General features: G+C 49.3%; 3 protein-coding genes across 3 annotated transcripts; all 3 read right to left on the reverse strand.

Annotated features, from left to right (window-relative positions):
- Window positions 1-8,147: 8,147 nt before the first annotated feature.
- LOC106826817 (uteroglobin) lies at window positions 8,148-11,304 on the reverse strand. The gene is made up of 3 exons (XM_014834319.3): window positions 10,894-11,304; window positions 8,599-8,786; window positions 8,148-8,294 (listed from the first exon to the last, which is right to left on the reverse strand). Exons 1-3 carry the CDS (start codon window positions 10,946-10,948, stop codon window positions 8,262-8,264), a joined length of 276 nt encoding a protein of 91 aa, XP_014689805.3. The 5' UTR covers window positions 10,949-11,304; the 3' UTR covers window positions 8,148-8,261.
- An 18,500-nt stretch (window positions 11,305-29,804) lies between these two features.
- LOC123278007 (uteroglobin) lies at window positions 29,805-32,961 on the reverse strand. Its single transcript, XM_044750176.2, has 3 exons — window positions 32,551-32,961; window positions 30,256-30,443; window positions 29,805-29,951 (listed from the first exon to the last, which is right to left on the reverse strand). The coding sequence occupies exons 1-3, from the start codon at window positions 32,603-32,605 to the stop codon at window positions 29,919-29,921; spliced, it is 276 nt and encodes a 91-aa protein (XP_044606111.1). The 5' UTR covers window positions 32,606-32,961; the 3' UTR covers window positions 29,805-29,918.
- An 18,499-nt stretch (window positions 32,962-51,460) lies between these two features.
- LOC123278094 (uteroglobin) lies at window positions 51,461-54,361 on the reverse strand. The gene is made up of 3 exons (XM_044750458.2): window positions 54,183-54,361; window positions 51,912-52,099; window positions 51,461-51,607 (listed from the first exon to the last, which is right to left on the reverse strand). Exons 1-3 carry the CDS (start codon window positions 54,235-54,237, stop codon window positions 51,575-51,577), a joined length of 276 nt encoding a protein of 91 aa, XP_044606393.2. The 5' UTR covers window positions 54,238-54,361; the 3' UTR covers window positions 51,461-51,574.
- Between the last annotated feature and the right edge of the window lie 15,317 nt (window positions 54,362-69,678).

Here is a 69,678-nt window from a genome sequence, read left to right on the forward strand (position 1 = left end):
TAACCTCTTCTATTGTCTTTGTCCACGTGTTTATCTTCCACATATGAGTAGAATCATACAGTGTTTGTCTTTCTGTATTGGGCTTATTTCACTTAACGTAATACCCTCAAGGTCCATCCACGTTGTTGTGAATGAGAAGATTTTGTCAATTTTTTAATGGCTGAGTGGTATTCCCTTGTATATATATACTCCACATCTTTATCCAATCATCAGTTGATGGGTGCTTAGGTTGCCTTCACATCTTGGCTATGGTGAATTAATGCTGCCATGAACATAGGGGTGTATAAGTCTCTTTGAATTGCTGATTTCAAGTTCTTTGGATAGATACCCAGTAGTGGGATGGCTGGGTCATATGGTATTTCTATTTTTAGTTTTTTGAGAAATCTCCATACTGTTTTCCATAGTGGCTGAACCAGTTTGCATTCCCACCAGCAGTGTATGAGGGTTCCTTTTTCTCCACAACCTTTCCAACATTTGTTATTTTTTGTCTTGGTGATTGTAGCCATTCTAATGTAAGGTGTAAGATGATATCTTAGTGTAGTTTTGATTTGCGTTTCCCTGATGATCAGTGATGTTGAGCATCTTTTCATGTTTCTATTGGCCATCTGTATATCTTCTTTGGAGACATGTCCGTTCATATCCTTTGCCCGTTTTTTGATCAGGTTGTTTGTTTTTTTGTTGTTGGGTTGTGTGAGTTCTTTATATATTATGGAGATTAACCCTTTGTCACATATATGATTTACAAATATTTTGTCCCAGTTGGTGGGTTTTCTTTTTGTTTCAATCCTGGTTTCCTTTGCCTTGTAGAAGCTCTTTAGTCTGATGAAGTCCCAATTGTTTGTTCTTTCTTTTGTTTCCCTTGTGCGAGAAGACGTGGTGTTTGAAAAGATCCTTTTAAGACCTATGTCAAAGTGTGTACTGCTTATATTTTCTTCTAGAAGTTTTATGGTTTCAGCTCTTACCTTCAAGTCTTTGATCCACTTTGAGTTTATCTTTGTATGGTGTAAGAGAATGGTCTACTTTCATTCTTTTGCATGTGGCTGTCCAGTTTTCTCAGCACCATTTGTTGAAGAGACTTTCCTTTCTCCATTGTATGTTCTTGGCTCCTTTGTCGAAGATTAGCTGTCCATAGATGTGTGGTTTTATTTCTGGGCTTTCAATTCTGTTCCGTTGATCTGTGTGCCTGTTTTTGTACCAGTACCATGCTGTTTTGGTTACTATAGCTTTGCAGTATATTTTGAAGTCAGGGATTGTGATGCCTCCAGCTTTGTTCTTTTTTCTCAGGATTGCTTTAGCAATTCAGGGTCTTTTGTTGCCCTGTATGAATTTTAGGATTCTTTGTTCCATTTCTGTGAAGAAAGTCATTGGGATTCTGATTGGGATTGCACTGAATCTGTAGAATGCTTTAGGTAACATGGGCATTATAACTATGTTTATTCTTCCAATCCGTGTGCATGGAATGTCTTTCCATTTCTTTATGCAGTTATCAATTTCTTTCAGTAATGTCTTATACTTTTCAGTGTATAGGTCTTTTACTTCCTTGGTTAAATTTATTCCAAGATATTTTATTCTTTCTGTTGTGATTGTGAATGGGATTGTGTTCTTGAGTTCTCTTAGTTCATTATTAGAGTAGAGAAATGCAAATGATTTATGTAAGTTGATTTTGTATCCTGCAACTTTGCTGTAATTGTTAATTACTTCTAGTAGTTTTCCAATGGATTTTTTAGGGTTTTCTATATATAAAATCATGTCGTCCACAAACAGTGAGTTTCACTTCTTCATTGCCTATTTGGATTCCTTTTATTTCTTTTTCTTGCCTAATTGCTCTGGCCAAAACCTCCAGTACTATGTTGAATAAGAGTGGTGAGAGTGGGCACCCTTGTCTTGTTCCTGTTCCCAGAGGGATGGCTTTCAGTTTTTCCCTATTAAGTATGATGTTGGCTGACGGTTTGTCACATTTGGTCTTCATTATGTTGAGGTACTTTCTTTCTATACCTATTTTTTTTAAAGATTTTATTTTTCCTTTTTCTCCCCAAAGCCCCCCCAGTACATAGTTGTGTATTTTTTAGTTGTGGATTCTTCTGGTTGTGGCATGTGGGATGCTGCCTCAGCATGGCTTGATGAGCAGTGCCATGTCTGTGCCCAGGATCTGAACTGGCAAAACCCTGTTCCGCTGAAGCAGAGTGTGCGAACTTAACCACTCAGCCAGGGGGCTGGCCCCCACCTTCTATACCCATTTTATTGAGTATTTTCTTTTATCATAAATAGATGTTGGATCTTGTTGAATGCTTTGTCTGCATCTATTGAGATGATCATGTGGTTTTTGTTCCTCTTTTTGTTAATGTGGTGTATCACATTGATTGACTTGCGAATGTTGAACCATTCCTGTGTCCCTGGTATAAATCCCACTTGGTCATGTTGTATGATCTTTTCAATGTATTGCTGTATTTGGTTTGCCAATATTTTGTTGAGGATTTTTGCATCAATGTTCATCAGCGATATTGGCCTGTAATTTTCCTTCTCTGTGTTGTCCTTGTCTGGCTTTGGTATCAGGGTGATGTTGGCCTTGTAGAATGTGTTAGGAAGTGCTCCATCTTCCTCAATTTTATGGAATAGTTTGAGAAGGATAGGTAATAAATCTTCTTTGAACATTTGGTAGAATTCTCCAGAGAAGCTGTCTGCTCCTGGACTTTTACTTTTGGGGAGGTTTTTGATTACTGTTTTAATCTCTTTACTTGTGATTGGCCTAGTCAGATTCTCTATTTTTTCTTGATTCAGTTTTGGGAGGTTGTAAGAGTCTAAGAATTTATCCATTTCTTCTAGGCTGTCTAATTTGTTGGCATATAGTTTTTCATAGTATTCTCTTATAATCTTTTGTATTTCTGTGGTATCCATTGTGATTTCTCCTCTTTCATTTCTAATTTTATTTACTTGGGTCTTCTCTCTTTTTTCTTAGTGAGCCTGGCTAAGGGTTTGTCAATTTTGTTTATTTTCTCAAAGAACCAGTTCTTTGTTTCATTGATCCTTTCTACTGTCTTTTTTGTTTCAATTTCATTTATTTCTTCTCTAATTTTTATTATTTCTCTCCTTCTACTGAATTTGGGCTTTGTTTGTTCTTCTTTTTCTAATTCTCTTAGGTGTAGTTTGAGATTGCTTATTTGAGATTTTTATGGCTTGTTGTGATGACCCTGTGTTGCAATGAATTTCTCTCTTAGGACCGATTTTGCTACACCTCAAATGAGTTGGTATGGTGTGTTTTCATTTTCATTTGTCTCCAGATAATATTTGATTTCTCCTTTGGTTTCTTCAGTGATCCATTGGTCGTTCAGTGGCATATTGTTTAATCTCCACATCTTTGCCCCCTTCCCAGCTTTTTTCTTGTGATTGATTTCTGTTTTCATAACATTATGCTTGGAAAAGATGCTTCATATTATTTCAATCCTCATATTTATTGAGGCTTGCTTTGTTTCCCAAGATATGGTCTATCCTTGAGAATTTCCATGCACACTTGAGAAGAATGTGTAACCTGCTGTTTTTGGATGGAGTGTTCTATATATATTTATTAAGCCCATCTGGTCTAGGTTTTCTTTTAATTCTACAATTTCTTTGTTGACTTTCTGTCTGGATGATCTATCCATTGGTGTAAGTGGGATGTTGAGGTCACCTACTATTATTGTATTGTTGTTGATATCTTCTTTTAGGTTTGTTAATAGTTGCTTTATGTACTTTGGTGCTCCTGTGTTGGGTGCATATATGTTTATAAGTGTTATGTCTTCTTGGTGGAGTGCTCCTCTTTGTCTCTACCTTTTTCGTCTTGAAGTCTACTTTGTCTGATATACACATGGTGACATCTGCTTTCTTTTGTTCGCTATTAGCTTGGAGTATCGTCTTCCATCCCTTCACTCTGACTCTGAGTTTGTCTTTCGGGCTGAAATGTGTTTCCTGGAGGCAGCATATTGTTGGGTCTTCTTTTTTAATCCATCCTGCCACTCTGTCTTTTCATTGGAGAATTCAATCCATTTACATTTTGAGTGGTTATTGATATGTGGTGGCTTAATGCTACCATTTTATCACTCATTCTCCAGTTCTCCAGCATTTCCTTTGTTTCTCATCTCGTGTATTTCAGACTACCAATTCGGTTAAGTAGTTTTCTATGCTGGTTTTCTTAGTTTTCTCCTTATTTATCATTTGTGTCTCTGTTCTAATTATTTGCTTAGTTGTTACCATGTGGTTTGTGTAAAAAATCTCATAGATGAGATAGTACATTTTCTGATAGCCTCGTATTTCCTTAGACTAAGCTGGTTCCATCTGTTTCCTCTTCCCCTTCTAAGTTGTTACTGTCACATCTTATTTCTTCTTGTGTTGTGAGTTTGTGGTTAAAATGACCACATTTTGTTTATTCTTGGTGTTCTCCTTCCCTTTATCTTGAATGTTATAATTAAGCATTTGCTAACCTGTTCTGATGGAGAGCTGCAATTTTTTGATTATATCTGTCTACTTATCACCTTGCTCAGAGTTTTGTAACCCCTTTCCTTTTGCTTTCCTTTTTTTTTAGGTATCAGGGCCTTCCTGAAGATTTCTTGTAGGGGAGGTCTTGTGGCAATGAACTCCCTTAACTTGTTTATCTGAGAAAGTTATCTCTCCGTTGTATTTGAAAGATATTTTCCCTGGATAGAGTATTCTTGGCTGAAAGTTTTTGTCCTTCAGAATTTTGAATCTATCATTCCACTCCCTCCTAGCCTGTAAGGTTTCTGTTGAGAACTCTGCTGACAGCCTGATAGGGGTTCCTTTGTAGGTCATTTTCTTCTGCCTTGCTGCCCTTAATCTTTTTTCTTTGTCATTGAATTTTGCCAGCTTCACTACTATGTGCCTTGGAGTGGGTCTCTTTACATTGATAAAGTTGCGAGTCCTATTGGCTTCTGTTACGTGGATTTCTAGCTCCCTCCTCAGGTTTGGGAAGTTCTCAGCTATTGTTTCCTTGAACAAGCTTTCTGCTTCATTCTCCTTCTCTTGGCCCTCTGGGATACTTATAATCCTTATGTTGCATTTCTTCAGTCAGATAATTGGTTGCACCAGGCCTTGAGCTTGGTGGGCAGGGCCCCCCCTCCCGCCCCTGACTGGGACAGAGCCCGAGTCACTCCCTGGGGCCACAGTGGGACTGTGGATTTTCCCACTGGACCAAGGAAGCATCACGCTGGGGCTCAGGGTTGTCACTGCCTACTCCCACGGCCCTGCTGGGTCTCACTGGCCTTTTCGGGGCTGCAGCAGAGCTATGGGCGTTTAAGGCACCTGGCAGTTGTGCTCACCTGGCTGCACTGCATCTGCTCCTAGGTCTCACCAGCCTTTGTGCTTGGTGGTCGGGGCCTCCCTACTGGGTCTGAGCCCGAGTCACTCCCTGGGGCCGCAGTGGGGTTGTGGATTTTCCCACTGGCCCAAAAAGTAATCACAGGGGCCTCAAGCCTGCAGTCACCTGTTTCCACAGTCTTGCCAAGCTGCACGCCCACCCTTGGGGCCACAGCGGTCCTATGAGCGCTTCAACTGGGAGATCAGTCGCTCGTGGATATTGGGCTGTCTGGGGGCCAGAGGGTTTTCACCTATCTCCACCTCCTCCCTGGGGGTAGTCCATCCACCTCCCAATGTATAGCAGTGCCGCTCTCTCAGGCATCCTGAGGTGCTGTGTGAGTATCCTCCACTGATCAAGGAATGTCCATTTAGTTGTAGCTCAAAGGGGGAGAGACAAAGGGAACTTCTCCCTCTGCCATGTTGCTGATATCCTAGGATGATTTTTAAAACCAATCACCAGTACTTTTTCAGCAGTCGATGCTGTGTGGCCTGTGCAAAGGCCCTGAGGTGGGAAGGGGCTTGGATCTTTAAAAAAAACACAACTGAAGGAGGCCCAGGAGGTGTGGGTGGGGGTTGTGGACTGAGCAGGAGGAGTGAGCAGTGGGATGGAGGGTGGGAGATGACAGTCAGTGATAGGCATGTTCTGCATTTAGTATTTTATGAGAGTCCTGGGAAACTTTGAAGGATTTTACTTGGGGGGGGGGGTGTGGCAGTGGAAGGGGGTTTTCATTTGATAAGAATTACCTTGGCGGTTGCCTAGAGAAGGGACTGCAGGGATACCATTGTGAGCTGGGAGCCAGTTAGGAGGCCCCTGGGGTTGTGCACGGGGGCTGGGTGGTGTTGCCAGGGGTGGCCCGGTGGACACAGAGAGGGTTCCCAGAGGTGCTCTGGAGGTAGTCTTGCTTGACTGGGTGTGCTGGTGCTGGAGAGGGGAGGGTCAGGGATGCCCCTCTGGCTTCAGGTTGGAGCTGCCGGGAGGATGGAGATAGACCTTACTGAGATTAGAAGCAGACTAGGGAGAGGGATCAGGAGCTCTGCTGGACAAGAGGAGTTTGAGATGTTGGGTAGAGGGTAGGATACAAGGGAAGGAGGTCTGGGCTCTTTTGGTGGCAGGTAACAGAAACATAGAGGAAAGCTTCTAAGTTTTCTGCTGGGGCCCAAGGGCATGGCTTAGTGGCATTCAAAAAGGGTGGGGGCCGGGGGAGAGCCCCAAGCATCCTCCACACTGCATTCTCTGTGCACCTGCTCATCTTCCCTTTTGCTTGATCCTCTGCCTGGAATGCTGTGTCCTCCTGCCCTCATCCCTCCTGTCTGGGTCCCCTCGTCCCTCCTGTCTCCGCTCAAATCATAGACAGGGGACTCCAGAGCTGAGGTCTGTCCAAGCCACTCTTACTCACAACGCTCCTTTAATTTATTCTATGGCTTTTATCACAGGTTTATCTATCTGTGTATTTGTTTACTTGCTTCTTTTGAGGGAGCTGGTAATCTTCCCTGCTAGATGGCCAGCTCCCTGTGAGCAGAGGCTACTGTTTTATTCACTCTTCTCTATTCGGGGCTTATGTGTTTGCTGGGTTATGAAATCTGCTCCTGGGTTCCTCAGAGTGCACAGCACCACTGTGAGCACATTGAAAGTGCCAGTAAATACCTAGGGATTAATTTCATGTCTGAGGTCCCCTTTGCCACAAGGAAAAAGGGGTGACTGATTCTCTTTTTGCGTGAAAGTTGACTGGACAGGGACTCAGGGATCGGGGACAGGGTGGGGAGCAAGTCAGAGAGGGACCTCGGGGTCAGAACAAGAGCATCGCCCAGTGGACAGCAGTAAGCGGGTGCTGACCAGTCTGGTCTTGACCCTCCCGCCCCCCCAAGCCTCTTCTGGGCAGAGATGTCCTTAAAGCAAGACTGACACAAAGGGACGGTTTGGCGTGCAGGCCTCTGCAATGTAAGCCTGGAAATAGGATGTCTTAACAATGGTGACCGATAGAGGATCTAGAATATGCATAGGAAGGGGTTTTTTCTGTTTTCCACCTCCTTTAAAAAAAGTCCGACAAATGATTTCATGCAGCAAATATGAAGTGTGCAAAATATTTAACCCGCCATCTCTGAGGACTCCCCTCAGGGTCTGTCACTCCTCAAAGTCACCCCCAAACACCCTGGTCCCTAATCAGGGAATCGAGTGTATTCCTCCCTCCAGCCTTTGTTTTCTAAGCATCTGACAGGAATCCGATTCCTTCCATAAGTGGAGGGCAGTGTCGTGTGCTGTGTGTGACGTGAGCGACTCTGACACAGGGCCGTCCAGCCCCTAATGGTCCCTGCTGCTCTGTCAAAATTCTTGAAATAGCCACCATTTATCTTTGGGAGATGGAACTCTCTGGAAAGCTCCATCTTTGCTTGCAGGCACGTCTGGGTAGCATAATCGCCTTTAATATTTCCTTTTCCACCCAAGAGCAGGATCTCAAAGGGACTGGAAGAAACAGAACAATCTCATCACTACAAGAATAGGGGTTGTGGGGTCAGCCACCACCCTATGCAGACCTCCCCTCCCTCCCCTGCAGGTCAGGTTTGATCAGGGCCTTGGTACTTTTCCACGTCTTCTCTCTGCCCGTGGAAGGGAGTGTGCGCTGGAAGCTGCTCTTGCCGCCTGTGGCTAGCCTGGAAGGTGGACTGGTAGGGAGACATGGGCATGGGCCCCTTGGGGACGTGTTTGCATGCCACTGCTTCTCTTTCTGCTCCTGCTCAACCTTTCCCTAGCAGTGGCAGACCTTCCCAGGCCAGCACAAATTAAAAAAGAGGCAAGGGCACAAGGGTGAGATGCTTATCCTTTATTAAAGAGAGCCAGCCTAGGCTGCTGGGGACAGTGAAGGAAGCATCCTGGCAGTGGCAGGGGCTTCCAGCAACTGGAGCTCTTCAGCTTCTAAATCCTAAGCACACAGTGGGCTCTTTGCTATTTTGTCCTAAAACAAAGAAACAAACAAACAAAACCCAATATAATACTGAACGAACCTTAAAGTTGGACCAAGATGGCGAAACACAGAAACTTTAACATCAGATAAGAAGTTCAGTCAATCTGGGAGGAGCTAAGCTTGTAAACACTTTGATTATTTCTCAGAAGCCTCTTAAAAGGTGAGATGACTGTGCCTCCTCCCCCGGGGACATTTACATTGTGACTGTCCTCTCTGGATTGCAAAAGGGGCCAAAAAGCATCCAGGGGCTTGGGCAATCCACTGCTAAGCAGTGTGAGTGGAGGAAGCCGTGTACCATGAGCTTTAAGATGCTGTCCTTGGTGTTCTTGGGGAGTAAGTCCACCAGCGTCTTCAGCTGGGTCGCCGCAGCTTTCATGTCTGCATCAGGGTTGAAGGGTTCCACTGCAGCCTCGAAACTGGCAGGTGTGCCCAGGAAGAGGCTTTGAATGACGCCTGCAAAGCTCTGGCAGATTTCTGCAGAAGCTGGAGCACGGGAAAGAGAAAGCACATGAATCCAGGCCCCTTGCCAAGCTGGCCAGCTCCCTGGCTGGGCCCACCCCTGGTGCAAACAGCCAGGCCTGTCAGCAAGAGATAGCAGGCTTTTCGTCGATGGTGAAGGATATGAGATTGTTGATGCTCCAAGCAGCTGGCTCTTGGGCTGTGTGGATACTTCCTGGGTTGCAGCCAGCTTTCTGTGGCTTGCCTGAGCCTTCCTTGCACTTCCTGGGTTGGGGTGAGGCAAGGCGCCATTTGTTCTTTCCGTTAGATTTCTAGGCAGAGTATTGACAGCAGAAGCTGCTGGTCTGATTTTTTTTTAATTAATTATTATTGTTTTGAAGAAGACTGGCCCTGAGCTAACATCTGTGCCAAACTTCCTCTATTTTATATGTGGGATGCCTGCCACAGTATGGCTTGGTGAGCTGTGTGTAGGTCCGTGCCCGGGATCCAAACCGGCAAACCCTGGGCCTCTGAAGCAGAGTGCACTACCTGAACCACTGTGCCACCGGGCCGGCCACTGTTCTGATTTTTCATGCCGTGTGGGGGCTGGGAAGAGGCCACGGAGAATTTTGGCTCCCACTAGAAACAGGTCCCCGCCCTCAGGAACATGGGCAAGAGTCACCATTTCCTACTTCTTCTTCCTCCTTCTTCTCACTAAGCCTCAGATCCCGTCCTTGAGTTCTCTGCCTTGTGTGCAAATTCGGCTTCTGTGCCTGGACTCCAGGGCCCCACCCAAAGTGGGCGCTCCAAGTCAAAAACCCTCTCCGGAACCTAGACCCCTGCTTTGCAACTTACTATGTCACCAGGGAAGTTATTTTAGCTTTCTGTGGCTCCTTTTCTCATCTGTAAAATGGGGATAATATCCCTACTTTGTAGGGTTGTCGTAAGAATGAAAAAAAAAACACTGTGAAAGGGGCTCGGAACAGTGATTCACACACTATAAGTACCAAATAAATGTTGGATATTATTGCTGGTGTTATTACCTGTGTGCTCACACATATGCTCAAGTGCACCCCAGATCCACCCCAAAACTTATTTGAGTCCCGTCTTTCTGAGCCACCTCCACTGTACACAACATCAAGTTCTTCTAATTAATATACTTTTCAGTCCAAAATGATGTTATTTCCCTTTAGAACGAGCATCTCTGCACAATAGCTGTTCCCACCGTCTCTTGGTTTTGGTTTTCTAACTCTTCCCTCATCCCATCTCGCCCTAGGGTCATAAAACTTATTTCCATGGGTATTATGAAACTTTCAAAGTGAGTTCACTGGAATTAGTTAAAAGAAAATATATATTTTTTAATATTTTTAATATTTAATATTTTTAAATATATATATATTTTTTTTTTATTAAGAGAAGAGGCTGTTAGGTGTTGAAAAACAGGTAGGTGACCCAATTCCCAAAAGATCCAGGGGCTTGGAGGTAAGTGTGGTTGACTGTTCTCTCTCTCTCTCTCTCTCTCTCCCCCCTCCATTCCTTTCCTCTTAGTGACAGCTGAAACTACTCAGAAACTCCTAATCTCCTTTTCGCAGAGGACAAAAATGTTTAGAGAACTCCACTCTGGGTTGGTAATTTCCCAAAGGAAACATCCTCTTCTGAAATATTCCTCTCTGCCCAGAATGGGAGACCTTGCCTTGGTTTGAGTTTCTTTTGAGACATGAGGCTTTGCAGCTCCTTCCAGCCCTTTGGCTGCCACACTGGTGTGCAGACCTCAACCTTGGAGGCTGCACCAAAGTCTCTTGGCATCTTGGGGTCTGTCCAAGATGGGCTTTGAGAAGCTCGTTATTCCTATTCTGTTGGTTGTTGGACAAATGCATCTATGTGGGATCTCCTCCATGCGTCCCTCCAGTCTATTCCACTGCCTGGAATTCTGAGGTTGTTGGATAGGGAAGATGGGATCATTTTCAGGTTTTCTCACAGTCTCAGGGCTCTGCTCAAGTTCCCCAGATGGGCTTGTTCACTAGACCCAGCTTCCTGGCCGGGAGTCCGCGTGTCCAGGCCCTCCCAGGAGCCACCCTTTCTCCTGAGCAGAAGTGGGTGGCAGGGAGAGTTCCGGAGCCCAGCTTGGGGGAGAGGGGCTCTGGGCACTCACCAGGGCTGCAGCAGAGAGCCAGGATGGCCAGGGTGACGATGATGGCGAGTTTCATGGTGGACAGGAGGCTCGTGAGTGAGGCTCTGGCCGTGTCTCTGGATCCGGTGGTCTTGAGTGAGATGTGCGTATTGAGATGCCTTCTTATATGCTCGAGGCTGCACCCAGAGAGAGGAGGACAAGGCGTGGGATCCAAATTATGGGACCACACTATTTACTTGGGCATCGGATCCGTGGAAAAAGTAAATATTCTCTTTTCCCAACCCAGTTTCTGACCCCATTGAAACTGAGGTCACACAATGGGCCACTTGGGAGGGGTGGAACCCAGAGTCCTACATGGAGGCAGCAAGGAGATTGGAGTCAGAGAGCATGGAGACCTGGCTACCTGTGCCCCTCTCTTTGGAACTGAGCACTGGGGCAGTCCAGTTCAACAGAAGCAATTGTAGAGGCCGCCTGGACCCATCACCCCGGGAGAAACTGAGTGGCAGCGACAGGATGTGGACTCAGGACTCCTCATCCTCCACTGGGCTCCTTCCACCGCTCCTCTCCCAGGGAGGTGGCTGGACCTCAAGCCTTGAGGATCATATGGTCCAGAGCATCACGGTAGTCACACTTGGGGGATACCCTGGAGAGAAGTATGTTGACAGGTGAGGGACTTCTCCAGAATGCCCACGAGAAACCCAAGCCCCAAATCAAGCAGGAGAATGCATTGCTTGGGCTGGCTCTGTTCCCACCTGCAGCTGCTCTCAAGTCCTGCCCTCCCGATGGCCAAATCGATGGGCGCTCCAGCCCTTATCTCGCTTGATCTCTTAATGGCCTTGACCCTCTTAACGTTTCCTTCTTAAACTGTCCTCTCTCCTGTGCTCCCACGCCTCAGTTCTTTCCTCCCCAACCGTCATTGTTCTTTACATGTTTGTTCTTTGCTCACTGTGCTTACGTGTTGGTGGTTCCAGGCTTTGGCCATAGCCCCCTTCTTGCCTCCCCTCGCCACGTCCCGTGGCCACTCCCTTCCTTCTCCAATGCTGATGCCCCAGAACACAGGCCTGGCCTGGCTAAAGTGGAGTCCTAAACGGCCCCTTTGCCTCCTAGCTTGCCTTCCTCAGCCATCCTCGGAAAGGCCAGCAGAATGAGCTTTCTAAAATCCACCGATCATATCCTTCTCCTTCTTGAAACCCTTTGAAAGCTTCCTTTTTGTGGACAGGATAAAATTCAAGTGCCATTTACAAGGCCCTTGTCCACTGACCATTTGGGCATGTGGCATTTGAGCCTCGGTCCGCCACTCCCATACGGTAATCTAACTCTAGCCCGGTATTTGCAGATTTGAGAACACTCCATGTTTCCCTTTATGCCGTTCTAGCTTTGCACAGGCTACGCCTTGGTCCTGGAATGCACATCTCCTGCCTTGTCTACTTCTCCCAATCCTATTTGTATTTCAAGATTCAATCACATGTCTGATCACTCATTCATTCAATGAATGTTGACACCTACTGTGTGCCAGGCACTGTGCTAGGACTTGGGGTAGGCCCGGAGAGGCACTGCCTGGAGCCCCTTCAAGAAGAACTTGCCACCTGGCTACGAGGAGTGTGGTCAGCAGAGAGCTGCCAGCTGCCAGTAACTTTCGGGTCTGCTCCAGCTGCAGACTGCTGCGTCACTCAAATCCTGTCCTTCCTGGGGCTGCCCACATCTGGCGACTGAGCAAGGAGGGCACTTCTGCACCGTGTGGGATAATTCTGGTGGGCAGGACTTACTCCAGCGCTCCCTGCCCAGTTGGCTGAGACTTTGCCAGGCCTGCATTGCAGGCCAATTTTCCTTTTGTCCAGTGCAGCTTTCCCCACTTCCCTTCACAGTTGCTGATCCCTAATGACAATCTTGCACTCCAGACTCCATCTCAGCATCTGCTTTCTTGACAGCATCAAACCACGACGGAGATGCAGCGATGAACGAAGCAGGCCTGGGTCCCTGCCTCTGTGGAGCTTCCGTCTGCTGGGGGAGACAGACAAGGAAACAGGGATGAAAACAAAAAAATGGCAGGTGTGTTCAGTGCTAGGGGAGGAATTAGCATGGCGCTGGGACAGAAAAGGCGAGTGACACCCACTCAGGTGAGGGAATCAGGGCGCTCCTCTCCAAGCAGGTGATCGATGCTGAGCCCCATATGCGGAGGGGTTCTGGGTGGAGGGGATGCCAGCACCGAGGCCACCAGGTGGAAAGGACTTGAGTGGACCTGAGGAGCACAGAGGGGCCCTTGTGCTGGAGTGAGGAGCATGTACCAGATGTACAAGACCGGCGGGGACCAGATCTCACAGGGCCTCCCTCTAAGGTCACGGAAAGCTCTGGAAGGGTTTTTTTAATGCTTTTTTTTATTGTGTTAAGATACACGTAATGTAAAATTTACCATCTTAACCATTTTTATGTGTACAGGTCAGTGGTATTAAATACATTAACATTGTTATGCAACCGTCACCACCATCCATCCCCATAACTTTTTCATCTCGTAAAACCGAAACTCTGTACCCATTAAACACGAACTCCCCATTCTCCCCTCCTCTAGCCCCTGGAAACCACCATTCTACTTTCTAGCTCTATGATTTGACTACTCTAAGTATCTCATATAAGTGGAGTCATGCAGCATTTGTCTTTTTGTGACTGGCTTATTTCACTAAGCGTAATGTTCTCAAGGTTCATCGTGTAGCATATTGCAGAATTTCTTTCCCTTTTAAGGCTGAATGAGATTCTAGTGTATGTATAAACACATTTTGCTTACCCGTTCATCCCTCGATGGCCACTGGCATCGTGTCCACGTTTCACCTATTGTGGATAATGCTGCTGTGAACATGGGCAAACAATCTGGAAGATTTTATTCAGGAGCGGGATATCTGATTTTCCTTTTGGTGAGATGGTCCTGACTATTCTGAGAAGGGATGGGGTGGTGTGAGGGTGACAGAGCAGCTCAGCAGAAGAGATGGTGGGGTTTGGACCAGCTTACGGCAGCGGGGTGAGGATCTGAGAGACACACAGACATGCTTGGTGCTGGATAGAACAAGGCGGGTGGGGGAGAGGCAGGTGTCAGGATGAGCCCTGTGGGTTTCTGGCACGGACAGCTGGGTGCGTGAGGTACTATTCTCTGACCAGGGAAGACTCCGGGGGAAGCGGGTCGGGGATGGGAACAGAGTGAAGCCTTCTCCAACCTGTCTCTCCCGTTAGTGTTCCCTTTCACTGTGAGTGGCTATATCCCCACCGTACGCTGTTTTGACTCCATAATTGTTTACTTGTTCAGCTCTTTTACGTGATGGTTGCTAAACAGAAATCCGTGGAGCATGAATTGATGAATGAGGCCTTCACATCACGTGATATTTGGAGGCTCAGAGGTGCCTTAACGTGGTTGAGAACACAGGTTCTGTAACTAGGCACCCATGAGGACTTGTGGAGTAAATTACTGTGAGTCCATACAATAAAACACCGTGTGGCTGAAAAATCAGGATAGGAAGACCTTCTGAGTGGATGAAGAAATGACCCCCAAGGCAAGCTGCAAAGGGAAGAAAAACCAAGGCAGAACAGAATCAAAAACAGACTAAAAAGGAGCAAAAAGAAGCCACCTAAGTAATTGCTTGTATATGCATAAGACATCTCAGGGAATGGATGGTACGGGTTGTTTCCAGAAAGGAGAACCATGTGGAGGGATCACTGAGAGAAGACTTCACCGTAAGCCCTTTGGTACCCTTTGAATTTGGAGTCGTATGAATATATCATCGATCCAAAGCAAAGTTTTAAAAAGAGCGAACAGATTTCACACATGCTATAACATGGACGAACCTTGAGGACGTGATGCTGAGTGAAATAAACCAGTCACAAGAAGACAAATGCTGTATGAGTCCACTTATATGAGGTACCCAGAATTGTCAGATTCTTAGAGACGGAAAGGAGAGTGGTGGTTTTCAGGGGCTGGGGGGACGAGAATGGGGAGTTTATGTTTGTTTAATGGGGACAGAGTCATAGTTTGGGATGATGACAAAGTCCTGGAAGTGAATGGTTGCACAACAATGTGAATGTGCTTAACACCACTGAACTATACACTTAAAAGTGGTTAAGAGTGTAAATTTTATGTTATATGTATTTTATCACAATTAAAAAATAATAATAATAAAAAGAGGGAGAGCAAGTTCTAGAATAAGCCTGTCTGAGTTGAATCCCAGATCCATCGGTTACTAGCTATCTTATCTTGGGCAAAGTACTTCACCCCTCTCTGTCTCGATTTCCTTGTCTGTACACTGAGCATAATGATATTATCTACTGCATTCGGCCGTGAGGATTAAATCTGTGTAACGCCCTGTAAGTGGCACCTGGCATGGAGAATGTATTCGGTGAACGTTGTCGAGTATTGTGTTCGCGCGTCTCTGTGTTGAAGGCACAAGAGGGAGGCCTTTCAATGTTGGGTTTTCTTGTTCAAGTCTACACACGCGTGACTCTGGGGAATACAGAGGATCTTGGGTAAGCTGTGCTGCTTTCATGCTGGCCTGGGCCATTAGGATGAGCTTTTCCTTTGTTCCTGCCACCCTGCTGTGTCCATCACGTATACCTGTGGGCCTAGCTGACTCCCGTGTTCCTGACCTGATCCCAGGGCAGGGGTTGATAAGTAAAGTTACTTGAGGACAGAGTGCTTCCAGGGTCCACCTGTAGGTAAGCCGTGCAAAGAGGCTTAGGGTACCCAGGAGTATTTTCACCTCTCCGTCCTTGAGCTGTAGAGTGAGGGCCTCTCTGTGTATCCTCCCCCAAGCCAGCTGTTTGACAGAGAGGGCCTCCTGGACACACGACATGACCTCTTAGTGACATGGCCCAGTGGTCATGCAGAGAATGGCCCCACGAGTGTCATTTGAGACTGTTCATTGGGTCAGTAAGCTTAAAAATAGCACTCTGTGTGCTATTCTCCAAGCTGTGATATAGGAATTGTGTACATCCTGTTCTTGCTCCTGCCATCTCTCTTTGGATGTTCCTTCTCTGGTTCCAAGGGTCCCCAGACAGGCACTTCCATCCTGGCCCTTGGGAGAGCCTTACACGGTGGCAGGGCTGTCTCTTTCCCCTGCCCAGAAGCCTGTAGAGCGCTGGCTTCTCTGACTTGCCCTGTGGAACAGTTAGGCAAAAAGTGTTAGTCAAGGCTCAGAGCTTCTCAGACTCTAACACCTGCTCCTTAAATCCCTAAACCCCACACGCTGTGAGTTCCAGGCCAGAGCCCTCAAGCCTGCCTCAGCACATCTGAGGGCTGGGAGCCACTATTTCTGGCTAGTTGTGGGCAGTCAGCTGGTCACTGTGCAAAGAGCAACTGTTTGCAGGAAGACAAGCCACTCGATTCTTAGCACCCGGGGCATGGCAGTGAATTGGCATGGCTCCTGCCAGGCCCCCGAACCAAAACCATACCCTGTGTTGGCTCCTCCTGGCTCTGGGTGAGCCCTGACCCGGAGTTACTGGAGCTTCAAGGGCAGGGCCTGGCCACAGATGGGGGAGCGGCCAGGGAGCCTGCCCTAGGCCCAGCCTTCCCCTGGCTCCGGCTCGGAGGGTGTGAGCGCCTTGTACCTGGCTCTGGCCTGTGAGAAGAGCAGGAGAAAGCCTCAGCCAGAGCCTGAGGGTGGGAGGGACCCAGGGGATCCTGAAGCCCTGCCTGGGGATTTGGATTCTAATGTCTACTGGCTCCTCCTCCATGCACACAGTGTGAGTACGACACATGGGTGCCAGGTTGTGAGCCATCTTCAAGGCCCCTCAGGGAGCCTGCCCAGGTCCCCACTCAGAGGTCTGGCAGCAGTGGGGGGTGGGGGGGTGGGTCTGGGCCAGCAGCAGCTCCCAGCTCATCCTGCTAGAAAGTATCAACTGAGACCAGATGTTTACCTGGTCTGGGCTTGGCGCATGGCTATCCTGATGAGCAGGAAGCGGAGGTACAGCCTGTGCTGGCATCTGGCTGCAAGTCCCAGCACGGCCCAGAAAACAGGTTGGAGGCCATTCTGATTCTTTCCATCCTGTTGGGCCACTGGGGGTCAGGTCACCGGCTCATGAGGTCAAGGGGTCAGCTCATGGGGCAGACCAGAGCTCAGCCTCCTCCCTCCACCCTGGGCTTCAGGCTCTGTGCTCGCTCAGGAAGCAGCCCCTGAGCACAGCAGATTTTCCCTGTGGGTGTGTTCCATTCTCTTCTGCCTCGGTGGCTCCTGGGGCTGACCCCTGCATTGACCCAGGACCCTCCCGGGAGGGCCTGGCAACTTCTGGATACTCCAGCTATTTTGTCCACTGGTCACGATGCCTAGGGCCTGTGAGTTTTTAGAGGATCTAAAAAAATGTCATGGATCTACTGGCTCCAAAATATAAAGAGAAAATCTCAAAATAGTAATTAATAAATATTTATCTAGGTAACGTTACTGCAAATAGATTGTTGCCACTCATTTCAACCATGATATAGTTATATGTAGATACAATAAAGTTTAAATCGTAGGAACCAAATCATAATTCTTCCTAGGATCAGAATTATTAAATTTATACAAGCCCCTTCAAAAGTTTACAGCCAAAATTACATTCATTATGAGAAGTTTATCTATTTGAATGTGTTTGATATAATATGGAGTGGGAACATCAAAACTAAGATTAGCGTCTCGTGTCCTGCTCGCCCAATACCCGCAGCTATGGCCATACCAGAGCACAGCCACCCACAGAACAGGCAGCGTGGATCAGAGGGAAGAAATACTCCAGCTTTCCTCTCGTCCCATCCTCCGATCTATAGCCAGAACCTTCCACGGGCTAACCAACTGGCATCCAGCCAGCAAGGGGGCCCAGGTTTCCTGGTCCTTAGAGGTCGGCCTCCTGAGGCACAAAACAGATCAGAGACAGGTGCAGAATGGATGGTTGGGTGAGTTCAAATATAGAATAACCAGCACATAACAGTATCATTCTATATATTCGGCTCTGGATCTCGCTTTTCCCACTTAGTACTATGTCTTGGATAGCTTTCAACTTTGGCACCTGTAGATACACTTGATTTTTCTCATGCTACACAATATCCCTTTGCAGGATGCAATCTCATCTTATACAATATAATGTAACCAGTACCATATTGATGGACGCCTGAATTGTTTCTAGTTTTTGTCCTATTACAAATCACACAGTGACCTACACGCCTCCTTCTGTCCTGGGGGTTCTTTCCGTGGGAGAGACCCCTGGATTTAGACATGCTGCCATTGATATTGACTTTCCCAAGCTCATCCGTTGCCACTGCAGACGGGTTGTTGATGGTGAATGTCAGGGCTGGGAGGCGGGAGGGTGTCAGGGTGGGATTGTCAACTGTTCTGATTTCCCACAGGGATCTTGGTCATTTTTCCAGTGCAAATTGGCCCTCAGCCCATAGATAGGACAGTAGCTGGTGTACTGAGAGTCGGCAGAGATGTTAATGTGGGCTGCTGAGAGGCATCCTGGGGGCACACATCACCCACCCCCCAGCTGTGGGTTGTACCCAGACACAAAGTGACCTGGCTTTTGCTGTTTGGAGGGTTTCAGGGAGGGGTCGGGGTGCGGCAGGCTTGACCTGCTGAGGATCTGAGCCTTTCTTGGCTCCCCACCAGGCAGGGTGGATTGAGCTGAAACTTGGGAGTGGGCGGGTGGAGCGGGGCCAGGAGCTGGGGATGTGCCTCCGGTGTCCGGGGCACCCAGCAGAACCAGCAGGTTCTTTGCTCTGGGATAAGCTCCCTCCGAGGGGTGGGGACACTCAAGTTGATGGAAGTCCCTGTTCTGCAGGCTGGAAACTGGTTCCCCTCCGTTTCACAGGCCGGCCCTGGGGATTTGGGCAGCAGATTTCGGGGCTGACAGCACATGACACGATGCACTTCTTGACCTTCCTCAGGAAGCTTGCTTACTTTCTTGCTTAATTCTGCAGGTTCTTTGTTCGGTGGCGAGTCACCCGTGTCCTGCCCTCCGTTTCTGCCCTCTCCCACCTTCCCTGTCCTGTGCTTGTTCCCACCCGTAGGCTTGGTAGGTCACCGCTGGGGCCCCTCTGCCCCAGCACCCTCAGGGTGCTTTGCACGGGGCTCTCAGCCGTCATGGGGCACATGAGCCGACATGGTCAGCAGACGTGGGGCAGGGCCCCGCTCTGATGCTGGCCGGCCCAGCGGCTCTGCAGGGCTGCAACTGTCCTGCGCGCACAGGGAGCAGGGAGGGGAGACAGCTGCAGGCTCCTTCTGGCTCTTGGTCTGAGGCCCAGCGATACCTCACCCAGAGGAGCCTGGTGAGCCCCTGGCCCTGCGTCCCCCACCCAACGGCCTACGCTGTCCCCTCTTATCACCACCTCACCTTCGGTCCATCAGGGTGATTCAGGGTCCTCGAAGACAGGCGCTTAGGAAATGAAATAGAAGTTCCCTTTATCTGTCAATGTCTCTGGCATCTATCTATCATCTATCTATCTATCAGGTATCTAGCTTTTTCTATCCATTTTTATAACTAAAGTAGTTATATTCTATATTAATATATATTTTGTATCTAATATATATTACGTAATGTATATTTATCGCACATACATATATAAATATATAAAGATCGTATATTACATAGGATACATAATATACACTATAATGTTTATATTATAGGGGGCCGGCCCGGTGGCATAGTAGTTAAGTTCGTGTGCTCCTCTTCGGCGGCCCGGGGTTCGCTGGTCAGATCCTGGGTGTGGACCTACACACCTCTCATCAAGCCACGCTGTGGCGGCACCCCACGTAGAAGAACTAGAAGGGCTTACAACGAGGATATGCAACTATGTACTAGGGCTTTGGGGAGAAAGAAAAAAAGGAAGATTGGCAACAGATGTTAGCTCAGGGCCAATCTTCCTGACCAAGAAAAAGAAAAGCATAACAAAAAGAACCTGGTGTTATGATGCATTAGAAAAAAGTTTATATTATAACTAAAATAAAATGTAATTTCAGTCTCAAGCCTTCATTCTGCTAAGGGGATAGAAACTTAGTCTCTGTCATCTTGGGGACCCCCTCTCCAGGGTTGTGCCTATCTTTCAGGGGGCTTGTGCGGAACCAAGGAGTTGGCAGGATTTGTGTTGGTGAAGGCATCTGGTACTTGATATCTATCACCTGTCACCAGCCTGTCTCTTGTTTGCCATCAGTCTGTGTGGGCCGCTCCTGAGTGGTCCCTCGACATCATCCACAGGCCTCCAGTTCACTGGCTTTCTCTGCCACCTCGGGGCCACTCCTGGGTGCACAGGAATCCTGCTGCTGCTCCCACGCTGTGCCGGGGCCTGGAAGTTCTGCAGCGACACCTCCGAAGGCCTGTATCATGCTCCCATTTCTTCTTGAAGGGTTCTGCCCTCTGCTCCCAGATTCTTCAAACCCATCTGGGGACTGCCACCTCACTAAGGCTTGGTCTCTCCAGTGGCTTACCTGGGGGATTTGATGCCTGGAGAAGATAATTTTTTACTGCTTCCCTACTCTAGACAACAAAAATTATTCTCAGTGATAGCTGTGAAATAAAATGAACAAAAATAAAGGTCAGAAAAGAAAGGCAGATGGTGATCATTTATTTATATATTCATGAAGATCATTTCTTTTATTGAAATACACACACACACGTGTGTGTGTATATATATAAAACCATGCCAGTAAAAATAAAGATATTAGAGCACACACAAATAGTCACACATTAAAACACAACTATTTATTAATAGTTTGTAGATTTCCCTAACGAAATTTGATACTTTGGTTATAGTCCGATATATTAATATTTCATGTAAATAATTATCAAACTATATTCACCAATAAGTGAATTTTATTAAACCAAAATGTCTGCCAAAGGTAAAATGTAAGCAATTGCTCAATTGTACCACTGATATAATGTTTTATTGTTTTGATTTGTCCTTTAGTTCTAAAACAATCAACTGAAAAAGAATACGTTTGAACTTCAAAGATACTAAAATTCTATAAAAGATTTTATGTACGAACTAAAATTTTCACTTTTCCAATAAAAGTATTACACCTTATACTCTTTTACTATTTACAATTTTAAAACTCAAATAAAACCTCCAAGTGGCCTCACAGTATGACAGAAGCGCAGCAACTCAAGTTCTGTTTCTTGGTCTTTACAACCACGGTGCTTTTGTCGTTTACTTTGAATTTACGGTTTGAACGCAGGAACAAGTAGCTCACAGGAGCCAAGTCTGAGGCCCGTTCCAAGGATTCTGCACCTTTGTGAACCGACTCTTGACACAAACGTGGCAGAGACCAGCTGTGTGACTGGGAGTTCTCAGAAATACTGTCCACACAGAATATAATGTTTATTAAAAGATAAGCCGTAAACTTGCTCATTTGGAGCTTACATCTATGTTATGAAAACTCAACTGTGACCACAGCAAATACGTAAAACTCTGGGGAGTTTGTAGGTTGGAGTATTTTGTCACCGACGTTTAGAATTGCTGGCACCTGGTGATAGTGAAAAGCATACTGACTTTTAGTCAGTCTTAATCGTTGTTTTTATTTATTTATTTTTTTGGTGAGGAAGATTGGCCCTGAGCAAACATCTGTTGCCAATCTTCCTCTTTTTGTTAGAGGAAGATTGTCAGTGAGCTAATATCTGTGGCAATCTTCCTCTATTTTATGTGGGATGCCGCCACTGTGTGGCTTGACGAGCAGTGCTATGTCCCAGCCCGGGGTACGAACCTGCGAACCCCAGGCTGCTGAAGCTTGGGGACTCAAGCACTGCACCACCGGGCCGGCCCTTAACCATTGTTTTTAAATCCTTTTACTGCCTGTTCCTGGAGCGGGCGGCAGGCAGGCTGCTGGTTTCTGCGGGGACCACCAACCTGAGGTAATACTTGCTTGTCACATTCCGGCCTCCCTGAGAATCCTTTCCTAGGCCAGGGGTGCGGTGGGGGCTCTGGAAGTCTGGCTGTTACACGAAACGAGCGCCTGGAGGTCTTTCCATTCCTGGGAAGGTCTAGGATTCTGAACTGCATAAGCCACGAAAAGACGCCCCCTTTCTCTGCCTTCCCAGGGCCACCTGAATCAGAGGCAGAGCCAAGAGAGGAAAGAAAAATAAGAGAGAAATAATAGGTTACTGTTTCAAAAACTTCGCATGGCAAGTGGACGGCTTGGGAGGAATCTCCTCTGCTTGTGCCCCTGGGAACTGGACAGGCGCAGGGCGGCTGCACCGTGCCATGGTGGCGAGGCCCAGGTGAGGTCCTTGCTGTCTCTTCAGCCCCACACAGCTGGGAAGAGGCCAGGCTGCCCAGGCCTGAGATGGCCGGGTGGTTCTTGGGAGCTGCCTTCGGCTTGCCCTAAATCTGAACTCCGGGGAATTCTACTTCTATCCTCTGGAAGGGCCAGGAGGAGCATCAGCTCCACCCTCCGAGCTCTGGAGACGTGGTCTCAGGCCCAGAGAGATGCTGTAGTTAGCAGAGGTGGCCTAGCATGTTAGGGGCAGAGGCAGCACTTGAACCCGGCCCTGCGGCGCTCTGCCCACGAGCCTTCCCGCTGTGCTGAAGCGGAGAGCACAGCCTGGCTCCTGCTGTTTATTGCTCATCTCTAAACACACCCAATATTGTATGAGCAAACACGGTTAAATGCATGTGTGCTCTGAATTTCATGGGCCCTTGGCGCTTGTAAAAATGCTGAAAAACAACCATTCCTGCTGTAATTCACTTTTCTCTAAAATCACTGGTGGCTCTTTTCTGGGTGGGTTCAGAAGGCCAGGAGATAAGATAACTAGAGATCACGCGTCCCTCAGTCCCAGAGGCTGGAGATGGAGATGCCCTGGCCAGGCAGGGACAACTGTGAGCAGCCTGTCCCCAGTGGCCCCGGAGAGGCCTGTGACAGACAGGTGGCCTGACCTGAAGGGACAGAAAGTGTGGGGGTTGCGTCCTTGGGGCTCTGGCTCAGCATGGGGTTCATGTCCAAGGTTAGGGTCCACGTTGCCCCGCTGAGGTCCATTCTCCCCAGAACAGCCAGAATGACCTTTTAAAAATGTAAATCAGATTACGTCATTTCTCTGTTAAACCCTTCTTGGCTTCCCACAACACTTAGAATAAAATCCAAAAATTTTACCTGGTCCTTGCGACCCGGCGTGACCTGTCTTCAACCTTCTCTCAGGTCCCACCCTGTGTCACTCCCCTCTCACTCAGTATGCTGTCGCCTCCTTACCTGCAGGGTACACAGAGCCCAGACCACCTCCAGGCCTTTGCTCTTGCGTGCCCTCTGCCTGGACAGTCCACTGCAGATTATTTTCTGATTGCGCCTTCTCTCATCATCATACAGGTGTCACCTCATGCATCCCCTCTGCGGATAAGCCTGCCCTGGTCACTGTGTCCCCCTCCTCAGTCACTCCGGGTCCAGAATCTGACTTTCTTGCCTTCAGAGCCTTTGTCACCTTCGAAATGCTCTTGTTGACATGTTTATCTGTTTATTACCTGTCTCCCCCCTAGAATGTGAGCTCCACGCTCACCTCTGGTTCTCCAGGGCCCAGCACACAGTCAGTGCTTATTACATATTTGTTGAATGAATAAACAAGGCTCTGAGCCTTTCACCCTTTGGCCCCAAGCCCCTGCTCCAGCCTCATTTCCAGGTGTGCTGGAGCATTTGTGGGAGGCTGCGTATAGCACCCAGGCCCACCCCTGGGGTCTGGCCTCAGCAATTTCTGGCCTCCCAAAATGCACTCAGCTGTCTTGCCCCATCTCCACCTGCTGAAATCCTTCTTACCTTCAAGACCAAAGGCAGCCCACAAAGTCTCCTCTCACCTCGTCAGGGACAGTACGTCATTGACAGTGCCAACAGCAGCCATGACTCACACCTCCCCTCTGCCCGGCACCTTGCTGATGCCCTCTCTCATTTAACCTTCACAAGAACCCTCTGAGGTAGGTACTATTCCTGTCCCCATTTCAAAGATGGGGAAACTGAGGCCCAGAAAGTCGCCCAAGCTCTCCTAGTCAGCAAGTAGAGGAGTTAGGATCTAAACCAAGGGCGGCTGAGCCCAACCCATGACCTGCACCCTCTCTGCTGAGCCTGCCTCCCTCCAGCCCCACCTCGCCTCTCCCCTCACTTGCAGCACTGGTCCCTGCAGTCTGTCTGGAGCGACCCAAGATCCCGCTGACATCCCCATCTCGAGGCTCCGAGCCCTCCTCGCTGTTCCTGGAACCTTGGCATGCTGTGCATCTCCGCCACTGTTGCCGAGTGGGATTGAAAATAATTTTAGCCCTCTCTCCCCACCTCAAGCCTCTGCCCTTTCTGGGGTGGTGGAGGAGAGGCACCCTTTTTTCCCCCTTTATCTTTTATTTTATTAATTATTTTTGACAATAGAAATTGATTCCAGGGGTCGGATGTGTGGCTTGGTGGTGTGGGGACCTGGAATTGGCCACCCCAAGATATGTCTCTTTTGCATCAGGATTATTTGATGCTGATTGTTTTTGATAAACTGTGACAGGGAAGGAGGCTCTGAGGAATGGAACTTGCCCTTCGTTAGGACACATTTACATTTGTAAGGTAAATCTCTATCTGTAAAGGTGCCTCCCTCTCTGCATCAGGAAGAAGAAAGGAGATGACCTTCTCTCTAGAAACTCTTAATCAATACCAAAGGCAAGGACTTAAATCTGCATTTTATTGTGCTAGTCTGGTAACCTGCTGTAACTGACTTCCCTCCCCCTCCCAACGTTGGCATTTCTTTAAGGATTAAGCATCTTTCCTTAGGCTAGGAACTGATTGCTGGGCTCACCTGTGACCACCCATCTCCAGACAATCGACTTGCCTCCGGCTACGCCCTCTGAGATAGCAGACCATTACCTGCTGTGTCCATGAAGCACTGTTCTGACAGGGCAATCTTGTGACTATTGTGGGAGGGACTTTTCAATCACATGTGAAACACCCTGTTTGGGGGTATACAACCACTATGTGCACCCCGCTTCTTCGGTGCCCTTTCTTCCTTCTGGAAGAAAGGCCCCGGGCCATGGTTCCTCATAAAGCTTTGTTTAATTTTCTCTTGCTATTCTGTCTCACCGGAATTTAATTCATTCTCTGGCCAGACGAACCCACATTTGGGAAGAGGAAATGTCTTCCTCCCCTACAGTTTTGGCACAGTCAGCAGGATGAAATTTACCTGGCTGGACACTGCTTGCTCCTGGACTGCTGTGGCCGAGAGATCCCGGACCCCTGACGAGAGCCGGCAAGAGGTAAGAGTTCTTACCATGTCAGTCTCCCAGATCTCTGCCTGCAGGCTCCAATGGAAGCAAGAGTGGTGAGTTTTTGCTCTTCTAAATTTAGATTAGCAGGAGAAAATGTTGGTGAGGCTAGCTTCTTGGATTCAGCGACTGTAGGATTTGAGTACTCACTGGTTGTAGGTCCTTTTCCTCCCAGAGATAGACTTTTCCTTGTCTCTGTCTTTTTGTTTGTCATAAGACACAGGCGTCTCTATAAGCCTGTTGTCTGGGCTTTTTGTCTTGTTCTATATCTTGAGAGCTTGGTTTTGTGACCTTTCTGGTCTCTGCCATCGGAGGATGCATGTACTGGCATGCATCTTGGCGGCCAGTCACATAGACTGGGGCTCTGGGAAAGTTTAGATGTCTTGAGAGCTTGGCTCTCTTTGTCTGGCTATGTAAGCTCTCGGGGAAGTTTGTCATAAGAGGTCCCAATTGCTTTCATAGGGGGCCTTTGTTGTCTGAACCTTTGTTGCTTACTGTGCAATGAAGGTCTTTACTTTCTTAGGCTATTTTTGGGAGTGAATTTTCTGGATCTCTTTTGGGGACACCGCTTTGTCCTTGGTTAAGCTTTGGTTGAGTTGCTGTTAAGATCCTATTCGTCAAATCGGCCAGATGCTGGATCATTTACATTCAGAAAACTTCTAAATTGGGGGAAAAAAAATTGTGAGAGCTCTCATCTGGTATATTTCGGACTACCAATTCGGTTAGGTAGTTTTCTATGCTGGTTTTCTTAGTTTTCTCCTTATTTATCATTTGTGTCTCTGTTCTAATTATTTGCTTAGTTGTTACCATGTGGTTTGTGTAAAAAATCTCATAGATGAGATAGTACATTTTCTGATAGCCTCGTATTTCCTTAGACTAAGCTGGTTCCATCTGTTTCCTCTTCCCCTTCTAAGTTGTTACTGTCACATCTTATTTCTTCTTGTGTTGTGAGTTTGTGGTTAAAATGACCACATTTTGTTTATTCTTGGTGTTCTCCTTCCCTTTATCTTGAATGTTATAATTAAGCATTTGCTAACCTGTTCTGATGGAGAGCTGCAATTTTTTGATTTTATCTGTCTACTTATCACCTTGCTCAGAGTTTTGTAACTCCTTTCCTTTTGCTTTTCTTTTTTTTTAGGTATCAGGGCCTTCCTGAAGATTTCTTGTAGGGGAGGTCTTGTGGCAATGAACTCCCTTAACTTGTTTATCTGAGAAAGTTATCTCTCCGTTGTATTTGAAAGATATTTTCCCTGGATAGAGTATTCTTGGCTGAAAGTTTTTGTCCTTCAGAATTTTGAATCTATCATTCCACTCCCTCCTAGCCTGTAAGGTTTCTGTTGAGAACTCTGCTGACAGCCTGATAGGGGTTCCTTTGTAGGTCATTTTCTTCTGCCTTGCTGCCCTTAATCTTTTTTCTTTGTCATTGAATTTTGCCAGCTTCACTACTATGTGCCTTGGAGTGGGTCTCTTTACATTGATAAAGTTGCGAGTCCTATTGGCTTCTGTTACGTGGATTTCTAGCTCCCTCCTCAGGTTTGGGAAGTTCTCAGCTATTGTTTCCTTGAACAAGCTTTCTGCTTCATTCTCCTTCTCTTGGCCCTCTGGGATACTTATAATCCTTATGTTGCATTTCTTCAGTCAGATAATTGGTTGCACCAGGCCTTGAGCTTGGTGGGCAGGGCCCCCCCTCCCGCCCCTGACTGGGACAGAGCCCGAGTCACTCCCTGGGGCCACAGTGGGACTGTGGATTTTCCCACTGGACCAAGGAAGCATCACGCTGGGGCTCAGGGTTGTCACTGCCTACTCCCACGGCCCTGCTGGGTCTCACTGGCCTTTTCGGGGCTGCAGCAGAGCTATGGGCGTTTAAGGCACCTGGCAGTTGTGCTCACCTGGCTGCACTGCATCTGCTCCTAGGTCTCACCAGCCTTTGTGCTTGGTGGTCGGGGCCTCCCTACTGGGTCTGAGCCCGAGTCACTCCCTGGGGCCGCAGTGGGGTTGTGGATTTTCCCACTGGCCCAAAAAGTAATCACAGGGGCCTCAAGCCTGCAGTCACCTGTTTCCACAGTCTTGCCAAGCTGCACGCCCACCCTTGGGGCCACAGCGGTCCTATGAGCGCTTCAACTGGGAGATCAGTCGCTCGTGGATATTGGGCTGTCTGGGGGCCAGAGGGTTTTCACCTATCTCCACCTCCTCCCTGGGGGTAGTCCATCCACCTCCCAATGTATAGCAGTGCCGCTCTCTCAGGCATCCTGAGGTGCTGTGTGAGTATCCTCCACTGATCAAGGAATGTCCATTTAGTTGTAGCTCAAAGGGGGAGAGACAAAGGGAACTTCTCCCTCTGCCATGTTGCTGATATCCTAGGATGATTTTTAAAACCAATCACCAGTACTTTTTCAGCAGTCGATGCTGTGTGGCCTGTGCAAAGGCCCTGAGGTGGGAAGGGGCTTGGATCTTTAAAAAAAACACAACTGAAGGAGGCCCAGGAGGTGTGGGTGGGGGTTGTGGACTGAGCAGGAGGAGTGAGCAGTGGGATGGAGGGTGGGAGATGACAGTCAGTGATAGGCATGTTCTGCATTTAGTATTTTATGAGAGTCCTGGGAAACTTTGAAGGATTTTACTTGGGGGGGGGGGGGTGTGGCAGTGGAAGGGGGTTTTCATTTGATAAGAATTACCTTGGCGGTTGCCTAGAGAAGGGACTGCAGGGATACCATTGTGAGCTGGGAGCCAGTTAGGAGGCCCCTGGGGTTGTGCACGGGGGCTGGGTGGTGTTGCCAGGGGTGGCCCGGTGGACACAGAGAGGGTTCCCAGAGGTGCTCTGGAGGTAGTCTTGCTTGACTGGGTGTGCTGGTGCTGGAGAGGGGAGGGTCAGGGATGCCCCTCTGGCTTCAGGTTGGAGCAGCCGGGAGGATGGAGATAGACCTTACTGAGATTAGAAGCAGACTAGGGAGAGGGATCAGGAGCTCTGCTGGACAAGAGGAGTTTGAGATGTTGGGTAGAGGGTAGGATACAAGGGAAGGAGGTCTGGGCTCTTTTGGTGGCAGGTAACAGAAACATAGAGGAAAGCTTCTAAGTTTTCTGCTGGGGCCCAAGGGCATGGCTTAGTGGCATTCAAAAAGGGTGGGGGCCGGGGGAGAGCCCCAAGCATCCTCCACACTGCATTCTCTGTGCACCTGCTCATCTTCCCTTTTGCTTGATCCTCTGCCTGGAATGCTGTGTCCTCCTGCCCTCATCCCTCCTGTCTGGGTCCCCTCGTCCCTCCTGTCTCCGCTCAAATCATAGACAGGGGACTCCAGAGCTGAGGTCTGTCCAAGCCACTCTTACTCACAACGCTCCTTTAATTTATTCTATGGCTTTTATCACAGGTTTATCTATCTGTGTATTTGTTTACTTGCTTCTTTTGAGGGAGCTGGTAATCTTCCCTGCTAGATGGCCAGCTCCCTGTGAGCAGAGGCTACTGTTTTATTCACTCTTCTCTATTCGGGGCTTATGTGTTTGCTGGGTTATGAAATCTGCTCCTGGGTTCCTCAGAGTGCACAGCACCACTGTGAGCACATTGAAAGTGCCAGTAAATACCTAGGGATTAATTTCATGTCTGAGGTCCCCTTTGCCACAAGGAAAAAGGGGTGACTGATTCTCTTTTTGCGTGAAAGTTGACTGGACAGGGACTCAGGGATCGGGGACAGGGTGGGGAGCAAGTCAGAGAGGGACCTCGGGGTCAGAACAAGAGCATCGCCCAGTGGACAGCAGTAAGCGGGTGCTGACCAGTCTGGTCTTGACCCTCCCGCCCCCCCAAGCCTCTTCTGGGCAGAGATGTCCTTAAAGCAAGACTGACACAAAGGGACGGTTTGGCGTGCAGGCCTCTGCAATGTAAGCCTGGAAATAGGATGTCTTAACAATGGTGACCGATAGAGGATCTAGAATATGCATAGGAAGGGGTTTTTTCTGTTTTCCACCTCCTTTAAAAAAAGTCCGACAAATGATTTCATGCAGCAAATATGAAGTGTGCAAAATATTTAACCCGCCATCTCTGAGGACTCCCCTCAGGGTCTGTCACTCCTCAAAGTCACCCCCAAACACCCTGGTCCCTAATCAGGGAATCGAGTGTATTCCTCCCTCCAGCCTTTGTTTTCTAAGCATCTGACAGGAATCCGATTCCTTCCATAAGTGGAGGGCAGTGTCGTGTGCTGTGTGTGACGTGAGCGACTCTGACACAGGGCCGTCCAGCCCCTAATGGTCCCTGCTGCTCTGTCAAAATTCTTGAAATAGCCACCATTTATCTTTGGGAGATGGAACTCTCTGGAAAGCTCCATCTTTGCTTGCAGGCACGTCTGGGTAGCATAATCGCCTTTAATATTTCCTTTTCCACCCAAGAGCAGGATCTCAAAGGGACTGGAAGAAACAGAACAATCTCATCACTACAAGAATAGGGGTTGTGGGGTCAGCCACCACCCTATGCAGACCTCCCCTCCCTCCCCTGCAGGTCAGGTTTGATCAGGGCCTTGGTACTTTTCCACGTCTTCTCTCTGCCCGTGGAAGGGAGTGTGCGCTGGAAGCTGCTCTTGCCGCCTGTGGCTAGCCTGGAAGGTGGACTGGTAGGGAGACATGGGCATGGGCCCCTTGGGGACGTGTTTGCATGCCACTGCTTCTCTTTCTGCTCCTGCTCAACCTTTCCCTAGCAGTGGCAGACCTTCCCAGGCCAGCACAAATTAAAAAAGAGGCAAGGGCACAAGGGTGAGATGCTTATCCTTTATTAAAGAGAGCCAGCCTAGGCTGCTGGGGACAGTGAAGGAAGCATCCTGGCAGTGGCAGGGGCTTCCAGCAACTGGAGCTCTTCAGCTTCTAAATCCTAAGCACACAGTGGGCTCTTTGCTATTTTGTCCTAAAACAAAGAAACAAACAAACAAAACCCAATATAATACTGAACGAACCTTAAAGTTGGACCAAGATGGCGAAACACAGAAACTTTAACATCAGATAAGAAGTTCAGTCAATCTGGGAGGAGCTAAGCTTGTAAACACTTTGATTATTTCTCAGAAGCCTCTTAAAAGGTGAGATGACTGTGCCTCCTCCCCCGGGGACATTTACATTGTGACTGTCCTCTCTGGATTGCAAAAGGGGCCAAAAAGCATCCAGGGGCTTGGGCAATCCACTGCTAAGCAGTGTGAGTGGAGGAAGCCGTGTACCATGAGCTTTAAGATGCTGTCCTTGGTGTTCTTGGGGAGTAAGTCCACCAGCGTCTTCAGCTGGGTCGCCGCAGCTTTCATGTCTGCATCAGGGTTGAAGGGTTCCACTGCAGCCTCGAAACTGGCAGGTGTGCCCAGGAAGAGGCTTTGAATGACGCCTGCAAAGCTCTGGCAGATTTCTGCAGAAGCTGGAGCACGGGAAAGAGAAAGCACATGAATCCAGGCCCCTTGCCAAGCTGGCCAGCTCCCTGGCTGGGCCCACCCCTGGTGCAAACAGCCAGGCCTGTCAGCAAGAGATAGCAGGCTTTTCGTCGATGGTGAAGGATATGAGATTGTTGATGCTCCAAGCAGCTGGCTCTTGGGCTGTGTGGATACTTCCTGGGTTGCAGCCAGCTTTCTGTGGCTTGCCTGAGCCTTCCTTGCACTTCCTGGGTTGGGGTGAGGCAAGGCGCCATTTGTTCTTTCCGTTAGATTTCTAGGCAGAGTATTGACAGCAGAAGCTGCTGGTCTGATTTTTTTTTAATTAATTATTATTGTTTTGAAGAAGACTGGCCCTGAGCTAACATCTGTGCCAAACTTCCTCTATTTTATATGTGGGATGCCTGCCACAGTATGGCTTGGTGAGCTGTGTGTAGGTCCGTGCCCGGGATCCAAACCGGCAAACCCTGGGCCTCTGAAGCAGAGTGCACTACCTGAACCACTGTGCCACCGGGCCGGCCACTGTTCTGATTTTTCATGCCGTGTGGGGGCTGGGAAGAGGCCACGGAGAATTTTGGCTCCCACTAGAAACAGGTCCCCGCCCTCAGGAACATGGGCAAGAGTCACCATTTCCTACTTCTTCTTCCTCCTTCTTCTCACTAAGCCTCAGATCCCGTCCTTGAGTTCTCTGCCTTGTGTGCAAATTCGGCTTCTGTGCCTGGACTCCAGGGCCCCACCCAAAGTGGGCGCTCCAAGTCAAAAACCCTCTCCGGAACCTAGACCCCTGCTTTGCAACTTACTATGTCACCAGGGAAGTTATTTTAGCTTTCTGTGGCTCCTTTTCTCATCTGTAAAATGGGGATAATATCCCTACTTTGTAGGGTTGTCGTAAGAATGAAAAAAAAAACACTGTGAAAGGGGCTCGGAACAGTGATTCACACACTATAAGTACCAAATAAATGTTGGATATTATTGCTGGTGTTATTACCTGTGTGCTCACACATATGCTCAAGTGCACCCCAGATCCACCCCAAAACTTATTTGAGTCCCGTCTTTCTGAGCCACCTCCACTGTACACAACATCAAGTTCTTCTAATTAATATACTTTTCAGTCCAAAATGATGTTATTTCCCTTTAGAACGAGCATCTCTGCACAATAGCTGTTCCCACCGTCTCTTGGTTTTGGTTTTCTAACTCTTCCCTCATCCCATCTCGCCCTAGGGTCATAAAACTTATTTCCATGGGTATTATGAAACTTTCAAAGTGAGTTCACTGGAATTAGTTAAAAGAAAATATATATTTTTTAATATTTTTAATATTTAATATTTTTAAATATATATATATTTTTTTTTTATTAAGAGAAGAGGCTGTTAGGTGTTGAAAAACAGGTAGGTGACCCAATTCCCAAAAGATCCAGGGGCTTGGAGGTAAGTGTGGTTGACTGTTCTCTCTCTCTCTCTCTCTCTCTCCCCCCTCCATTCCTTTCCTCTTAGTGACAGCTGAAACTACTCAGAAACTCCTAATCTCCTTTTCGCAGAGGACAAAAATGTTTAGAGAACTCCACTCTGGGTTGGTAATTTCCCAAAGGAAACATCCTCTTCTGAAATATTCCTCTCTGCCCAGAATGGGAGACCTTGCCTTGGTTTGAGTTTCTTTTGAGACATGAGGCTTTGCAGCTCCTTCCAGCCCTTTGGCTGCCACACTGGTGTGCAGACCTCAACCTTGGAGGCTGCACCAAAGTCTCTTGGCATCTTGGGGTCTGTCCAAGATGGGCTTTGAGAAGCTCGTTATTCCTATTCTGTTGGTTGTTGGACAAATGCATCTATGTGGGATCTCCTCCATGCGTCCCTCCAGTCTATTCCACTGCCTGGAATTCTGAGGTTGTTGGATAGGGAAGATGGGATCATTTTCAGGTTTTCTCACAGTCTCAGGGCTCTGCTCAAGTTCCCCAGATGGGCTTGTTCACTAGACCCAGCTTCCTGGCCGGGAGTCCGCGTGTCCAGGCCCTCCCAGGAGCCACCCTTTCTCCTGAGCAGAAGTGGGTGGCAGGGAGAGTTCCGGAGCCCAGCTTGGGGGAGAGGGGCTCTGGGCACTCACCAGGGCTGCAGCAGAGAGCCAGGATGGCCAGGGTGACGATGATGGCGAGTTTCATGGTGGACAGGAGGCTCGTGAGTGAGGCTCTGGCCGTGTCTCTGGATCCGGTGGTCTTGAGTGAGATGTGCGTATTGAGATGCCTTCTTATATGCTCGAGGCTGCACCCAGAGAGAGGAGGACAAGGCGTGGGATCCAAATTATGGGACCACACTATTTACTTGGGCATCGGATCCGTGGAAAAAGTAAATATTCTCTTTTCCCAACCCAGTTTCTGACCCCATTGAAACTGAGGTCACACAATGGGCCACTTGGGAGGGGTGGAACCCAGAGTCCTACATGGAGGCAGCAAGGAGATTGGAGTCAGAGAGCATGGAGACCTGGCTACCTGTGCCCCTCTCTTTGGAACTGAGCACTGGGGCAGTCCAGTTCAACAGAAGCAATTGTAGAGGCCGCCTGGACCCATCACCCCGGGAGAAACTGAGTGGCAGCGACAGGATGTGGACTCAGGACTCCTCATCCTCCACTGGGCTCCTTCCACCGCTCCTCTCCCAGGGAGGTGGCTGGACCTCAAGCCTTGAGGATCATATGGTCCAGAGCATCACGGTAGTCACACTTGGGGGATACCCTGGAGAGAAGTATGTTGACAGGTGAGGGACTTCTCCAGAATGCCCACGAGAAACCCAAGCCCCAAATCAAGCAGGAGAATGCATTGCTTGGGCTGGCTCTGTTCCCACCTGCAGCTGCTCTCAAGTCCTGCCCTCCCGATGGCCAAATCGATGGGCGCTCCAGCCCTTATCTCGCTTGATCTCTTAATGGCCTTGACCCTCTTAACGTTTCCTTCTTAAACTGTCCTCTCTCCTGTGCTCCCACGCCTCAGTTCTTTCCTCCCCAACCGTCATTGTTCTTTACATGTTTGTTCTTTGCTCACTGTGCTTACGTGTTGGTGGTTCCAGGCTTTGGCCATAGCCCCCTTCTTGCCTCCCCTCGCCACGTCCCGTGGCCACTCCCTTCCTTCTCCAATGCTGATGCCCCAGAACACAGGCCTGGCCTGGCTAAAGTGGAGTCCTAAACGGCCCCTTTGCCTCCTAGCTTGCCTTCCTCAGCCATCCTCGGAAAGGCCAGCAGAATGAGCTTTCTAAAATCCACCGATCATATCCTTCTCCTTCTTGAAACCCTTTGAAAGCTTCCTTTTTGTGGACAGGATAAAATTCAAGTGCCATTTACAAGGCCCTTGTCCACTGACCATTTGGGCATGTGGCATTTGAGCCTCGGTCCGCCACTCCCATACGGTAATCTAACTCTAGCCCGGTATTTGCAGATTTGAGAACACTCCATGTTTCCCTTTATGCCGTTCTAGCTTTGCACAGGCTACGCCTTGGTCCTGGAATGCACATCTCCTGCCTTGTCTACTTCTCCCAATCCTATTTGTATTTCAAGATTCAATCACATGTCTGATCACTCATTCATTCAATGAATGTTGACACCTACTGTGTGCCAGGCACTGTGCTAGGACTTGGGGTAGGCCCGGAGAGGCACTGCCTGGAGCCCCTTCAAGAAGAACTTGCCACCTGGCTACGAGGAGTGTGGTCAGCAGAGAGCTGCCAGCTGCCAGTAACTTTCGGGTCTGCTCCAGCTGCAGACTGCTGCGTCACTCAAATCCTGTCCTTCCTGGGGCTGCCCACATCTGGCGACTGAGCAAGGAGGGCACTTCTGCACCGTGTGGGATAATTCTGGTGGGCAGGACTTACTCCAGCGCTCCCTGCCCAGTTGGCTGAGACTTTGCCAGGCCTGCATTGCAGGCCAATTTTCCTTTTGTCCAGTGCAGCTTTCCCCACTTCCCTTCACAGTTGCTGATCCCTAATGACAATCTTGCACTCCAGACTCCATCTCAGCATCTGCTTTCTTGACAGCATCAAACCACGACGGAGATGCAGCGATGAACGAAGCAGGCCTGGGTCCCTGCCTCTGTGGAGCTTCCGTCTGCTGGGGGAGACAGACAAGGAAACAGGGATGAAAACAAAAAAATGGCAGGTGTGTTCAGTGCTAGGGGAGGAATTAGCATGGCGCTGGGACAGAAAAGGCGAGTGACACCCACTCAGGTGAGGGAATCAGGGCGCTCCTCTCCAAGCAGGTGATCGATGCTGAGCCCCATATGCGGAGGGGTTCTGGGTGGAGGGGATGCCAGCACCGAGGCCACCAGGTGGAAAGGACTTGAGTGGACCTGAGGAGCACAGAGGGGCCCTTGTGCTGGAGTGAGGAGCATGTACCAGATGTACAAGACCGGCGGGGACCAGATCTCACAGGGCCTCCCTCTAAGGTCACGGAAAGCTCTGGAAGGGTTTTTTTAATGCTTTTTTTTATTGTGTTAAGATACACGTAATGTAAAATTTACCATCTTAACCATTTTTATGTGTACAGGTCAGTGGTATTAAATACATTAACATTGTTATGCAACCGTCACCACCATCCATCCCCATAACTTTTTCATCTCGTAAAACCGAAACTCTGTACCCATTAAACACGAACTCCCCATTCTCCCCTCCTCTAGCCCCTGGAAACCACCATTCTACTTTCTAGCTCTATGATTTGACTACTCTAAGTATCTCATATAAGTGGAGTCATGCAGCATTTGTCTTTTTGTGACTGGCTTATTTCACTAAGCGTAATGTTCTCAAGGTTCATCGTGTAGCATATTGCAGAATTTCTTTCCCTTTTAAGGCTGAATGAGATTCTAGTGTATGTATAAACACATTTTGCTTACCCGTTCATCCCTCGATGGCCACTGGCATCGTGTCCACGTTTCAGCTATTGTGGATAATGCTGCTGTGAACATGGGCAAACAATCTGGAAGATTTTATTCAGGAGCGGGATATCTGATTTTCCTTTTGGTGAGATGGTCCTGACTATTCTGAGAAGGGATGGGGTGGTGTGAGGGTGACAGAGCAGCTCAGCAGAAGAGATGGTGGGGTTTGGACCAGCTTACGGCAGCGGGGTGAGGATCTGAGAGACACACAGACATGCTTGGTGCTGGATAGAACAAGGCGGGTGGGGGAGAGGCAGGTGTCAGGATGAGCCCTGTGGGTTTCTGGCACGGACAGCTGGGTGCGTGAGGTACTATTCTCTGACCAGGGAAGACTCGGGGGGGAAGCGGGTCGGGGATGGGAACAGAGTGAAGCCTTCTCCAACCTGTCTCTCCCGTTAGTGTTCCCTTTCACTGTGAGTGGCTATATCCCCACCGTATGCTGTTTTGACTCCATAATTGTTTACTTGTTCAGCTCTTTTACGTGATGGTTGCTAAACAGAAATCCGTGGAGCATGAATTGATGAATGAGGCCTTCACATCACGTGATATTTGGAGGCTCAGAGGTTCCTTAACGTGGTTGAGAACACAGGTTCTGTAACTAGGCACCCATGTGGACTTGTGGAGTAAATTACTGTGAGTCCATACAATAAAACACCGTGTGGCTGAAAAATCAGGATAGGAAGACCTTCTGAGTGGATGAAGAAATGACCCCCAAGGCAAGCTGCAAAGGGAAGAAAAACCAAGGCAGAACAGAATCAAAAACAGACTAAAAAGGAGCAAAAAGAAGCCACCTAAGTAATTGCTTGTATATGCATAAGACATCTCAGGGAATGGATGGTACGGGTTGTTTCCAGAAAGGAGAACCATGTGGAGGGATCACTGAGAGAAGACTTCACCGTAAGCCCTTTGGTACCCTTTGAATTTGGAGTCGTATGAATATATCATCGATCCAAAGCAAATTTTTAAAAAGAGCGAACAGATTTCACACATGCTATAACATGGACGAACCTTGAGGACGTGATGCTGAGTGAAATAAACCAGTCACAAGAAGACAAATGCTGTATGAGTCCACTTATATGAGGTACCCAGAATTGTCAGATTCTTAGAGACGGAAAGGAGAGTGGTGGTTTTCAGGGGCTGGGGGGACGAGAATGGGGAGTTTATGTTTGTTTAATGGGGACAGAGTCATAGTTTGGGATGATGACAAAGTCCTGGAAGTGAATGGTTGCACAACAATGTGAATGTGCTTAACACCACTGAACTATACACTTAAAAGTGGTTAAGAGTGTAAATTTTATGTTATATGTATTTTATCACAATTAAAAAATAATAATAATAAAAAGAGGGAGAGCAAGTTCTAGAATAAGCCTGTCTGAGTTGAATCCCAGATCCATCGGTTACTAGCTATCTTATCTTGGGCAAAGTACTTCACCCCTCTCTGTCTCGATTTCCTTGTCTGTACACTGAGCATAATGATATTATCTACTGCATTCGGCCGTGAGGATTAAATCTGTGTAACGCCCTGTAAGTGGCACCTGGCGTGGAGAATGTATTCGGTGAACGTTGTCGAGTATTGTGTTCGCGCGTCTCCGTGTTGAAGGCACAAGAGGGAGGCCTTTCGATGTTGGGTTTTCTTGTTCAAGTCTACACACGCGTGACTCTGGGGAATACAGAGGATCTTGGGTAAGCTGTGCTGCTTTCATGCTGGCCTGGGCCATCAGGATGAGCTTTTCCTTTGTTCCTGCCACCCTGCTGTGTCCATCACGTATACCTGTGGGCCTAGCTGACTCCCATGTTCCTGACCTGATCCCAGGGCAGGGGTTGATAAGTAAGGTTACTTGAGGACAGAGTGCTTCCAGGGTCCACCTGTAGGTAAGCCGTGCAAAGAGGCTTAGGCTACCCAGGAGTATTTTCACCTCTCCGTCCTTGAGCTGTAGAGTGAGGGCCTCTCTGTGTATCCTCCCCCAAGCCAGCTGTTTGACAGAGAGGGCCTCCTGGACACACGACATGACCTCTTAGTGACATGGCCCAGTGGTCATGCAGAGAATGGCCCCACGAGTGTCATTTGAGACTGTTCATTGGGTCAGTAAGCTTAAAAATAGCACTCTGTGTGCTATTCTCCAAGCTGTGATATAGGAATTGTGTACATCCTGTTCTTGCTCCTGCCATCTCTCTTTGGATGTTCCTTCTCTGGTTCCAAGGGTCCCCAGACAGGCACTTCCATCCTGGCCCTTGGGAGAGCCTTACACGGTGGCAGGGCTGTCTCTTTCCCCTGCCCAGAAGCCTGTAGAGCGCTGGCTTCTCTGACTTGCCCTGTGGAACAGTTAGGCAAAAAGTGTTAGTCAAGGCTCAGAGCTTCTCAGACTCTAACACCTGCTCCTTAAATCCCTAAACCCCACACGCTGTGAGTTCCAGGCCAGAGCCCTCAAGCCTGCCTCAGCACATCTGAGGGCTGGGAGCCACTATTTCTGGCTAGTTGTGGGCAGTCAGCTGGTCACTGTGCAAAGAGCAACTGTTTGCAGGAAGACAAGCCACTCGATTCTTAGCACCCGGGGCATGGCAGTGAATTGGCATGGCTCCTGCCAGGCCCCCGAACCAAAACCATACCCTGTGTTGGCTCCTCCTGGCTCTGGGTGAGCCCTGACCCGGAGTTACTGGAGCTTCAAGGGCAGGGCCTGGCCACAGATGGGGGAGCGGCCAGGGAGCCTGCCCTAGGCCCAGCCTTCCCCTGGCTCCGGCTCGGAGGGTGTGAGCGCCTTGTACCTGGCTCTGGCCTGTGAGAAGAGCAGGAGAAAGCCTCAGCCAGAGCCTGAGGGTGGGAGGGACCCAGGGGATCCTGAAGCCCTGCCTGGGGATTTGGATTCTAATGTCTACTGGCTCCTCCTCCATGCACACAGTGTGAGTACGACACATGGGTGCCAGGTTGTGAGCCATCTTCAAGGCCCCTCAGGGAGCCTGCCCAGGTCCCCACTCAGAGGTCTGGCAGCAGTGGGGGGTGGGGGGGTGGGTCTGGGCCAGCAGCAGCTCCCAGCTCATCCTGCTAGAAAGTATCAACTGAGACCAGATGTTTACCTGGTCTGGGCTTGGCGCATGGCTATCCTGATGAGCAGGAAGCGGAGGTACAGCCTGTGCTGGCATCTGGCTGCAAGTCCCAGCACGGCCCAGAAAACAGGTTGGAGGCCATTCTGATTCTTTCCATCCTGTTGGGCCACTGGGGGTCAGGTCACCGGCTCATGAGGTCAAGGGGTCAGCTCATGGGGCAGACCAGAGCTCAGCCTCCTCCCTCCACCCTGGGCTTCCGGCTCTGTGCTCGCTCAGGAAGCAGCCCCTGAGCACAGCAGACTTTCCCTGTGGGTGTGTTCCATTCTCTTCTGCCTCGGTGGCTCCTGGGGCTGACCCCTGCATTGACCCAGGACCCTCCCGGGAGGGCCTGGCAACTTCTGGATACTCCAGCTATTTTGTCCACTGGTCACGATGCCTAGGGCCTGTGAGTTTTTAGAGGATCTAAAAAAATGTCATGGATCTACTGGCTCCAAAATATAAAGAGAAAATCTCAAAATAGTAATTAATAAATATTTATCTAGGTAACGTTACTGCAAATAGATTGTTGCCACTCATTTCAACCATGATATAGTTATATGTAGATACAATAAAGTTTAAATCGTAGGAACCAAATCATAATTCTTCCTAGGATCAGAATTATTAAATTTATACAAGCCCCTTCAAAAGTTTACAGCCAAAATTACATTCATTATGAGAAGTTTATCTATTTGAATGTGTTTGATATAATATGGAGTGGGAACATCAAAACTAAGATTAGCGTCTCGTGTCCTGCTCGCCCAATACCCGCAGCTATGGCCATACCAGAGCACAGCCACCCACAGAACAGGCAGCGTGGATCAGAGGGAAGAAATACTCCAGCTTTCCTCTCGTCCCATCCTCCGATCTATAGCCAGAACCTTCCACGGGCTAACCAACTGGCATCCAGCCAGCAAGGGGGCCCAGGTTTCCTGGTCCTTAGAGGTCGGCCTCCTGAGGCACAAAACAGATCAGAGACAGGTGCAGAATGGATGGTTGGGTGAGTTCAAATATAGAATAACCAGCACATAACAGTATCATTCTATATATTCGGCTCTGGATCTCGCTTTTCCCACTTAATACTATGTCTTGGATAGCTTTCAACTTTGGCACCTGTAGATACACTTGATTTTTCTCATGCTACACAATATCCCTTTGCAGGATGCAATCTAATCTTATATAATATAATGTAACCAGTACCATATTGATGGACGCCTGAATTGTTTCTAGTTTTTGTCCTATTACAAATCACACAGTGACCTACACGCCTCCTTCTGTCCTGGGGGTTCTTTCCGTGGGAGAGACCCCTGGATTTAGACATGCTGCCATTGATATTGACTTTCCCAAGCTCATCCGTTGCCACTGCAGACGGGTTGTTGATGGTGAATGTCAGGGCTGGGAGGCGGGAGGGTGTCAGGGTGGGATTGTCAACTGTTCTGATTTCCCACAGGGATCTTGGTCATTTTTCCAGTGCAAATTGGCCCTCAGCCCATAGATAGGACAGTAGCTAGTCTACTGAGAGTCGGCAGAGATGTTAATGTGGGCTGCTGAGAGGCATCCTGGGGGCACACATCACCCACCCCCCAGCTGTGGGTTGTACCCAGACACAAAGTGACCTGGCTTTTGCTGTTTGGAGGGTTTCAGGGAGGGGTCGGGGTGCGGCAGGCTTGACCTGCTGAGGATCTGAGCCTTTCTTGGCTCCCCACCAGGCAGGGTGGATTGAGCTGAAACTTGGGAGTGGGCGGGTGGAGCGGGGCCAGGAGCTGGGGATGTGCCTCCGGTGTCCGGGGCACCCAGCAGAACCAGCAGGTTCTTTGCTCTGGGATAAGCTCCCTCCGAGGGGTGGGGACACTCAAGTTGATGGAAGTCCCTGTTCTGCAGGCTGGAAACTGGTTCCCCTCCGTTTCACAGGCCGGCCCTGGGGATTTGGGCAGCAGATTTCGGGGCTGACAGCACATGACACGATGCACTTCTTGACCTTCCTCAGGAAGCTTGCTTACTTTCTTGCTTAATTCTGCAGGTTCTTTGTTCGGTGGCGAGTCACCCGTGTCCTGCCCTCCGTTTCTGCCCTCTCCCACCTTCCCTGTCCTGTGCTTGTTCCCACCCGTAGGCTTGGTAGGTCACCGCTGGGGCCCCTCTGCCCCAGCACCCTCAGGGTGCTTTGCACGGGGCTCTCAGCCGTCATGGGGCACATGAGCCGACATGGTCAGCAGACGTGGGGCAGGGCCCCGCTCTGATGCTGGCCGGCCCAGCGGCTCTGCAGGGCTGCAACTGTCCTGCGCGCACAGGGAGCAGGGAGGGGAGACAGCTGCAGGCTCCTTCTGGCTCTTGGTCTGAGGCCCAGCGATACCTCACCCAGAGGAGCCTGGTGAGCCCCTGGCCCTGCGTCCCCCACCCAACGGCCTACGCTGTCCCCTCTTATCACCACCTCACCTTCGGTCCATCAGGGTGATTCAGGGTCCTCGAAGACAGGCGCTTAGGAAATGAAATAGAAGTTCCCTTTATCTGTCAATGTCTCTGGCATCTATCTATCATCTATCTATCTATCAGGTATCTAGCTTTTTCTATCTATTTTTATAACTAAAGTAGTTATCTTCTATATTAATATATATTTTGTATCTAATATATATTACGTAATGTATATTTATCGCACATACATATATAAATATATAAAGATCGTATATTACATAGGATACATAATATACACTATAATGTTTATATTATAGGGGGCCGGCCCAGTGGCATAGTAGTTAAGTTCGTGTGCTCCTCTTCGGCGGCCCGGGGTTCGCTGGTCAGATCCTGGGTGTGGACCTACACACCTCTCATCAAGCCACGCTGTGGCGGCAGCCCACGTAGAAGAACTAGAAGGGCTTACAACGAGGATATGCAACTATGTACTAGGGCTTTGGGGAGAAAGAAAAAAAGGAAGATTGGCAACAGATGTTAGCTCAGGGCCAATCTTCCTGACCAAGAAAAAGAAAAGCATAACAAAAAGAACCTGGTGTTATGATGCATTAGAAAAATGTTTATATTATAACTAAAATAAAATGTAATTTCAGTCTCAAGCCTTCATTCTGCTAAGGGGATAGAAACTTAGTCTCTGTCATCTTGGGGACCCCCTCTCCAGGGTTGTGCCTATCTTTCAGGGGGCTTGTGCGGAACCAAGGAGTTGGCAGGATTTGTGTTGGTGAAGGCATCTGGTACTTGATATCTATCACCTGTCACCAGCCTGTCCCTTGTTTGCCATCAGTCTGTGTGGGCCGCTCCTGAGTGGTCCCTCGACATCATCCACAGGCCTCCAGTTCACTGGCTTTCTCTGCCACCTCGGGGCCACTCCTGGGTGCACAGGAATCCTGCTGCTGCTCCCACGCTGTGCCGGGGCCTGGAAGTTCTGCAGCGACACCTCCGAAGGCCTGTATCATGCTCCCATTTCTTCTTGAAGGGTTCTGCCCTCTGCTCCCAGATTCTTCAAACCCATCTGGGGACTGCCACCTCACTAAGGCTTGGTCTCTCCAGTGGCTTACCTGGGGGATTTGATGCCTGGAGAAGATAATTTTTTACTGCTTCCCTACTCTAGACAACAAAAATTATTCTCAGTGATAGCTGTGACATAAAATGAACAAAAATAAAGGTCAGAAAAGAAAGGCAGATGGTGATCATTTATTTATATATTCATGAAGATCATTTCTTTTATTGAAATACACACACACACACACGTGTGTGTGTATATATATAAAACCATGCCAGTAAAAATAAAGATATTAGAGCACACACAAATAGTCACACATTAAAACACAACTATTTATTAATAGTTTGTAGATTTCCCTAACGAAATTTGATACTTTGGTTATAGTCCGATATATTAATATTTCATGTAAATAATTATCAAACTATATTCACCAATAAGTGAATTTTATTAAACCAAAATGTCTGCCAAAGGTAAAATGTAAGCAATTGCTCAATTGTACCACTGATATAATGTTTTATTGTTTTGATTTGTCCTTTAGTTCTAAAACAATCAACTGAAAAAGAATACGTTTGAACTTCAAAGATACTAAAATTCTATAAAAGATTTTATGTACGAGCTAAAATTTTCACTTTTCCAATAAAAGTATTACACCTTATACTCTTTTACTATTTACAATTTTAAAACTCAAATAAAACCTCCAAGTGGCCTCACAGTATGACAGAAGCGCAGCAACTCAAGTTCTGTTTCTTGGTCTTTACAACCACGGTGCTTTTGTCGTTTACTTTGAATTTACGGTTTGAACGCAGGAACAAGTAGCTCACAGGAGCCAAGTCTGAGGCCCGTTCCAAGGATTCTGCACCTTTGTGAACCGACTCTTGACACAAACGTGGCAGAGACCAGCTGTGTGACTGGGAGTTCTCAGAAATACTGTCCACACAGAATATAATGTTTATTAAAAGATAAGCCGTAAACTTGCTCATTTGGAGCTTACATCTATGTTATGAAAACTCAACTGTGACCACAGCAAATACGTAAAACTCTGGGGAGTTTGTAGGTTGGAGTATTTTGTCACCGACGTTTAGAATTGCTGGCACCTGGTGATAGTGAAAAGCATACTGACTTTTAGTCAGTCTTAATCGTTGTTTTTATTTATTTATTTTTTTGGTGAGGAAGATTGGCCCTGAGCAAACATCTGTTGCCAATCTTCCTCTTTTTGTTAGAGGAAGATTGTCAGTGAGCTAATATCTGTGGCAATCTTCCTCTATTTTATGTGGGATGCCGCCACTGTGTGGCTTGACGAGCAGTGCTATGTCCCGGCCCGGGGTACGAACCTGCGAACCCCAGGCTGCTGAAGCTTGGGGACTCAAGCACTGCACCACCGGGCCGGCCCTTAACCATTGTTTTTAAATCCTTTTACTGCCTGTTCCTGGAGCGGGCGGCAGGCAGGCTGCTGGTTTCTGCGGGGACCACCAACCTGAGGTAATACTTGCTTGTCACATTCCGGCCTCCCTGAGAATCCTTTCCTAGGCCAGGGGTGCAGTGGGGGCTCTGGAAGTCTGGCTGTTACACGAAACGAGCGCCTGGAGGTCTTTCCATTCCTGGGAAGGTCTAGGATTCTGAACTGCATAAGCCAGGAAAAGACGCCCCCTTTCTCTGCCTTCCCAGGGCCACCTGAATCAGAGGCAGAGCCAAGAGAGGAAAGAAAAATAAGAGAGAAATAATAGGTTACTGTTTCAAAAACTTCGCATGGCAAGTGGACAGCTTGGGAGGAATCTCCTCTGCTTGTGCCCCTGGGAACTGGACAGGCGCAGGGCGGCTGCACCGTGCCATGGTGGCGAGGCCCAGGTGAGGTCCTTGCTGTCTCTTCAGCCCCACACAGCCGGGAAGAGGCCAGGCTGCCCAGGCCTGAGATGGCCGGGTGGTTCTTGGGAGCTGCCTTCGGCTTGCCCTAAATCTCAACTCCGGGGAATTCTACTTCTATCCTCTGGAAGGGCCAGGAGGAGCATCAGCTCCACCCTCCGAGCTCTGGAGACGTGGTCTCAGGCCCAGAGAGATGCTGTAGTTAGCAGAGGTGGCCTAGCATGTTAGGGGCAGAGGCAGCACTTGAACCCGGCCCTGCGGCGCTCTGCCCACGAGCCTTCCCGCTGTGCTGAAGCGGAGAGCACAGCCTGGCTCCTGCTGTTTATTGCTCATCTCTAAACACACCCAATATTGTATGAGCAAACACGGTTAAATGCATGTGTGCTCTGAATTTCATGGGCCCTTGGCGCTTGTAAAAATGCTGAAAAACAACCACTCCTGCTGTAATTCACTTTTCTCTAAAATCACTGGTGGCTCTTTTCTGGGTGGGTTCAGAAGGCCAGGAGATAAGATAACTAGAGATCACGCGTCCCTCAGTCCCAGAGGCTGGAGATGGAGATGCCTTGGCCAGGCAGGGACAACTGTGAGCAGCCTGTCCCCAGTGGCCCCGGAGAGGCCTGTGACAGACAGGTGGCCTGACCTGAAGGGACAGAAAGTGTGGGGGTTGCGTCCTTGGGGCTCTGGCTCAGCATGGGGTTCATGTCCAAGGTTAGGGTCCACGTTGCCCCGCTGAGGTCCATTCTCCCCAGAACAGCCAGAATGACCTTTTAAAAATGTAAATCAGATTACGTCATTTCTCTGTTAAACCCTTCTTGGCTTCCCACAACACTTAGAATAAAATCCAAAAATTTTACCTGGTCCTTGCGACCCGGCGTGACCTGTCTTCAACCTTCTCTCAGGTCCCACCCTGTGTCACTCCCCTCTCACTCAGTATGCTGTCGCCTCCTTACCTGCAGGGTACACAGAGCCCAGACCACCTCCAGGCCTTTGCTCTTGCGTGCCCTCTGCCTGGACAGTCCACTGCAGATTATTTTCTGATTGCGCCTTCTCTCATCATCATACAGGTGTCACCTCATGCATCCCCTCTGCGGATAAGCCTGCCCTGGTCACTGTGTCCCCCTCCTCAGTCACTCCGGGTCCAGAATCTGACTTTCTTGCCTTCAGAGCCTTTGTCACCTTCGAAATGCTCTTGTTGACATGTTTATCTGTTTATTACCTGTCTCCCCCCTAGAATGTGAGCTCCACGCTCACCTCTGGTTCTCCAGGGCCCAGCACACAGTCAGTGCTTATTACATATTTGTTGAATGAATAAACAAGGCTCTGAGCCTTTCACCCTTTGGCCCCAAGCCCCTGCTCCAGCCTCATTTCCAGGTGTGCTGGAGCATTTGTGGGAGGCTGCGTATAGCACCCAGGCCCACCCCTGGGGTCTGGCCTCAGCAATTTCTGGCCTCCCAAAATGCACTCAGCTGTCTTGCCCCATCTCCACCTGCTGAAATCCTTCTTACCTTCAAGACCAAAGGCAGCCCACAAAGTCTCCTCTCACCTCGTCAGGGACAGTACGTCATTGACAGTGCCAACAGCAGCCATGACTCACACCTCCCCTCTGCCCGGCACCTTGCTGATGCCCTCTCTCATTTAACCTTCACAAGAACCCTCTGAGGTAGGTACTATTCCTGTCCCCATTTCAAAGATGGGGAAACTGAGGCCCAGAAAGTCGCCCAAGCTCTCCTAGTCAGCAAGTAGAGGAGTTAGGATCTAAACCCAGGGCGGCTGAGCCCAACCCATGACCTGCACCCTCTCTGCTGAGCCTGCCTCCCTCCAGCCCCACCTCGCCTCTCCCCTCACTTGCAGCACTGGTCCCTGCAGTCTGTCTGGAGCGACCCAAGATCCCGCTGACATCCCCATCTCGAGGCTCCGAGCCCTCCTCGCTGTTCCTGGAACCTTGGCATGCTGTGCATCTCCGCCACTGTTGCCGAGTGGGATTGAAAATAATTTTAGCCCTCTCTCCCCACCTCAAGCCTCTGCCCTTTCTGGGGTGGTGGAGGAGAGGCACCCTTTTTTCCCCCTTTATCTTTTATTTTATTAATTATTTTTGACAATAGAAATTGATTCCAGGGGTCGGATGTGTGGCTTGGTGGTGTGGGGACCTGGAATTGGCCACCCCAAGATATGTCTCTTTTGCATCAGGATTATTTGATGCTGATTGTTTTTGATAAACTGTGACAGGGAAGGAGGCTCTGAGGAATGGAACTTGCCCTTCGTTAGGACACATTTACATTTGTAAGGTAAATCTCTATCTGTAAAGGTGCCTCCCTCTCTGCATCAGGAAGAAGAAAGGAGATGACCTTCTCTCTAGAAACTCTTAATCAATACCAAAGGCAAGGACTTAAATCTGCATTTTATTGTGCTAGTCTGGTAACCTGCTGTAACTGACTTCCCTCCCCCTCCCAACGTTGGCATTTCTTTAAGGATTAAGCATCTTTCCTTAGGCTAGGAACTGATTGCTGGGCTCACCTGTGACCACCCATCTCCAGACAATCGACTTGCCTCCGGCTACGCCCTCTGAGATAGCAGACCATTACCTGCTGTGTCCATGAAGCACTGTTCTGACAGGGCAATCTTGTGACTATTGTGGGAGGGACTTTTCAATCACATGTGAAACACCCTGTTTGGGGGTATACAACCACTATGTGCACCCCGCTTCTTCGGTGCCCTTTCTTCCTTCTGGAAGAAAGGCCCTGGGCCATGGTTCCTCATAAAGCGTTGTTTAATTTTCTCTTGCTATTCTGTCTCACGTGAATTTAATTCATTCTCTGGCCAGATGAACCCACATTTGGGAAGAGGAAATGTCTTCCTCCCCTACAGTTTTGGCACAGTCAGCAGGATGAAATTTACCTGGCTGGACACTGCTTGCTCCTGGACTGCTGTGGCCGAGAGATCCCGGACCCCTGACGAGAGCCGGCAAGAGGTAAGAGTTCTTACCATGTCAGTCTCCCAGATCTCTGCCTGCAGGCTCCAATGGAAGCAAGAGTGGTGAGTTTTTGCTCTTCTAAATTTAGATTAGCAGGAGAAAATGTTGGTGAGGCTAGCTTCTTGGATTCAGCGACTGTAGGATTTGAGTACTCACTGGTTGTAGATCCTTTTCCTCCCAGAGATAGACTTTTCCTTGTCTCTGTCTTTTTGTTTGTCATAAGACACAGGCGTCTCTATAAGCCTGTTGTCTGGGCTTTTTGTCTTGTTCTATATCTTGAGAGCTTGGTTTTGTGACCTTTCTGGTCTCTGCCATCGGAGGATGCATGTACTGGCATGCATCTTGGCGGCCAGTCACATAGACTGGGGCTCTGGGAAAGTTTAGATGTCTTGAGAGCTTGGCTCTCTTTGTCTGGCTATGTAAGCTCTCGGGGAAGTTTGTCATAAGAGGTCCCAATTGCTTTCATAGGGGGCCTTTGTTGTCTGAACCTTTGTTGCTTACTGTGCAATGAAGGTCTTTACTTTCTTAGGCTATTTTTGGGAGTGAATTTTCTGGATCTCTTTTGGGGACACCGCTTTGTCCTTGGTTAAGCTCTGGTTGAGTTGCTGTTAAGATCCTATTCGTCAAATCGGCCAGATGCTGGATCATTTACATTCAGAAAACTTCTAAATTGGGGGAAAAAAAATTGTGAGAGCTCTCATCTGGTATATTTCGGACTACCAATTCGGTTAGGTAGTTTTCTATGCTGGTTTTCTTAGTTTTCTCCTTATTTATCATTTGTGTCTCTGTTCTAATTATTTGTTTAGTTGTTACCATGTGGTTTGTGTAAAAAATCTCATAGATGAGATAGTACATTTTCTGATAGCCTCGTATTTCCTTAGACTAAGCTGGTTCCATCTGTTTCCTCTTCCCCTTCTAAGTTGTTACTGTCACATCTTATTTCTTCTTGTGTTGTGAGTTTGTGGTTAAAATGACCAGATTATGTTTATTCTTGGTGTTCTCCTTCCCTTTATCTTGAATGTTATAATTAAGCATTTGCTAACCTGTTCTGATGGAGAGCTGCAATTTTTTGATTTTATCTGTCTACTTATCACCTTGCTCAGAGTTTTGTAACCCCTTTCCTTTTGCTTTTCTTTTTTTTTAGGTATCAGGGCCTTCCTGAAGATTTCTTGTAGGGGAGGTCTTGTGGCAATGAACTCCCTTAACTTGTTTATCTGAGAAAGTTATCTCTCCGTTGTATTTGAAAGATATTTTCCCTGGATAGAGTATTCTTGGCTGAAAGTTTTTGTCCTTCAGAATTTTGAATCTATCATTCCACTCCCTCCTAGCCTGTAAGGTTTCTGTTGAGAACTCTGCTGACAGCCTGATAGGGGTTCCTTTGTAGGTCATTTTCTTCTGCCTTGCTGCCCTTAATCTTTTTTCTTTGTCATTGAATTTTGCCAGCTTCACTACTATGTGCCTTGGAGTGGGTCTCTTTACATTGATAAAGTTGGGAGTCCTATTGGCTTCTGTTACGTGGATTTCTAGCTCCCTCCTCAGGTTTGGGAAGTTCTCAGCTATTGTTTCCTTGAACAAGCTTTCTGCTTCATTCTCCTTCTCTTGGCCCTCTGGGATACTTATAATCCTTATGTTGCATTTCTTCAGTCAGATAATTGGTTGCACCAGGCCTTGAGCTTGGTGGGCAGGGCCCCCCCTCCTGCCCCCGACTGGGACAGAGCCCGAGTCACTCCCTGGGGCCACAGTGGGACTGTGGATTTTCCCACTGGACCAAGGAAGCATCACGCTGGGGCTCAGGGTTGTCACTGCCCACTCCCACGGCCCTGCTGGGTCTCACTGGCCTTTTCGGGGCTGCAGCAGAGCTATGGGCGTTTAAGGCACTTGGCAGTTGTGCTCACCTGGCTGCACTGCATCTGCTCCTAGGTCTCACCAGCCTTTGTGCTTGGTGGGCGGGGCCTCCCTACTGGGTCTGAGCCCGAGTCACTCCCTGGGGCCGCAGTGGGACTGTGGATTTTCCCCACTGGCCCAAAAAGTAATCACAGGGGCCTCAAGCCTGCAGTCACCTGTTTCCACAGTCTCGCCAAGCTGCACGCCCACCCTTGGGGCCACAGCGGTGCTATGAGCGCTTCAACTGGGAGATCAGTCGCTCGTGGATATTGGGCTGTCTCGGGGCCAGAGAGTTTTCACCTATCTCCACCTCCTCCCTGGGGGTAGTCCATCCACCTCGCAATGTATAGCAGTGCAGCTCTCTCAGGCATCCTGAGGTGCTGTGTGAGTATCCTCCACTGATCAAGGAATGTCCATTTAGTTGTAGCTCAAAGGGGGAGAGACAAAGGGAACTGCTCACTCTGCCATGTTGCTGATATCCTAGGATGATTTTTAAAACCAATCACCAGTACTTTTTCAGCAGTCGATGCTGTGTGGCCTGTGCAAAGGCCCTGAGGTGGGAAGGGGCTTGGATCTTAAAAAAAACCACAACTGAAGGAGGCCCAGGAGGTGTGGGTGGGGGTTGTGGACTGAGCAGGAGGAGTGAGCAGTGGGATGGAGGTGGGAGATGACAGTTAGTGATGGGCATGCTCTGCATTTAGTATTTTATGAGAGTCCTGGGAAACTTTGAAGGATTTTACTTGGGGGGGGGTGTGGCAGTGGAAGGGGGTTTTCATTTGATAAGAATTACCTTGGCGGTTGCCTAGAGAAGGGACTGCAGGGATACCATTGTGAGCTGGGAGCCAGTTAGGAGGCCCCTGGGGTTGTGCACGGGGGCTGGGTGGTGTTGCCAGGGGTGGCCCGGTGGACACAGAGAGGGTTCCCAGAGGTGCTCTGGAGGTAGTCTTGCTTGACTGGGTGTGCTGGTGCTGGAGAGGGGAGGGTCAGGGATGCCCCTCTGGCTTCAGGTTGGAGCAGCCGGGAGGATGGAGATAGACCTTACTGAGATTAGAAGCAGACTAGGGAGAGGGATCAGGAGCTCTGCTGGACAAGAGGAGTTTGAGATGTTGGGTAGAGGGTAGGATACAAGGGAAGGAGGTCTGGGCTCTTTTGGTGGCAGGTAACAGAAACATAGAGGAAAGCTTCTAAGTTTTCTGCTGGGGCCCAAGGGCATGGCTTAGTGGCATTCAGAAATGGTGGGGGTCGGGGGGGAGCCCCAAACATCCTCCACACTGCATTCTCTGTGCACCTGCTCATCTTCCCTTTTGCTTGATCCTCTGCCTGGAATGCTGTGTCCTCCTGCCCTCATCCCTCCTGTCTGGGTCCCCTCGTCCCTCCTGTCTCCGCTCAAATCATAGACAGGGGACTCCAGAGCTGAGGTCTGTCCAAGCCACTCTTACTCACAACGCTCCTTTAATTTATTCTATGGCTTTTATCACAGGTTTATCTATCTGTGTATTTGTTTACTTGCTTCTTTTGAGGGAGCTGGTAATCTTCCCTGCTAGATGGCCAGCTCCCTGTGAGCAGAGGCTACTGTTTTATTCACTCCTCTCTATTCGGGGCTTATGTGTTTGTTGGGTTATGAAATCTGCTCCTGGGTTCCTCAGAGTGCCCAGCACCACTGTGAACACATTGAAAGTGCCAGTAAATACCTAGGGATTAATTTCATGTCTGAGGTCCCCTTTGCCACAAGGAAAAAGGGGTGACTGATTCTCTTTTTGCGTGAAAGTTGACTGGACAGGGACTCAGGCATCGGGGACAGGGTGGGGAGCAAGTCAGAGAGGGACCTCGGGGTCAGAACAAGAGCATCGCCCAGTGGACAGCAGTAACCGGGTGCTGACCAGTCTGGTCTTGACCCTCCCGCCCCCCCCAAGCCTCTTCTGGGCAGAGATGTCCTTAAAGCAAGACTGACACAAAGGGACGGTTTGGCGTGCAGGCCTCTGCAATGTAAGCCTGGAAATAGGATGTCTTAACAATGGTGACCGACAGAGGATCTAGAATGTGCATAGGAAGGGGTTTTTCTGTTTTCCACCTCCTTTAAAAAAAGTCCGACAAATAATTTCATGTAGCAAATATGAAGTGTGCAAAATATTTAACCCGCCATCTCTGAGGACTCCCCTCAGGGTCTGTCACTCCTCAAAGTCACCCCCAAACACCCTGGTCCCTAATCAGGGAATCGAGTGTATTCCTCCCTCTAGCCTTTGTTTTCTAAGCATCTGACAGGAATCCGATTCCTTCCATAAGTGGAGGGCAGTGTCGTGTGCTGTGTGTGACGTGAGCGACTCTGACACAGGGCCGTCCAGCCCCTAATGGTCCCTGCTGCTCTGTCAAAATTCTTGAAATAGCCACCATTTATCTTTGGGAGATGGAACTCTCTGGAAAGCTCCATCTTTGCTTGCAGGCACGTCTGGGTAGCATAATCGCCTTTAATATTTCCTTTTCCACCCAAGAGCAGGATCTCAAAGGGACTGGAAGAAACAGAACAATCTCATCACTACAAGAATAGGGGTTGTGGGGTCAGCCACCACCCTATGCAGACCTCCCCTCCCTCCCCTGCAGGTCAGGTTTGATCAGGGCCTTGGTACTTTTCCATCTTCTCTCTGCCCATGGAAGGGAGTGTGCGCTGGAAGCTGCTCTTGCCACCTGTGGCTAGCCTGGAAGGTGGACTGGTAGGGAGACATGGGCATGGGCCCCTTGGGGACGTGTTTGCATGCCACTGCTTCTCTTTCTGCTCCTGCTCAACCTTTCCCTAGCAGTGGCAGACCTTCCCACTCCAGCACAAATTAAAAAAGAGGCAAGGGCACAAAGGTGAGATGCTTATCCTTTATTAAAGAGAGCCAGCCTAGGCTGCTGGGGACAGTGAAGGAAGCATCCTGGCAGTGGCAGGGGCTTCCAGCAACTGGAGCTCTTCAGTTTCTAAATCTTAAGCACACAGTGGGCTCTTTGCTATTTTGTCCTAAAACAAAGAAACAAACAAACAAAACCCAATATAATAGTGAACGAACCTTAAAGTTGGACCAAGATGGCGAAACACAGAAACTTTAACATCAGATAAGAAGTTCAGTCAATCTGGGAGGAGCTAAGCTTGTAAACACTTTGATTATTTCTCAGAAGCCTCTTAAAAGGTGAGATGACTGTGCCTCCTCCCCCGGGGACATTTACATTGTGACTGTCCTCTCTGGATTGCAAAAGGGGCCAAAAAGCATCCAGGGGCTTGGGCAATCCACTGCTAAGCAGTGTGAGTGGAGGAAGCCGTGTACCATGAGCTTTAAGATGCTGTCCTTGGTGTTCTTGGGGAGTAAGTCCACCAGCGTCTTCAGCTGGGTCGCCGCAGCTTTCATGTCTGCATCAGGGTTGAAGGGTTCCACTGCAGCCTCGAAACTGGCAGGTGTGCCCAGGAAGAGGCTTTGAATGACGCCTGCAAAGCTCTGGCAGATTTCTGCAGAAGCTGGAGCACGGGAAAGAGAAAGCACATGAATCCAGGCCCCTTGCCAAGCTGGCCAGCTCCCTGGCTGGGCCCACCCCTGGTGCAAACAGCCAGGCCTGTCAGCAAGAGATAGCAGCCTTTTCGTCGATGGTGAAGGATATGAGATTGTTGATGCTCCAAGCAGCTGGCTCTTGGGCTGTGTGGATACTTCCTGGGTTGCAGCCAGCTTTCTGTGGCTTGCCTGAGCCTTCTTGCACTTCCTGGGTTGGGGTGAGGCAAGGCGCCATTTGTTCTTTCCGTTAGATTTCTAGGCAGAGTATTGACAGCAGAAGCTGCTGGTCTGATTTTTTTTTAATTAATTATTATTGTTTTGAAGAAGACTGGCCCTGAGCTAACATCTGTGCCAAACTTCCTCTATTTTATATGTGGGATGCCTGCCACGGCATGGCTTGGTGAGCTGTGTGTAGGTCCGTGCCCGGGATCCAAACCGGCAAACCCTGGGCCTCTGAAGCAGAGTGCACGACCTGAACCACCGTGCCACCGGGCCGGCCACTGTTCTGATTTTTCATGCCGTGTGGGGGCTGGGAAGAGGCCACGGAGAATTTTGGCTTCCACTAGAAACAGGTCCCCGCCCTCAGGAACATGGGCAAGAGTCACCATTTCCTACTTCTTCTTCCTCCTTCTTCTCACTAAGCCTCAGATCCCGTCCTTGAGTTCTCTGCCTTGTGTGCAAATTCGGCTTCTGTGCCTGGACTCCAGGGCCCCACCCAAAGTGGGCGCTCCAAGTCAAAAACCCTCTCCGGAACCTAGACCCCTGCTTTGCAACTTACTATGTCACCAGGGAAGTTATTTTAGCTTTCTGTGGCTCCGTTTGCTCATCTGTAAAATGGGGATAATATCCCTACTTTGTAGGGTTGTCGTAAGAATGAAAAAAAAAAAAACCATGAAAGGGGCTCGGAACAGTGATTCACACAGTGTAAGTACCAAATAAATGTTGGATATTATTGCTGGTGTTATTACCTGTGTGCTCACACATATGCACAAGTGCACCCCAGATCCACCCCAAAACTTATTTGAGTCCCGTCTTTCTGAGCCACCTCCACTGTACACAACATCAAGTTCTTCTAATTAATATACTTTTCAGTCCAAAATGATGTTATTTCCCTTTAGAACGAGCATCTCTGCACAATAGCTGTTCCCACCGTCTCTTGGTTTTGGTTTTCTAACTCTTCCCTCATCCCATCTCGCCCTAGGGTCATAAAACTTATTTCCATGGGTATTATGAAACTTTCAAAGTGAGTTCACTGGAATTAGTTAAAAGAATATATGTATATAAATATATATATATATATATATATATTTTATTCAGAGATGAGGCTGTTAGGTGTTAAAAAACAGGTAGGTGACCCAATTCCCAAAAGATCCAGGGGCTTGGAGGGAAGTGTGGTTGACTGTTCTCTCCCTCTCTCTCTCTCTCTCCCCTCCATTCCTTTCCTCTTAGTGACAGCTGAAACTACTCAGAAACTGCTAATCTCCTTTTCGCAGAGGACAAAAATGTTTAGAGAACTCCACTCTGGGTTGGTAATTTCCCAAAGGAAACATCCTCTTCTGAAATATTCCTCTCTGCCCAGAATGGGAGACCTTGCCTTGGTTTGAGTTTCTTTTGAGACATGAGGCTTTGCAGCTCCTTCCAGCCCTTTGGCTGCCACACTGGTGTGCAGACCTCAACCTTGGAGGCTGCACCAAAGTCTCTTGGCATCTTGGGGTCTGTCCAAGATGGGCTTTGAGGAGCTCGTTATTCCTATTCTGTTGGTCGTTGGACAAATGCATCTATGTGGGATCTCCTCCATGCCTCCCTCCAGTCTATTCCACTCCCTGGAATCCTGAGGTTGTTGGATAGGGAAGATGGGATCATTTTCAGGTTTTCTCACAGTCTCAGGGGTCTGCTCAAGTTTCCCAGATGGGCTTGTTCACTCGCCCAGCTTCCTGGCCGGGAGTCCGCATGTCCAGGCCCTCCCAAGAGCCACCCTTTCTCCTGAGCAGAAGTGGGTGGCAGGGAGAGTTCCGGAGCCCAGCTTGGGGGAGAGGGGCTCTGGGCACTCACCAGGGCTGCAGCAGAGAGCCAGGATGGCCAGGGTGACGATGATGGCGAGTTTCATGGTGGACAGGAGGCTGGTGAGTGAGGCTCTGGCCGTGTCTCTGGATCCGGTGGTCTTGAGTGAGATGTGCGTATTGAGATGCCTTCTTATATGCTCGAGGCTGCACCCAGACAGAGGAGGACAAGGCGTGGGACCCAAATTATGGGACCACACTATTTACTTGGGCATCGGATCCGTGGAAAAAGTAAATATTCTCTTTTCTCAACCCAGTTTCTGACCCCATTGAAACTGAGGTCAGACAATGGGCCACTGGGGAGGGGTGGAACCCAGAGTCCTACACGGAGGCAGCAAGGAGATTGGAGTCAGAGAGCATGGAGACCTGGCTAACTGTGCCACTCTCTTTGAACCTGAGCACTGGGGCAGTTCAGTTCAACAGAAGCAATTGTAGAGGCCGCCTGGACCCAGCACCCCAGGAGAAACTGAGTAGCAGTGACAGGATGCGGACTCAGGACTCCTGATCCTCCACTGGGCTCCTTCCACCACTCCTCTCCCAGGGAGGCGGCTGAACCTCAAGCCTTGAGGATCATACGGTCCAGAGCATCACGGTAGTCACACTTGGGGGATACCCTGGAGAGAAGTATGTCGACAGGTGAGAGACTTCTCCAGAATGCCCACGAGAAACCCAAGCCCCAAATCAGGCTGGAGAATGCCCTGCTTGAGCTGGGTCCGTTCCCACCTGCAACTGCTCTCAAGTCCTGCCCTCCCGATGGCCAAATCGATGGGCGCTCCAGCCCTTATCTCGCTTGATCTCATAAGGGCCTTGACCCTCTTAACGTTTCCTTCTTAAGCTGTTCTCTCTCCTGTGCTCCCACGCCTCAGTTCTTTCCTCCCCAACTGTCATTGTTCTTTACATGTTTGTTCTTTGCTCACTGTGCTTACGTGTTGGTGGTTCCAGACTTTAGCCATAGCCCCCTTCTTGCCTCCCCTCGCCACGTCCCGTGGCCACTCCCTTCCTTCTCCAATGCTGATGCCCCAGAACACAGGCCTGGCCTGGCAAAAGTGGAGTCCTAAACGGCCCCTTTGCCTCTTAGCTTGCCTTCCTCAGCCATCCTCGGAAAGGCCAGCAGAATGAGCTTTCTAAAATCCACTGATCATATCCTTCTCCTTCTTGAAACCCTTTGAAAGCTTCCTTTTTGTGGTCAGGATAAAATTCAAGTGCCATTTACAAGGCCCTTGTCCACTGACCATTTGGGCATGTGGCATTTGAGCCTCGGTCCGCCACTCCCATACGGTAATCTAACTCTAGCCCGGTATTTGCAGATTTGAGAACACTCCATGTTTTCCTTCATGCCATTCTACCTTTCACAGGCTACGCCTTGGTCCTGGAATGCACATCTTCTGCCTTGTCTACTTCTCCCAATCCTATTTGTATTTCAAGATTCAATCACATGTCTGTTCACTCATTCATTCAACGAATGTTGACACCTACTGTGTGCCAGGCACTGTGCTAGGACTTGGGGTAGACATGGAGAGGCACTGCCTGGAGCCCCTTCAAGAAGAACTTGCCACCTGGCTACGAGGAGTGTGGTCAGCAGAGAGCTGCCAGCTGCCAGTAACTTTCGGGTCTGCTCCAGCTGCAGAGTGCTGTGTCACTCAAATCCTGTCCTTCCTGGGGCTGCTCACATCTGGCGACTGAGCAAGGAGGGCACTTCTGCACCGTGTGGGATAATTCTGGTGGGCAGGACTTACTCCAGCGCTCCCTGCCCAGTTGGCTGAGACTTTGCCAGGCCTGCATTGCAGGCCAATTTTCCTTTTGTCCAGTCCTGCTTTCCCCACTTCCCTTCACAGTTGCTGATCCCTAATGACAATCTTGCACTCCAGACTCCATCTCAGCATCTGCTTTCTTGACAGCATCAACCCACGACGGAGATGCAGCGATGAACGAAGCAGGCCTGGGTCCCTGCCTCTGTGGAGCTTCAGTCTGCTGGGGGAGACAGACAAGGAAACAGGGATGAAAACAAAATAATTGCAGGTGTGTTCAGTGCTAGGGGAGGAATTAGCATGGCGCTGGAACAGAAAAGGTGAGTGAGACTCACTCAGGTGGGGGAATCAGGGCGCTCCTCTCCAAGCAGGTGATCGATGCTGAGCCCCATATGCGGAGGGGTTCTGGGTGGAGGGGATGCCAGCACCGAGGCCACCAGGTGGAAAGGACTTGAGTGGACCTGAGGAGCACAGAGGGGCCCTTGTGCTGGAGTGAGGAGCATGTACCAGATGTACAAGACCGGCGGGGACCAGATCTCACAGGGCCTCCCTCTAAGGTCACGGAAAGCTCTGGAAGGGTTTTTTTAATGCTTTTTTTTTATTGTGTTAAGATACACGTAATGTAAAATTTACCATCTTAACCATTTTTATGTGTACAGGTCAGTGGTATTAAATACATTAACATTGTTATGCAACCGTCACCACCATCCATCCCCATAACTTTTTCATCTCGTAAAACCGAAACTCTGTACCCATTAAACACGAACTCCCCATTCTCCCCTCCTCTAGCCCCTGGAAACCACCATTCTACTTTCTAGCTCTAAGATTTGACTACTCTAAGTATCTCATATAAGTGGAGTCATGCAGCATTTGTCTTTTTGTGACTGGCTTATTTCACTAAGCGTAATGTTCTCAAGGTTCATCGTGTAGCATACTGCAGAATTTCTTTCCCTTTTAAGGCTGAATGAGATTCTAGTGTATGTATAAACACGTTTTGCTTACCCGTTCATCCCTCGATGGCCACTGGCACCGTGTCCACGTTTCAGCTATTGTGGATAATGCTGCTGTGAACATGGGCAAACAATCTGGAAGATTTTATTCAGGAGCGGGATATCTGATTTCCCTTTTGGTGAGATGGTCCTGACTATTCTGAGAAGGGATGGGGTGGTGTGAGGGTGACAGAGCAGCTCAGCAGAAGAGATGGTGGGGTTTGGACCAGCTTACGGCAGTGGGGTGAGGATCTGAGAGACACACAGACATGCTTGGTGCTGGATAGAACAAGGCGGGTGGGGGAGAGGCAGGTGTCAAGACGAGCCCTGTGGGTTTCTGGCACGGACAGCTGGGTGCGTGAGGTACTATTCTCTGACCAGGGAAGACTCGGGGGGAAGCGGGTCGGGGATGGGAACCGAGTGAAGCCTTCTCCAACCTGTCTCTCCCGTTAGTGTTCCCTTTCACTGTGAGTGGCTATATCCCCACCGTACGCTGTTTTGACTCCACAATTGTTTACTTGTTCAGCTCTTTTACGTGATGGTTGCTAAACAGAAATCCATGGAACATGAATTGATGAATGAGGCCTTCACATCACGTGATATTTGGAGGCTCAGAGGTGCCTTAACGTGGTTGAGAACACAGGTTCTGTAACTAGGCACCCATGAGGACTTGTGGAGTAAATTACTGTGAGTCCATACAATAAAACACCGTGTGGCTGAAAAATCAGGATAGGAAGACCTTCTGAGTGGATGAAGAAATGACCCCCAAGGCAAGCTGCAAAGGGAAGAAAAACCAAGGCAGAACAGAATCAAAAACAGACTAAAAAGGAGCAAAAAGAAGCCACATAAGTAATTGCTTGTATATGCATAAGACATCTCAGGGAATGGATGGTATGGGTTGTTTCCACCAAGGAGAACCATGTGGAGGGATCACTGAGAGAAGACTTCACCGTAAGCCCTTTGGTACCCTTTGAATTTGGAGTCGTATGAATATATCATCGATCCAAAGCAAAGTTTTAAAAAGAGCGAACAGATTTCACACATGCTATAACATGGACGAACCTTGAGGACGTGATGCTGAGTGAAATAAACCAGTCACAAGAAGACAAATGCTGTATGAGTCCACTTATATGAGGTACCCAGAATTGTCAGATTCTTAGAGACGGAAAGGAGAGTGGTGGTTTTCAGGGGCTGGGGGGACGAGAATGGGGCGTTTATGTTTGTTTAATGGGGACAGAGTCATAGTTTGGGATGATGACAAAGTCCTGGAAGTGAATGGTTGCACAACAATGTGAATGTGCTTAACACCACTGAACTATACACTTAAAAGTGGTTAAGAGTGTAAATTTTATGTTATATGTATTTTATCACAATTAAAAAATAATAATAATAAAAAGAGGGAGAGCAAGTTCTAGAATAAGCCTGTCTGAGTTGAATCCCAGATCCATCGGTTACTAGCTATCTTATCTTGGGCAAAGTACTTCACCCCTCTCTGTCTCGATTTCCTTGTCTGTACACTGAGCATAATGATATTATCTACTGCATTCGGCCGTGAGGATTAAATCTGTGTAACGCCCTGTAAGTGGCACCTGGCGTGGAGAATGTATTCGGTAAACGTTGTCGAGTATTGTGTTCGCGCGTCTCCGTGTTGAAGGCACAAGAGGGAGGCCTTTCAATGTTGGGTTTTCTTGTTCAAGTCTACACACGCGTGACTCTGGGGAATACAGAGGATCTTGGGTAAGCTGTGCTGCTTTCATGCTGGCCTGGGCCATCAGGATGAGCTTTTCCTTTGTTCCTGCCACCCTGCTGTGTCCATCACGTATACCTGTGGGCCTAGCTGACTCCCGTGTTCCTGACCTGATCCCAGGGCAGGGGTTGATAAGTAAGGTTACTTGAGGACAGAGTGCTTCCAGGGTCCACCTGTAGGTAAGCCGTGCAAAGAGGCTTAGGCTACCCAGGAGTATTTTCACCTCTCCGTCCTTGAGCTGTAGAGTGAGGGCCTCTCTGTGTATCCTCCCCCAAGCCAGCTGTTTGACAGAGAGGGCCTCCTGGACACACGACATGACCACTTAGTGACATGGCCCAGTGGTCATGCAGAGAATGGCCCCACGAGTGTCATTTGAGACTGTTCATTGGGTCAGTAAGCTTAAAAATAGCACTCTGTGTGCTATTCTCCAAGCTGTGATATAGGAATTGTGTACATCCTGTTCTTGCTCCTGCCATCTCTCTTTGGATGTTCCTTCTCTGGTTCCAAGGGTCCCCAGACAGGCACTTCCATCCTGGCCCTTGGGAGAGCCTTACACGGTGGCAGGGCTGTCTCTTTCCCCTGCCCAGAAGCCTGTAGAGCGCTGGCTTCTCTGACTTGCCCTGTGGAACAGTTAGGCAAAAAGTGTTAGTCAAGGCTCAGAGCTTCTCAGACTCTAACACCTGCTCCTTAAATCCCTAAACCCCACACGCTGTGAGTTCCAGGCCAGAGCCCTCAAGCCTGCCTCAGCACATCTGAGGGCTGGGAGCCACTATTTCTGGCTAGTTGTGGGCAGTCAGCTGGTCACTGTGCAAAGAGCAACTGTTTGCAGGAAGACAAGCCACTCGATTCTTAGCACCCGGGGCATGGCAGTGAATTGGCATGGCTCCTGCCAGGCCCCCGAACCAAAACCATACCCTGTGTTGGCTCCTCCTGGCTCTGGGTGAGCCCTGACCCGGAGTTACTGGAGCTTCAAGGGCAGGGCCTGGCCACAGATGGGGGAGCGGCCAGGGAGCCTGCCCTAGGCCCAGCCTTCCCCTGGCTCCGGCTCGGAGGGTGTGAGCGCCTTGTACCTGGCTCTGGCCTGTGAGAAGAGCAGGAGAAAGCCTCAGCCAGAGCCTGAGGGTGGGAGGGACCCAGGGGATCCTGAAGCCCTGCCTGGGGATTTGGATTCTAATGTCTACTGGCTCCTCCTCCATGCACACAGTGTGAGTACGACACATGGGTGCCAGGTTGTGAGCCATCTTCAAGGCCCCTCAGGGAGCCTGCCCAGGTCCCCACTCAGAGGTCTGGCAGCAGTGGGGGGTGGGGGGGTGGGTCTGGGCCAGCAGCAGCTCCCAGCTCATCCTGCTAGAAAGTATCAACTGAGACCAGATGTTTACCTCTGGGCTTGGCGCATGGCTATCCTGATGAGCAGGAAGCGGAGGTACAGCCTGTGCTGGCATCTGGCTGCAAGTCCCAGCACGGCCCAGAAAACAGGTTGGAGGCCATGGGCGGGCCATTCTGATTCTTTCCATCCTGTTGGGCCACTGGGGGTCAGGCCACCGGCTCATGAGGTCAAGGGGTCAGCTCATGGGGCAGACCAGAGCTCAGCCTCCTCCCTCCACCCTGGGCTTCCGGCTCTGTGCTCGCTCAGGAAGCAGCCCCTGAGCACAGCAGACTTTCCCTGTGGGTGTGTTCCATTCTCTTCTGCCTCGGTGGCTCCTGGGGCTGACCCCTGCATTGACCCAGGACCCTCCCGGGAGGGCCTGGCAACTTCTGGATACTCCAGCTATTTTGTCCACTGGTCACGATGCCTAGGGCCTGTGAGTTTTTAGAGGATCTAAAAAAATGTCATGGATCTACTGGCTCCAAAATATAAAGAGAAAATCTCAAAATAGTAATTAATAAATATTTATCTAGGTAACATTACTGCAAATAGATTGTTGCAACTCATTTCAACCATGATATAGTTATATGTAGATACAATAAAGTTTAAATCGTAGGAACCAAATCATAATTCTTCCTAGGATCAGAATTATTAAATTTATACAAGCCCCTTCAAAAGTTTACAGCCAAAATTACATTCATTATGAGAAGTTTATCTATTTGAATGTGTTTGATATAATATGGAGTGGGAACATCAAAACTAAGATTAGCGTCTCGTGTCCTGCTCGCCCAATACCCGCAGCTATGGCCATACCAGAGCACAGCCACCCACAGAACAGGCAGCGTGGATCAGAGGGAAGAAGTACTCCAGCTTTCCTCTCGTCTCATCCTCCGATCTATAGCCAGAACCTTCCACGGGCTAATCAACTGGCATCCAGCCAGCAAGGGGGCCCAGGTTTCCTGGTCCTTAGAGGTCGGCCTCCTGAGGCACAAAACAGATCAGAGACAGGTACAGAATGGATGGTTGGGTGAGTTCAAATATAGAATAACCAGCACATAACAGTATCATTCTATATATTCGGCTCTGGATCTCGCTTTTCCCACTTAATACTATGTCTTGGATAGCTTTCAACTTTGGCACCTGTAGATACACTTGATTTTTCTCATGCTACACAATATCCCTTTGCAGGATGCAATCTAATCTTATATAATATAATGTAACCATACCATATTGATGGACGCCTGAATTGTTTCTAGTTTTTGTCCTATTACAAATCACACAGTGACCTACACGCCTCCTTCTGTCCTGGGGGTTCTTTCCGTGGGAGAGACCCCTGGATTTAGACATGCTGCCATTGATATTGACTTTCCCAAGCTCATCCGTTGCCACTGCAGACGGGTTGTTGATGGTGAATGTCAGGGCTGGGAGGCGGGAGGGTGTCAGGGTGGGATTGTCAACTGTTCTGATTTCCCACAGGGATCTTGGTCATTTTTCCAGTGCAAATTGGCCCTCAGCCCATAGATAGGACAGTAGCTAGTCTACTGAGAGTCGGCAGAGATGTTAATGTGGGCTGCTGAGAGGCATCCTGGGGGCACACATCACCCACCCCCCAGCTGTGGGTTGTACCCAGACACAAAGTGACCTGGCTTTTGCTGTTTGGAGGGTTTCAGGGAGGGGTCGGGGTGCGGCAGGCTTGACCTGCTGAGGATCTGAGCCTTTCTTGGCTCCCCACCAGGCAGGGTGGATTGAGCTGAAACTTGGGAGTGGGCGGGTGGAGCGGGGCCAGGAGCTGGGGATGTGCCTCCGGTGTCCGGGGCACCCAGCAGAACCAGCAGGTTCTTTGCTCTGGGATAAGCTCCCTCCGAGGGGTGGGGACACTCAAGTTGATGGAAGTCCCTGTTCTGCAGGCTGGAAACTGGTTCCCCTCCGTTTCACAGGCCGGCCCTGGGGATTTGGGCAGCAGATTTCGGGGCTGACAGCACATGACACGATGCACTTCTTGACCTTCCTCAGGAAGCTTGCTTACTTTCTTGCTTAATTCTGCAGGTTCTTTGTTCGGTGGCGAGTCACCCGTGTCCTGCCCTCCGTTTCTGCCCTCTCCCACCTTCCCTGTCCTGTGCTTGTTCCCACCCGTAGGCTTGGTAGGTCACCGCTGGGGCCCCTCTGCCCCAGCACCCTCAGGGTGCTTTGCACGGGGCTCTCAGCCGTCATGGGGCACATGAGCCGACATGGTCAGCAGACGTGGGGCAGGGCCCCGCTCTGATGCTGGCCGGCCCAGCGGCTCTGCAGGGCTGCAACTGTCCTGCGCGCACAGGGAGCAGGGAGGGGAGACAGCTGCAGGCTCCTTCTGGCTCTTGGTCTGAGGCCCAGCGATACCTCACCCAGAGGAGCCTGGTGAGCCCCTGGCCCTGCGTCCCCCACCCAACGGCCTACGCTGTCCCCTCTTATCACCACCTCACCTTCGGTCCATCAGGGTGATTCAGGGTCCTCGAAGACAGGCGCTTAGGAAATGAAATAGAAGTTCCCTTTATCTGTCAATGTCTCTGGCATCTATCTATCATCTATCTATCTATCAGGTATCTAGCTTTTTCTATCCATTTTTATAACTAAAGTAGTTATATTCTATATTAATATATATTTTGTATCTAATATATATTACGTAATGTATATTTATCGCACATACATATATAAATATATAAAGATCGTATATTACATAGGATACATAATATACACTATAATGTTTATATTATAGGGGGCCGGCCCGGTGGCATAGTAGTTAAGTTCGTGTGCTCCTCTTCGGCGGCCCGGGGTTCGCTGGTCAGATCCTGGGTGTGGACCTACACACCTCTCATCAAGCCACGCTGTGGCGGCACCCCACGTAGAAGAACTAGAAGGGCTTACAACGAGGATATGCAACTATGTACTAGGGCTTTGGGGAGAAAGAAAAAAAGGAAGATTGGCAACAGATGTTAGCTCAGGGCCAATCTTCCTGACCAAGAAAAAGAAAAGCATAACAAAAAGAACCTGGTGTTATGATGCATTAGAAAAAAGTTTATATTATAACTAAAATAAAATGTAATTTCAGTCTCAAGCCTTCATTCTGCTAAGGGGATAGAAACTTAGTCTCTGTCATCTTGGGGACCCCCTCTCCAGGGTTGTGCCTATCTTTCAGGGGGCTTGTGCGGAACCAAGGAGTTGGCAGGATTTGTGTTGGTGAAGGCATCTGGTACTTGATATCTATCACCTGTCACCAGCCTGTCCCTTGTTTGCCATCAGTCTGTGTGGGCCGCTCCTGAGTGGTCCCTCGACATCATCCACAGGCCTCCAGTTCACTGGCTTTCTCTGCCACCTCGGGGCCACTCCTGGGTGCACAGGAATCCTGCTGCTGCTCCCACGCTGTGCCGGGGCCTGGAAGTTCTGCAGCGACACCTCCGAAGGCCTGTATCATGCTCCCATTTCTTCTTGAAGGGTTCTGCCCTCTGCTCCCAGATTCTTCAAACCCATCTGGGGACTGCCACCTCACTAAGGCTTGGTCTCTCCAGTGGCTTACCTGGGGGATTTGATGCCTGGAGAAGATAATTTTTTACTGCTTCCCTACTCTAGACAACAAAAATTATTCTCAGTGATAGCTGTGACATAAAATGAACAAAAATAAAGGTCAGAAAAGAAAGGCAGATGGTGATCATTTATTTATATATTCATGAAGATCATTTCTTTTATTGAAATACACACACACACACACGTGTGTGTGTATATATATAAAACCATGCCAGTAAAAATAAAGATATTAGAGCACACACAAATAGTCACACATTAAAACACAACTATTTATTAATAGTTTGTAGATTTCCCTAACGAAATTTGATACTTTGGTTATAGTCCGATATATTAATATTTCATGTAAATAATTATCAAACTATATTCACCAATAAGTGAATTTTATTAAACCAAAATGTCTGCCAAAGGTAAAATGTAAGCAATTGCTCAATTGTACCACTGATATAATGTTTTATTGTTTTGATTTGTCCTTTAGTTCTAAAACAATCAACTGAAAAAGAATACGTTTGAACTTCAAAGATACTAAAATTCTATAAAAGATTTTATGTACGAACTAAAATTTTCACTTTTCCAATAAAAGTATTACACCTTATACTCTTTTACTATTTACAATTTTAAAACTCAAATAAAACCTCCAAGTGGCCTCACAGTATGACAGAAGCGCAGCAACTCAAGTTCTGTTTCTTGGTCTTTACAACCACGGTGCTTTTGTCGTTTACTTTGAATTTACGGTTTGAACGCAGGAACAAGTAGCTCACAGGAGCCAAGTCTGAGGCCCGTTCCAAGGATTCTGCACCTTTGTGAACCGACTCTTGACACAAACGTGGCAGAGACCAGCTGTGTGACTGGGAGTTCTCAGAAATACTGTCCACACAGAATATAATGTTTATTAAAAGATAAGCCGTAAACTTGCTCATTTGGAGCTTACATCTATGTTATGAAAACTCAACTGTGACCACAGCAAATACGTAAAACTCTGGGGAGTTTGTAGGTTGGAGTATTTTGTCACCGACGTTTAGAATTGCTGGCACCTGGTGATAGTGAAAAGCATACTGACTTTTAGTCAGTCTTAATCGTTGTTTTTATTTATTTATTTTTTTGGTGAGGAAGATTGGCCCTGAGCAAACATCTGTTGCCAATCTTCCTCTTTTTGTTAGAGGAAGATTGTCAGTGAGCTAATATCTGTGGCAATCTTCCTCTATTTTATGTGGGATGCCGCCACTGTGTGGCTTGACGAGCAGTGCTATGTCCCGGCCCGGGGTACGAACCTGCGAACCCCAGGCTGCTGAAGCTTGGGGACTCAAGCACTGCACCACCGGGCCGGCCCTTAACCATTGTTTTTAAATCCTTTTACTGCCTGTTCCTGGAGCGGGCGGCAGGCAGGCTGCTGGTTTCTGCGGGGACCACCAACCTGAGGTAATACTTGCTTGTCACATTCCGGCCTCCCTGAGAATCCTTTCCTAGGCCAGGGGTGCAGTGGGGGCTCTGGAAGTCTGGCTGTTACACGAAACGAGCGCCTGGAGGTCTTTCCATTCCTGGGAAGGTCTAGGATTCTGAACTGCATAAGCCAGGAAAAGACGCCCCCTTTCTCTGCCTTCCCAGGGCCACCTGAATCAGAGGCAGAGCCAAGAGAGGAAAGAAAAATAAGAGAGAAATAATAGGTTACTGTTTCAAAAACTTCGCATGGCAAGTGGACGGCTTGGGAGGAATCTCCTCTGCTTGTGCCCCTGGGAACTGGACAGGCGCAGGGCGGCTGCACCGTGCCATGGTGGCGAGGCCCAGGTGAGGTCCTTGCTGTCTCTTTAGCCCCAGACAGCTGGGAAGAGGCCAGGCTGCCCAGGCCTGAGATGGCCGGGTGGTTCTTGGGAGCTGCCTTCGGCTTGCCCTAAATCTCAACTCCGGGGAATTCTACTTCTATCCTCTGGAAGGGCCAGGAGGAGCATCAGCTCCACCCTCCGAGCTCTGGAGACGGGGTCTCAGGCCCAGAGAGATGCTGTAGTTAGCAGAGGTGGCCTAGCATGTTAGGGGCAGAGGCAGCACTTGAACCCGGCCCTGCGGCGCTCTGCCCACGAGCCTTCCCGCTGTGCTGAAGCGGAGAGCACAGCCTGGCTCCTGCTGTTTATTGCTCATCTCTAAACACACCCAATATTGTATGAGCAAACACGGTTAAATGCATGTGTGCTCTGAATTTCATGGGCCCTTGGCGCTTGTAAAAATGCTGAAAAACAACCACTCCTGCTGTAATTCACTTTTCTCTAAAATCACTGGTGGCTCTTTTCTGGGTGGGTTCAGAAGGCCAGGAGATAAGATAACTAGAGATCACGCGTCCCTCAGTCCCAGAGGCTGGAGATGGAGATGCCTTGGCCAGGCAGGGACAACTGTGAGCAGCCTGTCCCCAGTGGCCCCGGAGAGGCCTGTGACAGACAGGTGGCCTGACCTGAAGGGACAGAAAGTGTGGGGGTTGCGTCCTTGGGGCTCTGGCTCAGCATGGGGTTCATGTCCAAGGTTAGGGTCCACGTTGCCCCGCTGAGGTCCATTCTCCCCAGAACAGCCAGAATGACTTTTTAAAAATGTAAATCAGATTACGTCATTTCTCTGTTAAACCCTTCTTGGCTTCCCACAACACTTAGAATAAAATCCAAAAATTTTACCTGGTCCTTGCGACCCGGCGTGACCTGTCTTCAACCTTCTCTCAGGTCCCACCCTGTGTCACTCCCCTCTCACTCAGTATGCTGTCGCCTCCTTACCTGCAGGGTACACAGAGCCCAGACCACCTCCAGGCCTTTGCTCTTGCGTGCCCTCTGCCTGGACAGTCCACTGCAGATTATTTTCTGATTGCGCCTTCTCTCATCATCATACAGGTGTCACCTCATGCATCCCCTCTGCGGATAAGCCTGCCCTGGTCACTGTGTCCCCCTCCTCAGTCACTCTGGGTCCAGAATCTGGCTTTCTTGCCTTCAGAGCCTTTGTCACCATCGAAATGCTCTTGTTGACATGTTTATCTGTTTATTTCCTGTCTCCCCCCTAGAATGTGAGCTCCACGCTCACCTCTGGTTCTCCAGGGCCCAGCACACATTCAGTACTTATTAAATATTTGTTGAATGAATAAACAAGGCTCTGAGCCTTTCACCCTTCGGCCCCAAGCCCCTGCTCCAGCCTCACTTCCAGGTGTGCTGGAGCATTTGTGGGAGGCTGCGTATAGCACCCAGGCCCACCCCTGGGGTCTGGCCTCAGCAATTTCTGGCCTCCCGAAATGCACTCAGCTGTCTTGCCCCATCTCCACCTGCTGAAATCCTTCTTACCTTCAAGACCAAAGGCAGCCCACAAAGTCTCCTCTCACCTCGTCAGGGACAGTACGTCATTGACAGTGCCAACAGCAGCCATGACTCACACCTCCCCTCTGCCCGGCACCTTGCTGATGCCCTCTCTCATTTAACCTTCACAAGAACCCTCTGAGGTAGGTACTATTCCTGTCCCCATTTCAAAGATGGGGAAACTGAGGCCCAGAAAGTCGCCCAAGCTCTCCTAGTCAGCAAGTAGAGGAGTTAGGATCTAAACCCAGGGCGGCTGACCCCAACCCACGACCTGCACCCTCTCTGCTGAACCTGCCTCCCTCCGGCCCCACCTCGCCTCTCCCCTCACTTGCAGCACTGGTCCCTGCAGTCTGTCTGGAGCGAGCCGAGATCCCGCTGACATCCCCATCTCGAGGCTCCGAGCCCTCCTCGCTGTTCCTGGAACCTTGGCATGCTGTGCATCTCCACCACTGTGGCCGAGTGGGATTCAAAATAATTTTAGCCCTCTCTCCCCACCTCAAGCTCCTGCCCTTTCTGGGGTAGTGGAGGAGAGGCACCCTTTCCCCCGCCCTTTATGTTTTATTTTGTTAATTATTTTTCACAATAAAAATTGATTCCAGGGGTCAGATCTGTGGCTTGGTGGTGAAGTTTGGCGTGCTCCACTTCAGCAGCCTAGGTGTGAATCCTGGGCGTGGACCTACACCACTCATGGTGGCCATGCTGTGGCGGTGACCCACAAAGAAAATAGAGGAAGATTGGCACAGATGTTAGCTCAGGGCAAATCTTCCTCAAGCAAAAAGAGGAAGATTGGCAATAGATATTAAATCAGGGTGACTCTTCCTCAGCAGGGGAAAAAAAAAAAATTGATTCCATAGAATGAGACATAAAAATTCTGAAGGAAAGTAGATTCCGTACTGGTAAGAGACCAACAGAACTTTGGTAAAAAGAAACCAATGACTGTAGATGTCACCTTAACAGTTTTGGGTAATAACGTCCTTCTCTGTGGTCCAAACTGCTAAACAGTAAGTATTAAAATACCATCCTGACTGAAGTAAATTCCCCTCTCTTTCCTCTGGAGGGTTGGACTTTTGGTGAAAAGGTCCCCAGACTGAGGGTGGCACTTCTGGGACGTTGTCCTCTCAACAGACAAGGCAGCGTGAATCTGTGGATGTTTATGGAGGCGGGACTTTTTCCTCAGCCTCAGGGGTCTTCTCTGTAACGGGGCCAATGGCAGCCACCAGCCGGAATCTCAGAGGGGTCGTCAGAGTTCGGTCAGTGACGGGAGGAAGCCAAGGCTTTCCAGAGGCCTCGGTTTGAGTAGTGAGAGGAGACGGGTGTGGGGAAGGGACTGTGGCTGGCTGGGCCCAGGCGCCGCGGAGGGTCTCACAACCGTGTGGGGAGGCAGACGGACCATAGCTCATGGGCAGTGCCCTAGGAGCTGCTCGGAGGAGAAGACGACTTCTGAGTGGATGCGGAGGCTTCCTGGAGGAGGCGTCTGTGAGCTGGGTTTGGCGGGGGCCGGGAGGAAGCAAGGTCAGAGCTGGAGAGGCGAGGCACCTCCGCCTGCTGTTCTTCCACTCAGCACTCACTTGGTAAGGCCCAGTGCCGCTTCTGGAGACACGTCTAGCGGGGGAGACAGGCGCTAACTGCGATCGTGACATGTCCATGAAGGAGAGACTCGGGCGTGTCACAGGGATTGCGGGGGTCCGGGTGCTAGAGGAAGTGCCTTTGGGCAGAGGGAAGGAAGAGTATAGGAAGCTTGGTGGCTGGAGGGCGCAGGAGACCCGGGAAGAGCCAGCGTGGCTGAAGCCCATGTGCTAGATGAGGCTGGGGACCTCTGGGCAGTGGCCTGTCCAGACAGAGCCCTGAGCACTGAAGGGCTGTCTGGGTTTAACTTGGTCGCAGGACACTACAAAAGGTGAGTGGGGAGGCTGGAGCCTGGCAGTGGGAGGGGAAGGAAGTGCAGCCCGAGACTGGAGGACCGAGGAGAAGGGGTCTTGTCGGGTGGGAGAGCTGTACCAGTCGCACACTTCAGTTCACTGAGTCTTCTAGAAGCACCACGTTGGAGGGCGGGTTGGGAGTGGGGTGGCCTTTGGTTTCATTGTTATCTATACTCTGAGGTCATGGCTGTTATGGTTGTTAAGTGAATGCGAATGGTCCCCCGACTGGGCTCATGGACTTGGACTCAGACAGGGACACCGCCCGCGCATACACACCCACGCAGGCCTGGGACGGGCTTCTGCCTCCCTTGCTTGGCCTGAGCCTGGCTCCACCCTCAGCCCCACAAGCCCTCAGATCATCTCCTGGGAGAGCCTGCTAGAGAAATGGCCTCCAAGGGGGGATCTTGCGTGGTTGGGCTGGTGACCCGGGGCACCCTAGACGTGGACTCCTGTTCTGCCTGCCCTGTCCTCAACTCCTCACCACGCTCATCCCTGCTCCCCCCGCCCCACTCGAATTCTCCCGGAGCCCTGTCTCCTCTTCCCCAACAAGGCCCTGACCTGCTGGAGCCTCAGCCCACAGAGCCTTCACCACGACCGGGAGCTGACCCCTCTCCCCCAGCAGCAAGGGTGACCCCTGACCCAGTGAGCTGGATGGTGGGGCCCTGGGGCATCCTGGTGGGTCTGGCTGTGGGCTGGGGGTTAGGACGGGGCTGTGGGCAGGGCTGGCGGTGCTTCCCAGGTCTCAGGGTGGGTTTGCCCCAGCCAGGCCCCTTTGTGACCAGAGCTGAGGCATGGGCTATACCCAGCCTCCCTCAGGGTTAAGTGAAGGATGCACCTGAGGATTCAT

Source organism: Equus asinus, chromosome 17, assembly GCF_041296235.1.
Source record: "Equus asinus isolate D_3611 breed Donkey chromosome 17, EquAss-T2T_v2, whole genome shotgun sequence".
Lineage (NCBI taxonomy): Eukaryota > Metazoa > Chordata > Mammalia > Perissodactyla > Equidae > Equus > Equus asinus.

Bases quoted from the DNA above. Each gene is read 5' to 3' on its own strand.
- LOC123278007 (XM_044750176.2), bottom strand. From the start codon at position 32,605: ATGAAACTCGCCATCATCGTCACCCTGGCCATCCTGGCTCTCTGCTGC. The intron at 30,444-32,550 runs GTGAGTGCCCAG...CCCGTGCTCCAG, and splicing joins GGCTCTCTGCTGCAGCCCTG to CTTCTGCAGAAATCTGCCAG. The intron at 29,952-30,255 runs GTACACGGCTTC...TCTTTGTTTTAG, and splicing joins ACAGCATCTTAAAGCTCATG to GACAAAATAGCAAAGAGCCC.
- LOC106826817 (XM_014834319.3), bottom strand. From the start codon at position 10,948: ATGAAACTCGCCATCATCGTCACCCTGGCCATCCTGGCTCTCTGCTGC. The intron at 8,787-10,893 runs GTGAGTGCCCAG...CCCGTGCTCCAG, and splicing joins GGCTCTCTGCTGCAGCCCTG to CTTCTGCAGAAATCTGCCAG. The intron at 8,295-8,598 runs GTACACGGCTTC...TCTTTGTTTTAG, and splicing joins ACAGCATCTTAAAGCTCATG to GACAAAATAGCAAAGAGCCC.
- LOC123278094 (XM_044750458.2), bottom strand. From the start codon at position 54,237: ATGAAACTCGCCATCATCGTCACCCTGGCCATCCTGGCTCTCTGCTGC. The intron at 52,100-54,182 runs GTGAGTGCCCAG...CCCGTGCTCCAG, and splicing joins GGCTCTCTGCTGCAGCCCTG to CTTCTGCAGAAATCTGCCAG. The intron at 51,608-51,911 runs GTACACGGCTTC...TCTTTGTTTTAG, and splicing joins ACAGCATCTTAAAGCTCATG to GACAAAATAGCAAAGAGCCC.